Here is a 72,089-nt window from a genome sequence, read left to right as displayed (position 1 = left end):
ATCCACTTAAACAGCTAACGTGTGCCGACCAGCACTGAATGGAGGATGAAGATGATGCCGTCCCCTCGATGGGCCAGAGCAGAGTGCCCATAATCACAGTTCTAGACACTCACAAACTGCGCATGGAGGGATGCTATTGCTAAAGTGATGCACAAGAATTGTTAAAAAATCGATGACAAAGCAGAAGAAAAGACACTTTATTTCCATCCTTTTGCGTACCAGACACACATTTTTAATGCGAAGTTGGCACTCAGCCAGAGCAGTGTCATCATGATTGGTCAGCCTTACGCGCCAAAAACTCTGTCCGGAGCGAAGCAATACTGTAGGCTGAAGCACATTTTTAGAGCGAATGCAACTGATTCTCCCACGCTGGCGAAATGGCTCCACAGTGTCTGCCTTTTGGAGCCACGCGGAGTACTGTCGCTCTCCATTATTCTCTGCGGACTATAGGGGTGCCATTATGTACATTGCCACCGAGGGATACATACGCCAGCCCGGATTTCAATAGCCACAGACAACATCGTCTCCCAGGATGTGCAAAATGCCCGTTCCCACACCGAGCCAGGTGGCAAAATGGTTAGCAGTAGAGGGTGTAAAAAACGTGTCGAGGGAACCTGGATATAAATGCAGTCGTTGTCGTAGTGTGGAAGCTGAGCGATTTATGAGACATCCAACATTGCATTTGGGAGGACGCCTGTTCAAAACCGCGTCCGGTCGTCCTTATTTAGGTTTTTCATGATTTCCCTAAATCGCTTCAGGCAAATGCCGGGATGATTCCTTAGAAAGGGCACGTCCGACTTCCTTCCCCATCCTTCCCTAATCCGATGGGACGGATGACCTCGGTGTTTGGTCCCCTCCCCTGAATCAATCAACCAACCAACCCATTCTCTCCTATATGGGCCACGCTCGAGGTAGTAGATTCAGCGACGGTCTTTACGCCACCAAGGCGCTTTTGTTAGCGAACCACCCACCGAAGCGGGCTCGGGCTGCTTTCTCAGACACACTGTCCCATTTCACTAGGAGACTGCGAAATAGCTGCAGCAAATGGAATAACATCGCATAGCGATATGTGACAGAACGTCACAACAAAATGGCTCTGAGCACTTTGGGACTTAACATCTTAGGTCATCAGTCCCCTAGAACTTAGAACTACTTAAAGCTAACTAACCTAAGGACATCACACACATCCATGCCCGAGGCAGGATTCGAACCTGCGACCGTAGCAGTCGCGCGGTTCCGGACTGAGCGTCTAGAACCGCTAGACCACCGCGGCCGGCCAACGTCACAACAGTAAAGCTATAAAAACTGATGACAAAAAAAGGAAAGATAGCTGTACATATTTATAATTTATTTATACAAACAATTAACGAGGTTTGTATATCAAGTAGCCAAAGAAAACTGAATGCCAGAAAAAGAAATGAACACTCAAATTAGCTTTAAGTGTCAATGGTATTCTAAAGGAAATTCCCAAATCAAATATTTCGGTCTGCCGGAAACAGAAAATTGACAATGAACGTGTATTGCCTGTTCTGACTTATGGCAGTCAGCCAAGGACTTTTGATGTGATAAATCATTCAAAAATTTGAGTACTTCTCAGCAGTGTATACATTTTTATTCATTCGACATGGTGAAGACAATGATACATCACAAAGTAAAAAATAAAGAGCCATAATAAACCAAATAACACATAAGAAATAAGTATTAGGCTAAGTAGATAGGAAAATAGACTATGTGTATTGTAAGTAAAATGAAATGAAGGTCGGCGATAAATGAAGACAGATTAACGGAATTTCTTTGAGGGATTCGAAGAAATAAGAAAATACCGAGACGATGAGCTACTGGAAGCTGGGTAGATGGCATTAGAAAACATGCAAGGCTAATATGATAAGTACAGCTGAAGACTGCAATACACTGAAATGTATAGATGAGGACTTCATGCAGCAATGGATGTCAAATAGCTTATGTTTTTAGACGGGATTTCGCATTATGAGTGACTGGTTAATTTATATTTTTATCTTTAATGTTAAGTCTTCCCGATTTTAGGCGTGTTTCATGTCGCGCCGCCTTATCCTATGCACAATGTTGTATGTTCCCGGAATCAGAATTCTTACTTTACATGTCCTTAGAAATAGCAAACTGGCTATTCTCCCGGGGTAGAATCTCTTAAAAAATGCATCGTTACGTCGACTGTTTGATGAGTTGTAGGAACAGGTCCTCTAAAGATACTGCTCGAAGTTATTAGATTGGAGAATATTTTCATCCACACCTCTGGTGAATACACGCTGACTACTTGGCTGCTTGCTACAAGTCAGACGCGGACTGGATTTCGCAGGATATCTCTTCCGCCATCTCTGCCGTATTGATGGTCTTCATCACCGCCTTCCTTGCCGCTGCACATTCCGTGTTGCAGACTTCTCCGCTACCGCCCTCCTCTTGTAAGGCAGCAACTTAACCTTCCCTGCCTGGTCGTCTGGATCATTACATACTAAGCCACCACGCCAGAACAATGCCTTATCCATGGTTATTATTACTATTATTGTTATTATTATTATTATTATTATTATTATTTTGCAGTTATTACGCTGTAGTTTTATTTATCATTGTATTAGTCGAGTTAAGTCACTTATTTTGTTCACTATTGCTATTTCAGTTATTACATATGTGTTCTATTTTACTTCGAAGTTTATGTTCCTATAAACTTCGTGTTTCCTTCACAAAAAAAATGGCTCTGAGCACTATGGGACTTAACATCTATGGTCATCAGTCCCCTAGAACTTAGAACTACTTAAACCTAACTAACCTAAGGACATCACACACATCCATGCCCGAGGCAGCATTCGAACCTGCGACCGTAGCGGTCACGCGGTTCCAGACTGAAGCGCCTAGAACCGCACGGCCACACCGGCCGGCGTTTTCTTTACAGATTAAGCGAAGAGCGCTTGTAATAGTTAAAGCTGCGTCACTGAACAAAATAAGTGTCTTAATAGTCTAACACAACAGAGAACAAGTCGATTACAGCAGGAACTGCATAATAATTAAGAAACAAATACTGAAAAGAGCACATAAAATCGTGGAATATACTTGGGGGAAAAAGACAATAAATTTTGTCTTGCGTAAGGCGGAAATTCCGTCCAGTTCTTCGTACATAAACATTTTTCGTCATTTTTAAAAAAAGAAGTGTTATCTTTTCAATTTATACTTTTTGGGTACTTAACTGCGTTGATGGTATAATTCTCGTTCAGCGGTAACGGTAGGAAGCACTGCACTAGTGGCATGCCTGTTGTCGCAAACCACGCAATAGCGTCCAAAGCCATCCCTGTTGTCCCAATTAGTAATATCTTTTTGGCAGAAACAGAACCTATTGCCAAAAACGCACTCCTTTACCTGTTTTCGCGTATCCATTGTAAACAGAGACTTCGAAGGTCCGCAGGCAAGGCAGTCTGCAACGGAATGCCTCCTTGACCGCAGTCGCAGGCAGAGTCTTTCATTTGGCAACATTCCTACGGCGTGTAAGCAGTGTAGCTCGTAACTGGAATGTCACTACGCTTTGTTGTCTGCTGAATTCTGGCTCACTGCGATCTCCAAAAGGCCACAACTTACTGACGCTCGTCACACATAAGAAAACAATAAACCTCCTTCTTCCTTGGCCATCAACCTCACGTAGACAGTACATAATGACGACTGTCAGCACCTTACAGTTGACAATATGCTGCGAAATGAAGACCTCTTCTTCATCTACTACAATTATATTAGAAGTAACAGGGCGGTGGATGTGAGCTTTCACTTTGTATCGAGGAATCTTAAATGCCTGAGCAACTAACATAACCAACCAAACCCACAGGAAACTTGTGACGTCTGCTAGAATGGAGTATGTGCTGCCTACCACCGTTTCCCTATCACAAAGGAAATCTGGACTAGGAATAAAATAGAAAGTACATAGAAACACGACTAAAATTAAACGAGTGTACGTCCAGTCCTTAGAGAGAGCGAGCAATATTTAGTCTAAATGAATCAAGAGAATGAGAGATGCTATCCGTGAGTTCCGTTATGTGACTACAGAGACAGGAGCTGAACAACACAGGTCACCACATTAAAATCAATGGCATCGCGAGGCCGGATAGTTGCAGTGCAAACGGTGTGATTGCCCTACAGCAGCCAACATAGTTGTAATAAGTCTCCTGTCACAAATAATGCTGACCAGACCCCATGGTGTTAGTACAAGGGTGCTCCCAAGATGACAGAAGACAAACTTGCTTACCCAAAATGGCGGTAACTTCCGCACTGCTACTATTTGCGAAGTGAAGACGTCAAGATCAGCAGCCGCATGGGCTGTACAGCGTTTCTCTGTACTACACGGTCCAGTCACATTAATGTGACCACCACATATGTTCGTAGTCAACGTGCACTAACCACTCACAGACTTCAGGTGGCAGCACTAGCAGTGGAGGGTGTATAAAACGTGTCGAGGGAACGTGGATATAAATGCAGTCGTTGTCGTAGTGTGAAAACTGAGCGATTTAAATGGCTCTGAGCACTATGGGACTCAACATCTTAGGTCATAAGTCCCCTAGAACTTAGAACTACTTAAACGTAACTATCTTAAGGACATCACACACACCCATGCCCGAGGCAGGATTCGAACCTGCGACCGTAGCAGCCCCGCGGTTCCGGACTGCAGCGCCAGAACCGCACGGCCACCGCGGCCGGCATTGAGCGATTTATCACCCAAGATTGTATGATCATTGGTTTTCGTGTAAAGCGTGAAAACATTTCCGAAACGGCAAGGTTTGTAAACCGTTGGCGTGTCTCCGTGATTAAAGTACAATATACCGTGCATGGCAAAATGATGCCATCTAAAACCGGCACCGAGGTGCACCACGGTCCATAGATGACAAGGACGATCGACGGCTGAGAAGACGTGCACGGGCAAATAGAAGTGCAACTGCTGAACAACTGACGGCCCAGATTAACAGAGGGCCTACGAACAGTGTCACCTCAGCGACCGTTGCGTATGGGCCTCCGCAGCGGGTGCCTGGTTAATGCACCCATGCTGACTGCAGTTCATTGGCCACGAAAGCTGAAATTTTCCCTTCAATACCGAAACTGCACGTTCACTGGGTGGCGACAGGTGGCCTTCTCAGATGAACCACGTATTATGCTCCATCGGACGGACGGCCATTGTCGTGTATGGCCCTGCAACAATCGTCGGAAGGGTCTAGGCCGGAGGAGGGAGCGTTATGGTATGTTAAATAATTTCGTGGTATTCAGTTGGTGATCTCGTCATTCTGGAAGGCACCATGGATCAACACTGGTATGCATCTATCCTAGGGGAACGCGTCCACTCCCACATGCAGTCTGATTTTCTTCGGCACGTTGCCGTCTACCAGCAAGACAATGCTATGTGTCACACAGCTCGTAGTGTACGTGCGTAGATCGAAGAGCACCAGGATGAGTTTACCGTGCTCCCCAGGCCATCAAACTCCCCAGGTCGAAACCCAATACAATATCTGTGGGACCACTTCGATCGGGCTGTTCGTGCCATGGATCCTCAGCCGTGAAACCTCGCTCAGCTGTCAACGGCACTGGTGTTGGCATGGCTCCACATCCCTGTCGGTACCTTCTGGAACCTCGCTGACTCTCTTCCTGCACATCCGCACAGCAAACGGTGGTTATTCGGCTTCTGTTAGGTGGTCGCATTAATGTGACTGGACCATGTATTATTAAACTCGTACGCCACACTGTAATGTGCGTCCGCAGACAATAAAAATGTTCCTGTAGTAACATGACAGGGGTTTGAGGCAGAACCATTGCTGCAACCTCTGCCTGCGAGCCGGTATGGCTCTTGACGCTCAATCGGAAAGCCCATTTGGGGGCAGGGGGGGATTAGAGGGTTCCACAATGGCGTTGCTACAACTTAAATTCAAACGTAATGGCTCGAAACTTTACAGAATTTCGCCATCTTGTGTGCTTTGTAAATTAATTAAATGGTGAAATTACTTCCCCGCTGCAATCGATGATCCTTGACGCAGGTGCGCCATCGTGGTATCCGTTGACCAGAGAAAATTAATCTAATTACACAAATTGAATGACTTAGTTTTATCAATTCTTAATTAATGATTTCTCCGGTCTGGTATTACTATCAATGAAATCGAAACTCTGACGGAAATTACTAAATTAACATTATTCGCCCCTCTTCCTTTGTGATAGGGAGTGGCATGGCCAGCCGTTATGGCAGCACCATCTATGCTCTTTCCCTTCAAAATGTCTCCGCATTATAATCCGCTAAATTTCTGGACACAGATGGATAGAAATAACTGAAGTGGTAAGCACTTCTCCTGCTACCTCAGCCATACATATTCATGGCACTGAAGTTTTTTTGCATGGTGTTCTTGTGTTAAATAGAATTATTGTTATCTGTCTGTCCTGGCCGTTGCTTGAAGAATAAAATTCTTCTTCTTCTGTAGGCTTAGTTCACCTCTGATGCCAGTGATGGTGACCAACCATTATTAAAATTAAGGACGGAAGAAGCAGCAGAACTGTTCTTAAACAAGAGTCGATATAGGCTCAGTTAAACAGATACTTTGTTTCACAGAGACACCGGACTGCATTTACATAGTGGTGTAGTGTAGACAACCTACTTTAGTCAGCAGGTGCATCCTGGATAACGCAAAATGATCTGGAGACGATGTTCAACATGTATCTCCATACAGAGTCAAGTGAACAAGTCGTTAAACACATGAAAATGTAATTCTGGAGAAATGTCTTCAGCTAAAAATCTGAACTTTTGGAAACCCAGAAAGATTAGCACTGCTTCAGTATGAGAAACAATTGGTATTTCCAAACACACTAAATGATTAAAATATAACGATTCATGTAACAATAACAGTAAACAGTTGAAAACACAATTTCGTTTTATCCAAAAAGTACAAGAGGTGAGATCGCGATATAAGCTGCCGAAAGTTGGTGTTGAAAAATTTATTTTCCACTCTTACCAATTATGCACAGATATAATGGACAATTATAAAAAAAATGAAACACGACAACTTAATAATGACAGCTACACCACTGGAAACAATAAATCAGAGACTCCCACAAGATCACTGGTTCTGCTTATGCACAGATGGCTCATCAGCCGAAACAGAAGTAAGCTTTGGCGTAGGAATATACAGCAAAATTTGCTCCTTCTATCAAACATTATGACCGTACCCCTCAAATTTTGAAGGTGAAATTAAAGCAATCAGAACTGCAAAAAGTTAGGTAAACAACAATTTATACAATTCGACAAAGCAGTCATATTTTGTGATTCAAGAACATCAATATTGGCAGTTATCAATGCACAAGACACAAAAATCATTCAGGTTAAAGAAGTCTATGAAGTAATCAAATCACAACAAAAGAAGAACAAGACAATTGTAATTCGGCGGATATCATCTCACTGTGGCTTACATGGCAATGAAAAAACAGATTTCTAGCTAAGAAGGGCACAATAATTAAACAGAATGGAAAGATTAACATGTCAATTTTTTCAGGAAACGCACTATTAACAATATATCTCAGGACGAATTAAAATGATCCGATAAAACCTTATGTGGGAGAAAGATCTGAAGAAACCACATAGGCGATTACCTGACGGACCAAGAACGGAATCAGGAACGATATTGCGCTTGACTATTGGAAATGAACGCTTGGCCACGTATCTGCATAATATCTCCATCCTGTCGTCTCCAGAACGTGTTCTGTGTCACAAGATAGGTTCGGACATGTAAAAAAGTGTACAAAATTAAGTGACTGTAATTCAAAATTAAGAGTATTCTCTTGTAAACCAAGAATACGAATGACAAACATTCAATTGCCAGAACATTAAAATAATATTAACATTTACAGAAGACTCACACATTTAATGATTTGGAAATCGCTGATATGATTAATGTGATAGTCAATCTGGTCCGCACCGCACACTAGTGGGGTTTTCATCTTTAATGGTGGGCAGGAGGGGTATGGGTTTTCAAAACATTTTCATTAGGTTTTCATAGAATTTTGACATAAAGTATTCGTAAGTAATTATTATTATGTGCTTTAACTTTTAGCTCTCTTTTATAAATTTTATCAAGTAAAGCTGCTTCCCTGTTTTATAAGTCACCATTCCTGTGGAACTTGTGGGCGGTTAGGACAGTTTACTACTAACAGAGATACAAAACCGGGCGGTAGGTAGGAAAGTTTCACTACCTCTGATGCAGAGCGACATTGGTTAAGGGAGCAGAAGAAAGCGACCGAAAAGAAAAAGCCATATACAAAAAATTGTGAAACGCAGATGAATATAGAAAGAAAAATAAATATTCCTTAGCCGATCCAAATTTCTCTAACATTAACTGAATTTTCCGTCTGTGCTTGACAGAAACTTCCGTATGATATGTCACTACCATGGAGCATGGCTCCACTAAACTTCGACCACACGTAGTACAGAAGATACCCGAAAGAAATACGTAATGAGATGCACAGGAATGACACTTTTATGCAAAGAGAATAATTACACTGAAGTCCTCGCGATTTATAGTTGTCTCCTGACATTAAAAACTGCATTACGTGGTACTTAATAGGGTGTGTGATCACTGTTGACGAAACGTCATGGTCATCGTCGTGCTTATGTTGGTAAGGAGTTCTTGCGGGAGAGCGTTCTATTCCTCCACCACAGGGGTTCATAATTGCTGGATTATCGTTGGCGTAACAAGTCTCCCCAACGTATCCCACATGTGCTTGATGTAATTTGTGTCGGGAAAACGAGCAGGAGACCTCATTCTCCGAATATCTTCTCGTTCCAAGACCTTCTTCACCTACGCAGTTCGATGCAGTCACGCACAAATATCAATTCAGGACCGAATATACCCCTGAAATTGGGCACGCGTAAAGTGTCACAGTAACTTTAACTGGTGAGTGTACTGTGTTCAAAGATTTGGAGGTCAGTAAGCCCATGCAGCTTTACGCCTCAACACACCATAATAACTGGGACATCAAAACGATAATTTTAGACAGTGTTTCTGAATCCATTATGTGTTCCCATGGCTCGCCGTTTGAGGATACATAATGCACTCGTGAACATTGTCGAACATGATAGTTTCGGGGTCGGCATGGTTCAAATGGCTCTGAGCACTATGGGACTCAACTGCTGAGGTCATTAGTCCCCTAGAACTTAGAACTAGTTAAACCTAACTAACCTAAGGACATCACAAACATCCATGCCCGAGGCAGGATTCGAACCTGCGACCGCAGCGGTCTTGCGGTTCCAGACTGCAGCGCCTTTAACCGCTCGGCCACTTCGGCCGGCGTCGGCATGTTAATCTAGATCTGTCAATGTTAATTGTAGAGGGTAGAGGATTGCTGGATTCCCTTCCTGTGGCTATACCTCCCACCACCTCCACCTCCCCTTACCCCGGTGGAACATGTATTTACGTTCCCCATAAGTCTGGGTCGTGTGTTAGCCCATGTGAGTGTGTGAGGCGTTTTGGTGTTTGGGAGTCGGCGGGAAGTCGGTACCGGCCTGGTATTCACCTCGTCGGATGAGGGAAATCACCTAGAAACAACGACATCCGTGCTGCCGACAAATCGACCCCCCCCCCCCCCCCCCCGCGCGCACCATCAGTCCGCCGAGAACCGAGAGAATCCGGATCGGCGCGTCACAGCAAGTCCCACACGTGCACGCGCATGCTAATGAGAGCTGCTATCGGGGTAGGTCTCTCATCTGAAAAAAGACACCAAGAAATATATGTTAGAATAGCAAAGGAAGTAGTGACACTAACAGCCATTACAGAATCTCTCAGAAAGAAATAGTTACTCTAACGAAAGATAAAAGACAAAGGGTATCCACTGAGAGTAATCCACTTGTTCGCTCATTTATGCTGCTCCAGAAGTAATAATAAACGTATTTTGCAAGAAGAGAGAGACTACTCGCTTTACTAATAAACTATTTGCCGCAGAATATTAGCGTGTCAGTGTTTTTCAACCTAATATTATATCCTTCGCTGTAACAGCTGCGATTTGCTCTGACCAATTTACTACGTTGTTGCCTTGCTCCTCTGCTCCTTCTCAGTCTCACAGGAATTGTGGGCAGTGGCAGGAATCAATGAATGTGGAAATGGTTGGAGTCAGTTGAATCCTATTTTGAAGGGTAACACCACTAACCGAAAATTTGCATCGGAAGACTGTTACCTTTGTGTCAAACTTTATATACGCCTTTTTTGGCAGAGTGGATGACTAGTACAGTAACTTCCTCTCGACTGCCACGAATTTGGTAAATTTTGGTCAGACCTGACACAACGTCAAGATCCCATTCAAGATCAATGACAAATAGTTCTGTAGTAAGTTGCGCAGTCTCAGCCAGGCTTTTTCTTTTTGTTAACCTGCACATTAGAGACAGAAGAAAGACAGAAAGGAAAACTGATGTACAACATACAGCGAGATGAGGCTGTACGTTTCTTCGCAGATAATGTCACTATTAAATGTTTACTCCGTTTTGCTGTGCAATCCACTAAACTTATACAGCAGGCTATCTTCAGAATAATATTTCCAGTAATTTTCATATGGTGTTTCTCAGTACCCCAATAGAATTTTATCTTTTTCTTAGACTAGAGACAGAGATATTTTTATGTCATCAGCGACGATTTGCACAATACCAGGGAAAGAAACTGACCGTAGCCCAATTAAGGACCAATCCTATGATAAAAGTAAATCGGAATGGCTGATAGAGGATATAAATCCAGCTCCGGCCAAATCAGATGCACTGTATTTCATCTGCATTTGTCCTGCTCAAGCCTCCAAACACACTACAATCTGCAGCCCCATTGGCTGTTTTAAAACCGTAACTATTTGGTGAAATTAGTGTAAAATTCTACTGTAACGGCTACTAGACACAGTAGTATCCTGCTTAAATTTTCATTTCCCAACATTTTTCGTTACAAAAACCTTCTCGTCAGGCAACTACAAAAATATTTAAAAAATATCCTAATGAACAAAATGTTTCCCATCTTATTATTGCCTTGGAGCATGCTGTGGGACACCTGGAGAGAAAGAAAAGCACAAATGTACTTCGTTGTCTGGTCGCGATGTCCCGTGTCACACAGTACAACACACTGTTCGCGGTATATATAGCTGCCGAACGTTGAAACTAAGATACTGGTCCCAGTTGCTGGCGATATACAGGGTGGTCCACTGATAGTGACCGGGCCAAATATCTCACGAAATAAGCATCAAGCGAAAAAACTACAAAGAACGAAACTCGTCTAGCTTGAAGGGGAAAACCAGATGGCGCTATGGTTGGCCCGCTAGATGGCGCTGCCATAGGTCAAACGGATATCAACTGCGTTTTTTAAAATAGGAACCCCCATTTTTTATTACATATTCGTGTAGCACGTAAAGAAATATGAATGTTTTAGTTGGACCACCTTTTCCGCTTTGTGATAGTGGCGCTGTATTAGTCACAAACGTATAAGTACGTGGTATCACGTTCTACATCAACATCGATTGCACCTGTACCATATTTCTATGCACCAGGAATTGCATGGCGACGACTTTGAACGTCGTGTACAGTTCTGCTACTGGGCACAAGAGAAATTACGAGACGATGACAGATTTTTTGCACGCGTTCTATTTAGCGACGAAGCGTCATTCACCAACAGTGGTAACGTAAACTGGCATAATATGTACTATTGGACATGGGAAAATCCACGATGGCTGCGACAAGTGGAACATCAGCGACCTTGGCGGGTTAATGTATGGTGTGGCATTATGGGAGGAAGGATAATTGGCCACCATTTTATCGATGGCAATCTAAATGGTGCAATGTATGCAGATTTCCTACGTAATGTTCTACCGATGTTACTAGAAGATGTTTCATTGCATAACAGAATGGCGATGTACCTCCAACATGATGGATGTCCGGCACATAGTTCGCGTGCGGTTGAAGCGGTATTGAATAGCATATTTCATGACAGGTTGATTGGGCGTCGAAGCACCATACCATGGCCCGCACGTTCACCGGATCTGACGTCCCCGGATATCTTTCTGTGGAGAATGTTGAAGGATATTTACTATCGTGATCCACTGACAACGCCTAACAACATGCGTCAGCGCATTATCAGTGCATGTGCGAACATTATGAAAGGCGAACTACTCGCTGTTGAGAGGAATGTCGTTACACGTATTGCCAAATGCATTGAGGTTGACGGACAATATTTTGAGCATTTATTGCACTAATGTGGTATTTACAGGTAATCACGCTGTAGCAGCATGCGTTCTCAGAAATGATAAGTTCGCAAAGGTACAGGTATCACACTTGAACAACCGAAATGAAATGCTCAAACGTACCGACGTTCTGTATTTTAATTTTAAAAACCTACCTGTTACCAACTGTTCGTCTAAAATTGTGAGCCATATGTTTGTGACTATTACAGCGCCATCTATCACAACGCGAAAAAAGTGGTCCAACTAAAACATTCATATTTCTTTGCGTACTACACGAATATGTAATAAAAAATCGGGATTCCTATTTATAAATGTTCAAATGTGTGTGAAATCTTATGGGACTTAACTGCTAAGGGCATCAGTCCCTAAGCTTACACACTACTTAACCTAAATTATCCTAAGGACAAACACACACACCCATGCCCGAGGGAGGACTCGAACATCCTCCGGGACCAGCCGCACAGTCCAGGACTACAGCGCCTAGACCGCTCGGCTAATCTCGTGCGGCTCCTATTTAAAAAAACGCAGTTAGTATCCGTTTGACCTATGGCAGCGCCATCTAGCGGGCCAATCATAGCGCCATCTGGTTTCCCCCTTCAAGCTAGACAAGTTTTGTTATTTAGTTTTTTCGTTTGACACTTATTTCGTGAGATATTTGGCCCGGTCACGATCAATGGACCACCCTGTATATATTTTGTAATGTCTTGTACACAGCTAGCCAATGAACCTTCGTTGTTAATAACTGAAATATCATCTCATGGCCTCTCAGCACGTGAAATTTCATTTCATTTCCTTCTCCTTTGTGTGTACTTCTCCTTTTTTTGGCAGACAACGTGTTTAAAAGCAAGTACAAGTTACAAAAATCTTATTTTGTAGTAATGACGGATCTTAAAGCTTTAGAATCGGCGATGGATTTGTTCTTTTGTGTCCGCAGCTCGTGGTCGTGCGGTAGCCTTCTCGCTTCCGGCGCTCGGGTTCCCGGGTTCGATTCCCGGCGGGGTCAGGGATTTGCTCTGCCTCGTGATGACTGGGTGCTGTGTGATGTCCCTAGGTTAGTTGTGTTTAAGTAGTTCTAAGTTCTAGGGGACTGATGACCATAGATGTTAAGTCCTATAGTGCTCAGAGCCATTTGAACCATTTTTGTTCTTTTGTAATAAATATAAAAGATAAATTAGACCGGATTCTGTCTTCTTTTCGGCAAGAAATTACCTTTAACCTCATTCAGACCGAAGTCCCAAGATACTTTCAGCCTTACTAATCATTCTCTTAAAGTCTGGGAATCTCACCCCACATCAAATGAAAATGCACTGTTGTCGTCGCATCTCGAATTCAATGTGCGTCACGCAAACGAAACGTATCCTAAGATTCCAAGTTCGTATGTCATTTGCTCGCAAAGTAAACTTGTATTTTCCTCCAGTGTCAGTCACTGACGCGGATTGTGGATTACAATACTCCATACAACAGGGCCACAATTGATCGTGATTAGTTTGATGAACGCTCTGTACAGTTAGAGCGAACGATATGGCCACACAGATCACCCGACATGAATCCCATAGAACATTTTTGGGACATTATCGAGAGGTCAGTTCATTCACAAGATCCTGCACTGGGAATACTTTGGCAGTTATGGACGTGTATAGAGGTAGCATGGCTCAATATTTCTGCAGGGGTTGTCCAGCGGCTAGTTGAGCCCATGCCAAGTGTAGTTTTTGCACTACGGCCCGACACGATATTAGGAGGTATCCGATGACTTTTTTCATCTCAGTGTAGATAGATAGTCGTTTCTCACTCGCTCTATTTGCGAATGGAACAGGAAGGGAAATGACAAGTAGTGGTACAACGTACCCTCCGTCACGCACCGTACGGTAGCCACTGACATATGTGACTGTAACAAAAGGCACATAGTTACATCCCGGCGCTTGGGAACGATATTCGCGGAAACGGCGGAGCCGGTCAGTTGGTCGTTCGAGTGCTACTGTCCTGAACATCTTTGGATAATGGTTGAGGGACTGTGAAACCACGAGTACGCGACAAAATATTGGACGCTCACGTCTCAACACAGAACATGGAAGTCGGACGCATGCCCATTCGTAAAGCATGATAGGCGACGATCTGTGAGCGCACGTTGTTGAACACTGAAGTCTGAAGTAGACGACCTCTGGTTGTTCCCGAGTTCACCCTACGATCTCATAAAATACGAATGCAGCTGGCACAGTTTCATCAAGATAGTAACATGAATCAATGGCAACATGTTGCCTGGTCGTGCGAATCACGTTTCTTGTTACGCCGCCGCGCTGGGTAGCCGTGCGGTTTAAGGCGTCCTGTCACGGTTCGCACGGCTGCCCCCGTCGGAGGTTCGAGTCGTCCCTCGGGCATGGGCGTGTGTGTTGTCCTTCGTGTCACTTAGTTTAAGTTAGATTAAGTAGTGTGTAAGCTTAGGGACCGATGACCTCAGTAGTTTGGACCCATAAGGCCTTACCACAAATTTCCATAATAATAATTATTTTTTTTTATAAATTTAGTACACGAATCTCCTCAGAAGTGATTATGTGGTAGTATTATGAATATTTCCAAACATTCACTTCAGTTCATAGACTTAAGTTTTGTGATGCCCAAGTAGTACAACAAACCAGTGTATTGAAATTCTCGGTTGCTGTTCTTACATAATAGTATTTTAGGTTAAGGTGCTAACAATTAGTGCATCATTCTGTTTGCAGATGCCAGAAACATGTTGTGGTACGCGTGGCTAGCCAGTGCGGCTAAATTTATAAATCTAAAGCATTAATTCCAAGTTAAGTATAGAGATTTTATTTCAAATCTGTATGCGGAAGTCATTCAGGTAGCACAGCTGCACATATACGTCTAAAACAGCTTCAAGGTTTACTGATTTTTATACTTACGTTGCTATTTTATTTTCGACTGTAGGCACAGCTATATGCTACAATTTTCGCAGTGTCCAGTATGGCATAATTCCACTGTAAAATAAGTTAAACATTCAACCCTAAAGTACATAAACAAACACTTCTGTTCAGCACCATACAGGCACAGCCACGCAATAGGCCTTAACGCAATGTAGCCACATTTCAGGCCTCTGTCCTCCAATAGAGGCGGCCGTGGTAGAGCTTTGAATACGGCTACATCGGATCAAAGAGGCATTAGTGGCCACTGGCGTCCATTGTGAGGTAGGTACAGGTAGAAACCGCTTACGCTCTTTGAGCCCTCCCGAGTTGCTGCGTAGATCCCAGCGACGGGGCAGGTTAGTTTTACTCTTCCCCAGGACGCCAGTGAGTAAGGATGCTCTGAGCACTATCTATGGTTAGTAACTTGTATGAGTTAGCTTTGTTTGAGTTTCCTGTAGTCACTCTGGTCTGTGGCGCCGATAATCATACCGCACCAATTGTTTAAATCAGTAAACAGCATTAATTTCATTAACAGTCTGCTTATTCGAGGAGATCTTTTGAACAACTGCAACTTGACGTGGACGAGAGGTGTCGCCACGTGATGTACTATTTTAGTTTTTTCGTGTATTATGAATGAATTTGTCAAGTGCTTTGTGGAATGCTTGTGTTAAATTTTATTTAGTTTACCACGGACTTAGGAGTCGGTACTCTGCTGCACCAAGTGCGTTTTTTTGTAAACCGTGAGGCTCCAATTTGACGTAAACTCCTCTCGTGTTCGATTTGAAACTTCAGTTTCATTGCGGAGTAAATGTCCCCATGTTTGGTAAATTTATTTACAAAATTACTGAGTTGCACGGAATGTCGAAAGTGGGCTTTGTTCTCTGAAATAGACCGCTAAAGCCAGTCGCGCTCTGACCCAGGGAGATTACATGTGGAGAAGGGAAGCTTTCTTCTGAATTCTATCTTTCGTTGTGTAAGTGATACGTGTGAACGTGGTGTGTGTGATCTTGCTAAATTGTAACCAGTAATTCAGCAGACTTGACTCACACGTATCGGTCCAGTTGTTGCGTTGGATATTGTACCATGTGTCGAGATTCACGCGCAAGCATTCCAAATAACGGGGTTTAGCTTAACATCTGTGTATATGTTAGTTTTAATGAAGAAATAAATGTTAATTATTGCTAAATTTGTTGCTAGTATACCTCACAGCGCTCTTCCGCTCCCTAGTCAGACTCCTTAAAATCAGTCAGTTTGCACCTCCCCTTAATAATGTTTTAATGAAATTTATCATGATTATTGTATATCCAATATATGGATTGGTATTTTATTAAATCACCAAATGATTTGTGAGATGGTGCATTTTCATCAGTTTCATTAACTACTATTTAAATAAATTTGGCCCACTAATCATAAATTTTGTATTTGGTTCTTGTTCGAGACAAGCGAACGTATGCTCTACTTGCATAGTAATTCTTGGGATTTAGGAAATCCGAAAAGAGGTGTTTTACGAAGATGATCTTACTAGTACCTTGCAATAGTTAAAGACGACAGGTATCATTCACTGTGAGGAATGACCTTGGCAAAGTACCCGATTCCAAATGTACATTGCATGTAGTCGTTAGCTCGGAAACTCGTCGGAATAAACTTGCATTAAGTGGCAGCGACACTTTCCCTCTATTTCAAACCTACTGTTATTTACATAAATCCAGCGTGATGGGTAATGTGGGATAGCAACTCATTTTGGATTGTTATACAAAAAGAGACGGCCAGAGTTGCAACTAAAATGAATATTTATCTAAACGGTGACCGGTTTCGGGCTATGGTCATTCTCAAACCAACCAAATTTTGCCAAGTAAAATGTCCGTCCAAAAAAGCAGTATATAAAATGGGTACATATATGTAAAGTTCCAACTAATGTTCGTTAACTGACTCGGTAAAATCGCCTGTTCGTTAACGAACATTAGTTGGGACCATACACATATGTACCCACTTTATATAATGCTATTTTGGACGGACATTTTAGTTGGCAAACATTGGTTGGTTTGAGAATGAGTGTAAGCCGAAACTGGTCACCGTTAAATAAACATTCACTTTAGTTGCGACTCTGACTGTCTCTTCTTGCATCACTGTTGTTATTTACACGGGAATGAAACTCATCTCCGGTCCGTGTGAGCTAGGATCTTTTTACGATCACTGTTCTTAAGCTGTGTGAAGTGACTACGAATGGTACACTATTTCTTATAGACACGTTGATACACCAACAAATCGGGTAACTTCATTCACTGCGTGGTCGTGGGCGCTTCCAGCCGGGGTAGCTCCTTTCTTCAATTGTGCCACGTCTCCTCGCCGACCCTTTTTACTGTGCTGACTCGGTAAAATCGACTGGCAGATACACACCACTTCGCTGTAACATGACCATCTGGTACTAGATCTTCACCACCCACAACGCTCCAAAGTGGTAAATATGCTCTTTTAAGTGGGTGAGTAATTCTTGTGCAGTGAGCTCATGTAACTAACCCACGAAGTACCTAAATTGCATCAACAACCTCACTGCCAAATGAGGCACTCAGCATCAACCTCTCTTACTCTCTGGTACGTTCCAAGTTGAGGCACAGACACTTCGAGACATAAATTCATCTTTAGGGATTTGTTGATCTTGTAGATAACTATATTGTACCACCGCACCTATACGAAACAGAAATAAGGCCAAGGAAAATGGTACAATGAATCACTTTCATACTCATTAAAATGCAAAACAACTGTGCTCCTCATTTCGTTCTTAGTAGCCAAAGCTATGACCATGACCGCCATGGTGCCTTCTTACGTGGAGCAGCTGCACCGTTCTAGCATTTACACGAATAAAAAAGAACCACAAAGAAATTCTGTATTTTGAAACCAAGTAGCAGTCTTAAACATTGAAAAAAGTAAGGCATTACGTGATTTAGGGATTTAGGACACTTTTATATCAACTGCTCTTGCATTACAACACCGATAACAGCTGTCAGTTTGTTTTTTGCACGTTAACAACGTAATAGCTACAATTAGGACGTCGGGGAATATCCATAAAAGAGACGAACATGATCAAAGGGTTGAAGTAAGATTGCGGTTATGTGTTACGTTGCAACACGCAGGTATTTATTTTTATGGTACCTAACACTGCAAACATGCCTCCCATAAACGTGGTTGCGTGAATAGCAAAACATGAAACTTTATGAATTACTTACAAGCGAATATACGTGAAATTAGCTGCAGTATCGTTAAAAAAGATAATAAATATGTTCACGCATCCATAGACCGGACATGTCAGTTTTAATAGCAAGCTGTGTAGCACGCGCGGTGTGGAACGCGAGCAGAATACAACTGATGTCCAACATCGGAGAGACAGAGAGAAGAATGCAAGAGGATGCTATAGAATAAGTGAGAGAGAAAGAGAATCGCAGCCAGGCAAATGAAACTGTATATGCTATGAATGCAGTGATCTTAGTATCGTTTGTGAAATTCTGGAAAGGTATGGCATGCCACGAACAGTTCAACGACATTTCCGTCTAGACAGATGGAAAGACAGAGAAACACAAATGTTTCATTCAGTTATAACATTAAACTCAGGAAAAAGGTAAAGCTGCAGTAAGACTAATAACTATATGTGAAGCAAAGTATGGAGTGATTATTTAGAACATGCTATATTTGAAATCTATAGCCGATCTAGTCAAGTGTAGCTTCATATCCCAAAGTTTTATCTTTCACTAAATAAGAAATTTACGTTGATTGTACGCAAATTTACATTGTAACTGCGACGCTCCTACGAACTATCTCAAACTAAAGCAAAAATTGTGCTTTTCATCAGGATTATTTTGTCCCACAGATGTGAAACATATCTTGTTTAGCGCCCGCAGAGTAACAACACTTACGTGACAGGGTCTGCTTTCGCAATTATAAGCGATACGGATTTACACAATGGCTCTGAATAATGTGGCCATAAACTGTTCTCTATTTTTTGTGCAATCAGACATTTCGTCTCAACACATTCCCGATGTTATCCACAGGTTCTATCACCGGCAACCTGCAGGGAGCTACGCAAGCACAGATGTTTAAAAACATGCATTTCATACTGAGGATCGGCACAAAGTATGTCGTAATACATTCTTGTATTGTAGCATGGAAACTAACCTGACTCCGAACATCTTCTTGAGGAATTTCTGGCTCGTCCTGAAATACGTGCTGCGTCACTTCATAAAGATACCTCGCTGCAGATTATTACGAAAGTATACGCCTTTCCACCGCATCTCAGGCATGTCCAGTCCCCTAACAACTCAGGGGCTGGACAGGCCAATCACCGATTATGTTGCTGGAGTATTTTATTTGGTATCTTGATCGTGGATAGTATGGTAACATGGTTTACCATCCCTGCCACATTCCTGTAACCATTTCGGCCCCAGCCAACAACGGTCAAGTCAGTCGTTTTCTTATATCCAATAGCTCTTCACACCACGATTCCAGGTTTTGGAGAGGTCTGGGCTTCCGGAGTAACTGATTTTTATGACCTTGACATTCTATGAATAAAAAAATAGGAGTGCAAGTAAGCTACTACAAGCAGCATAGTGAACACATCATTGTGGCCAAGATAGACACGAAGCGCACACTTACAGTAGTACAAGTTTATATGCCAACTAGCTCTGCAGATGACGAAGAAATTGATGAAATGTATGATGAGATAAAAGAAATTATTCAGGTAGTGAAGGGAGATGAAAATTTAATAGTCATGGGTGACTGGAATTCCACAGTAGGAAAAGGAGGAGAAGGAAACGTAGTAGGTGAATATGGATTGGGGCTAAGAAATGAAAGAGGAAGCCACCTGGTAGAATTTTGCACAGAGCATAACTTAATCATAGCTAACACTTGGTTCAAGAATCATGAAAGAAGGTTGTATGCATGGAAGAACCCTGGAGATACTAGAAGGTTTCAGATAGATTATATAATGGCAAGACAGAGATTTAGGAACCAGATTTTAAATTGTAAGAAATTTCCAGGGGCAGATGTGGACTCTGACCACAATCTATTGGTTATGAACTGTAGATTAAAACTGAAGAAACTGCAAAAAGGTGGGAATTTAAGGAGATGGGACCAGGATAAACTGAAAGAACCATATGTTGTACAGGGTTTCAGGCAGAACATAAGGGAACAATTGACAGGAATGGGGGAAAGAAATACAGTAGAAGAAGAATGGGTAGCTTTGAGGAATGAAGGCAGCAGAGAATCAAGCAGGTAAAAAGACGAGGGCTAGTAGAAATCCTTGGGTAACAGAAGAGATACTGAATTTAATTGATGAAAGGAGAAAATACAAAAATGCAGTATGTGAAGCAGGCAAAAAGGAATACAAACGTCTCAAAAATGAGATCGACAGAAAGTGCAAAATGGCTAAGCAGGGATGGCTGGAGGACAAATGTAAGGATGTAGAGGCTTATCTCATGAGGGGTAAGATAGATGCTGCCTACAGGAAAATTAAAGAGACCTTTGTAGAAAAGAGAACCACTTGCATGAATATCAAGAGCTCAGATGGAAGCCCAGTTTTAAGCAAAGAAGGGAAAGCAGAAAGGTGGAAGGAGTATATAGAGGGTCTATGCAAGGGCGATGTTCTTGAGGACAATATTATGCGAATGGAAGAGGATGTAGATGAAGATGAAATGGGAGATATGATACTGCGTGAAGAGTTTGACAGAGCACTGAAAGACCTTAGTCGAAACAAGGCCCTGGGAGTAGACAACAATCCATTAGAACTACTGAAAGCCTTGGGAGAGCCATTCCTGATAAAACTCTACCATCTGGTGAGCAAGATGTATGAGACGGGCAAAATTTCCACAGACTTCAAGAAGAATATAATAATTCCAATCCCAAAGAAAGCAGGGATTGACAGATGTGAAAATTACCGAACTATCAGTTTAATAAGTCACAGCTGCAAAATACTAACGCGAATTCTTTACAGACGAATGGAAAAACTGGTAGAAGCCGACCTCGGGGAAGATCAGTTTGGATTCCGTAGAAATGTTGGAACACGTGAGGCAATACTGACCTACGACGCATCTTAGAAGAAAGATTAAGGAAAGGTAAACCTACGTTTCTCGCATTTGTAGACTTAGAGAAAGCTTTTGACAATGTTGACTGGAATACTCTCTTTCAAATTCTGAAGGTGGCAGGGGTAAAACGCAGGGAACGAAGGGCTATTTACAATTTGTACAGAAACCAGATGGCAGTTCGAGAGACATGAAAGGGAAGCAGTGGTTGGGAAGGGACTGACACAGGGTTGTAGTCTCTCCCCGATGCTATTCAATCTGTATATTGCGCAAGCAGTAATGAAAACAAAAGAAAAGTTCGGAGTAGGTATTAAAACCCATGGAGAAGAAATAAAAACTTTGAGGTTCGCCGATGACATTGTAATTCTGTCAGAGACAGCAAAGGACTTGGAAGAGCAGTTGAACGGAATGGACAGTGTCTTGAAAGGAGGATATAAGAAGAACATCAACAAGAGCAAAACGGGGATAATGGGATGTAGTCGAATTAAGTTGTGTGATGCTGAGGGAATTACATTTTGAAATGAGACACCTAAAGTAGTAAAGGAGTTTTGCTATTTGGGGAGCAAAATAACTGATGATGGTCGAAGTAGAGAGGATACAAAATGTAGACTGGCAATGGCAAGGAAAGCGTTTCTGAAGAAGAGAAATTTGTTAACATCGAGTATAGATTTAAGAGTCAGGAAGTCGTTCCTGAAAGTATTTGTATGGAGTGTAGCCATGTATGGAAATGAAACATGGACGATAAACAGTTTAGACAAGAACAGAATAGAAGCTTTCGAAATGTGGTGCTACAGAAGAATGCTGAAGATTAGATGGGTAGATCACATAACTAATGAGGAGGTATTGAATAGAATTGGGGAGAAGAGGAGTTTGTGGCACAACTTGACTAGAAGAAGGGGTCGGTTGGTAGGATATGTTCTGAGGCATCAAGGGATCACCAATTTAGTACTGGAGGGCAGCGTGGAGGGTAAAAATCATAGAGGGAGACCAAGAGATGAATACACTAAGCAGATTCAAAAGGATGTAGGCTACAGTAGGTACTGGGAGATGAAGAGGCTTGCACAGGATAGAGTAGCATGGAGAGCTGCATCAAACCAGTTTCAGGACTCAAGACCAAAACAACAACAACAATGACCTTTCACCAAGGCGTCTACAGACAAGTCAGCGTCGATCTGACTGCCACAAACAGAACGAATATACATCGTTGAACTCTTCACGATGATAGTGTTGAATTTGACTGTGACTCTACATCATGTACTATTTAAATTTCGGGACAGCACTTTTCAGGAGGAGGCGGACAACATACTACTTACCACCCACATACTCGTGCTGACCACGAGGAGAATGTTCAAGAATTTAGAGACAATACAGAGACTTACCGACAATCATTCTTTCCACGCACTATTCTCGAGTGGAACAGGGTTGGAGGAATCAAATAATGGTACCGAAAGTACCCTCCGCCACACACCATTAGGTGGCTTGCGGAGTACGCTGTAGGTGTTAATAACTGTTGTCTGCGGTGCAGTGTCAGCGGGAAACGACGCATGAAAACTCGGGATCTCAGCCTAATTTCCAGTAATCTGTTCACGACTGTTTACTGTAATCGTCTGCTGTAACCTCTGCCCGGATTTCAGTTGATGGCGCCGATCTGTTACTCAGAGACATTGGAGGAATAGAACGATATTTTCGTGGTATAGTCACTCTGGAAGAAGCTGTGCCTAATCTCCTTGCCATCCTGTTGTCGTGAGTCAATCTCGTCCTCACTCATTCTACAGTCATTGCACCACAGTCAACTGTTTATGTGATCTTTCGGTATCATTGTTCCTCTGTGTAACTCACGCCAATTATTCGAGCTTTCTCAGAGTCTTCAAGATTATGATAAGCTGTACGTGTACGTCCTCTTGACACATTGCATTACCCTCTCCACTTAAACAATTCCAGTGACCACACCCAATAAGCAATGTGTGCTCAAACCATTCTTTATTTCTAGGTTTCAACATATCAAGCACGGAAATACTGCAATATCAGCTCGGTTGCGTTCCGTCAAGGTTCACATGTCTCAGTGTAACTACCAAACTGAGCGAGTTCGTTATGAAATAAAATATTTTTATGGATAAAAAATTGTTACCGCATCAAGAGGAAGTGCATTGGAATCTCGTTCCGAGACTCGTGGTGTTGATTTTCCATCGTTTACCTAAATGGTTCAATACTGTTTTGGGGTTTCTCAAATGTTCAAATTTTGTGTATATTCCTAAGGGACCAAAGACTTACACACTACTTAAACTAACTTATGCTAAGAACAACACAAACACCAATGCCCGAGGGAGGACTCGAACCTCCGGCGGGAGGGGCCGCGCAATCTGTGACATGGCGCCCCAAACCGCACGGCCACTCCGCGCAGCTGGGGTCTCTCCTTCAAATATTTCGCAGACTATTGTTTCGTGGATTTCTCTGCAGCTGAGCTACTGCTCCTAATCTAATGACATTATCAGAGCCAGAAAGCTAATATATATCGAACATCACTGTTCCAGAGGGTTAGCATTGCAGGATGAACATATCCCAATACGCACAATCGCAGACAGAGAACCAAAATCGGGTAGAAAAGTAATAACACAGTTTTTATGGTTTCCGACGGCTGTGAAGCTCCGGAGTTACTTATAACGAATGTTGTACCTTCTAGCGACGACTTTCTCTCCTCCAAATTGCCTATATATAAAGAGGGATTCCTAATTGATAATGAGGTTTTAGGAAGAATTTATTTACTAGCTGTCACGAGGGAGGGTCCCTGCACGTAATCGTAGCGCTCTTCATATGAAAACGCAACACGATGCAATTGGTATGTAAGACCGCAGCGGTAGGGTAGTCGGAAATGCAGGCAGCAGACACGATTCCAGGGAGAGCCCTAGCGCTGACCAACACGCACACCATCCGTCGCTTGGCCCGAAATCGTGCGGATCGATTTCCTCGGCTGTAAATGATTGATGAAGCGGCGCCTTCCTCCACTCAGCCGGCGGCCGGCAGCTGGCTAAGGTGCAGTGGCCGCTCGCAGCCGATTGCCCCGGTCGCCTCTTTTCACGCCGCTGCATGCGAGGAATGGCGCCCATCACTGACCAGCTATCGCCTGGTGTTAACGGCTCGGACTGACTACGTCCAGCTAATAAGTATGTGCGAATTGCTTTTATCAGTTGATTTCGTCGACCCGTAGATCTAAGCTTCACAAGCTACCATACAGAGTGTAGTGCAGGATACATAACATGCCGAAATATATCTCGGTTCTTCCTATTCCATTCACGAAAAGAAGACCTATCGACAACCCTTCTTATAAGCCTGGATTTCTCCAACTGTTCAGACACCGACTGAGGTAATGCCGCGGTAAGACACTGGCGCTGGACAAGCATTCGCGAGGACGGCCCTACAGGCTTAGGTTTCACGTGCTTTCCCTAAACAGCCTTTAAAAAACTCCACAGTAGTTCATTTGACAGCGAAGTTGTTTCATTGTGGACTGTCGTGATACGGTTCATCCTTTCAGCCATCGCGCGAATGCCGAAATGGCAGATACTGGGATAAGTGACTGCGAAATAGAATGTTAGCGAAAATCGCTCTACAGTGGAGAGTTATCTCGGATCGGATGAGATAACTGTGATTTAGTACAGATTATACAAAAGAACTTACTCTGCCTCTAGCAGTCGATTATCGTAGGTTTCTGGAGCAAGTGGTTGCCAAAAAGCGCAGGTATTTTTCCGTTCCCACGAAGGATCAACGAACAGATACCGTTCCTGTTTAATATATACTGAGGTGACAAAAGTCATGAAATACCTACTAATACTGTGTCGGACCTCCTTTCGCACGACGTAGTGCAGCAAGTACACGTGGCACGGTCTGAACAAGTCGTTGGAAGTCCCCTGCAGAAATGTTGAAACATGCTGCCTCTATAGCCGCCCATAATTGCGAAAGTCTTGCCAGTGAAGGATTTTGTACACAAACTGACCTCTCGCTTATGTCCCATAAATGTTCTATGACATTCATGTCGGGCGATCTGGTAGCAAATCATTCGCTCGAATTGTCCAGAATGTTCTTCAAACCAATTGCGAACAACTCTGGCCTGGTGACATGGCACATTGACTTCCATAAAAATTCCATCGTTGTTTAGGAACGTGAAGTCCACGAATGGTTGCAAACGGTCCCCATGTAACCGAACGTCGTCATTTTCAGTCAATCCTCGCTTCAGTGGGACAAGAGCACCCAGTTTAAACACAGCCCAAACCATTGTGGAGCCACCGCCAGTTTGCACAGTGCCTTTATGGCAACTTCAGTCCTTGGCTTCGTAGGGTGTGCGCCGCTCTCGAGCCCTATCATCTGCTCGTCAGCTCTTACCAACTGAAATCTGGATTCGTGTGCCCAAGCCACGGTTTTCTAATCATCCCGGGTCCAATGGCTACGGTCACGAGCCCGCTGCAGGCGGTGTCGTGCTGTTAGCAAAAGCACTCACATCGGTCGTCTCCGGCCATAGCCCTTAACACCATATTTCGCCGCACTTTACTAACGGATATGTCCGTCGTAAATCCCACATTGATTTCTGCTGTTATTTCATGTAGTGCTGCTTTTATGTTACCACTGACAACTCTATCCATTGGCCACTGCGTTGTCCGTGGGGAGAGGCAATGCCAGAAATTTGGTATTTTCGGCACAGTCTTTAAACTGTGGATATTCGAATATTGCATTCCTCCCTAGCGAATTGTGAAATGGAATGTCCAATGCGTCGAGCTCCAACTATTGTTCTGCGTTCAAAGTCGGTTAATTCCCGTGGTGCGGCCATAATGACGTCGGACAGCTTTCCACGTGAGTCTCCTGAGTACAGATGACAGCTCCGACAATGCACTGGCCTTTTATACCCTGTGTACGCGGACCGCTGTTGTTCATAGTAAGGTTGCAACGCTGGGAGACTGTAGCGAAATTTGGGAAAACCTGCAGAGAATCTACGGTTGCTGCTAGGATTGGCAGTCGACGCCGAATATAAGTAAATGTAATGTACTGCACGTAAACAGCGGAGAGATCTTCTACATAACCGTTGTATTATTGACGATAAACCACTGGAAAAAGTATCTACCTTGAACGTCTAGCAGCAACCATCCAGACGGACCAAATGTGGAAAGACAACAGATAACTATCTGCAAGAAAAATAGATGCCAAGCTAATATTTATTGGAAGTAGCTTAGGAAACACAATTCATCCACAGACGAAGTAGCTTACGGTTCACTCGTCTGACCGATTCTTGATGACTGCTCATCAGGCTGGCACCATTACCATCTTGGATTAATGTAAGTGTTGTGTACAAAGTCACTGGCGGCACACAGAGGGCACTAGCGGCCAGATGATCTGCTTCTACATACATGGTGCACGTAGCAGGAATCTTATTATGCTCCCCATCAAGCCACTGAAATAGTCCTCTCTATCCACTAACAGTTACGGTTGACGCCACAGATAGCGCTGATACTAGGTATTACTTGCTTCATCCAACAAATAGTTCGCTGATGGAGGTTTGGTTTGTGGGATTAAAGGGACCAGACTGTCGCTGATAGAGATCATGCCGCTATTTTCTGATGAATGTGGACACACACCTTCACTCGGCCAACTACCGACCACTTGCAGTTGTTGAGCAGTTCTAGTTATTGGGATGTAGTTACAACCCAGCAGGTATCGCCGACTGATTAGCAGACAGTTAATGCTGAGGGTCGAAGTGTTTATCATATACTAATCCTGAACTATAAACTGCCTAACAGCAGTCCAGACTGAACTATCAGATTATTTATTCATCACTGAGCTCAGTGTCCATATCTTTAACTGCAGTGCCACACCTGTTCATCATCAAACGAAAGATTAATATATTATTATACATTATTTTAATAAGTGACTGTTATTTGCAACTTCTGGCGTTGCCATTATTATTTGTGTTTCAGTTCCAACTCTGTGACGAGATTAGCTGCAAGCAAGCAAGTACGCCACTTCAGTACGACAACTTCTTTTCTGTGGTAGGGGATTCATTTCCTGCTACATTATTATTTGGTGAATACAATATAAAATTGGCGATAAGGATTTTCAAAGGATTTCCACCCCTTATGCATAAAACTGGAGATCAGGGTCCGCGGCCTTAAGAACTTGTAAAGGCTTATTGCCAATACATAACATTGGAGACTACTAATAGTAAAGCACATTGGCAAGTACAAAGGTACCCAAACAATTTTTTGTCGCAACACATTAGGCTACACTGGCTTTTACTATAGTACATAACACCAGTTTCCAAGAATTTCTAAGAATTTAGTTTACTGCTCTGAGTGTATTTTTCAGACATGGATCAGCCAGAGACCTTGCAGCCAATGAATCTGTTTCTTCAACAGCTACCAACTAAACGAAATCTGCTGGTGGCAAGGCTGGCTAAAAATAAGGCAGAAAAGGAAACTCTTCAATGAAATTTCAAAATATCGCCGCCACCATTTCCGGCTTTCGACCAGAAAACTGAAGCCTTGCATAATACATTTCACGACTGGGACATTTCATCGCTCACCAAGTTGAGCACAACGCTATTCTTGTTTTCAAACTCAGGGCCTGAAATGCTTAAGCTAGTCCAAAAATTGTGTCTTGAAATAGTCCTAGTGAGCTCTCATAGTCTAAAATTAAAGATAAATTAGAATCATATTCTGATTCACAGTTAGGTGTTGCAGCAGTCAGGAATAAACCTTTTCGACGCTTTAAGAAATCAAATCAAGGCTGTATAGAGCGGATAGCATAACTGCAGTGTTTAATTAGAGACTGCAAAGAATAATTAGTTCAAAAAGTTTTATTCTAATTTTCTCATTCGTGACAAGCTTATCATGCACTCCCGTGCACTCCCCTAACAGTAAATTAAAGAAAGTCATGGTTAGTTTATCAAGGTCTTCACTGCAGGACAGTTTACCTTTAATCTGGCAACATGAACAAACGCTAATAACAGCAGAGGCACTTCAGTACGAAGAGTCTAGCGTCTTTACACAGCCTGCACGGCTACGCCAGTGACGCAGCCGCCAGCGTACTTCACAGGGAAGCAGATGGAACCAGAAGTTTGTAAACAGATTCCCTAAAGGAAAATTAAGAACTTGTGCAGGCTGTGAAGTTAACCACAAGCGCGAAGGTTGTTTCTTATGAAATGCACAACGCAATTACGGTGAAAAGTCATGGCACGAAACAGATTTCTGCGACACGAAGCGCATAAGGCACTGTAATAAGACTCTCACAAGGAGAGGTCCCCAACGGTGAAATCGACTTTTTGAAACCATCTGGACGGCATTGTAGGTCAAGGTTCCAGGTATCACACCCTGCAGCTATTCACCATGGTTCAAATGGCTCTAAGCACTATGGGACTTAACATCTGAGGTATTCAGTCCCCTAGACGTAGAACTACTTAACATAACTAACTAAGGACATCACACACATCCATGCCCGAAGCAGGACTCGAACCTGCGACCTAGGAGCACCGCGGTTTCGGAATGAAGCGCCTAGAACCGCTCGGCCACAGCGGCCGGACATTCACCATGGTGGGTCCTCATTTTCGAGTAATCGGCGAAGAAAAAAGTCGTAGAATTTCGCGTAATACTCTAAAGATTTAAAAATGAGATGTTACACAGATTGTCTTCGTAGCATAATGGATATAGTATAAGCCTCCTACGCCACAGGTTGTTCGTTCAGCTATTTTTTAAGCTATTTCTAAATGACTTAGATCATTATTTTTATTCAGTTAACTGGTTTTAATGTAATTTTACTACCTCTATTCCTCCGTCAAGCAAGTTTACTCGCCAAATTAACTTTTCCATAATTATTTTTATTTATCTTTATTAATGTTTAAGCTTTTGAAAATGCCGATCTATCGGTTGAAAAGAAAATGACGAAATAATCTATTTATATATGGTGTAAAAAGTGTAATTTTCGTGAAAGACGTAACGTTTTCTTGGATGGTATTGGTCATATACGCAGTTAAGACAAATTCTTATTGCAATCTGGACAAGTAACACAGGTGAAGATTTAAAAGAAAGAACGGCTTATAAGTAAAATGAAATTCAAGTAAAATGAGGAATAGAAATAATAAATACAATAACTTGGAAGAAAATATATACCGATGAAAAGCAAGATATTTAGTAGACAGTAATACACGGAGGTAATGAAACTCACATGCACAGTGGTTCCAAGTGGAAAAAGAATCATAGGAAGAAAAAAATTAAAGTAATCGAAAAACTTAATATGGTGCTTAACATGATGTGAGAAAGCAATGCAAATAAAAAAACAACATTTAAACCCATTAACTGAATTAAAAAATTATCAAGGTCATTTCGATGAAGATTTAAATATAAAAAGCTTCCAAGCACATGACAAGATTCTGACCTACAACCTTTTGTATACGGCGATTGCATTATAACCATTACGTTACACGACTAGTTTATGATTTTTGTGAAGTTTCTTGTTTGAATCTCTAGAGCATCACGCAAAACTCCGAAATAATTATTCGCAAACGAGGGCTCGCTATGGTGAATGGGTGCAGGGCGTAATACCTGGGACCTTAACCTACAATACTGTATAGAAGGTTTCAGAAAGTCGATCCCATCGCTGATGATGTCTCTTTGTCAGACACTTAAAAGTGGTTTATAATAAAAATTCTAATGACGTTCACATCGAACATGAGCAAATAAATAAAATTTTGTTGACAAGAAGGAAAGTGAAGGCTGTTTTTTCAGTAAATGACAAGATTTTATATGTGACATTCAGTGTTAATAAAGGGGTACTGAAATTTCAAACTGACAAAGGTTCATCAGATTCTTTAATTAATTTACAAGTGTACAAGAGATTACGATCATCGAAATTAAATGAATTCCAGAGTTCACTATGTCGCTACAGCGACGAACAGATTCCAAAGGTCAATTTATAGGGAGTACTCTATACAAGCAGGTTACTAAACAGATCGGATTCACAGTTATCAATTCAAGTAAAGGAAAACATTCGGTGGACATTGATTTTCCAATACATTAGGTTTCACAATTAGATTCGCACTGATTTTCTGGCCAAAGGCACAAAGTGGATTTAGAACAGTGAATGCCAACTGACATTCGACAAACCAAACAAAGTTTGTTGGGTGACAAAAAATCTCACAACATATGACCCACATAAAACCTTAAAAACTACAGCAGATGCTTCGGAATAAGGAATCAAATCAAATGGATCTGAGCACTATGGGACTTAACTGCTGAGGTCATCAGTTCCCTAGGATTGAGAACTACTTAAACCTAACTAACGTAAGGACGGAACACACATCCATGCCCGAGGCGGGACTCGAACCTGCGACCGTAGCGGTCGCGCAGTTCCAGACTGTAGCGCCTAGAACCACTCGGGCACCTCGGCCGGCAATACGGAATCAGTGCCGTGTTTTCACATAGACAACAAGGTTTCAAATGAGCGCTAAAGTTCAAGTCAAAAATACTGACAGTTGCTCAGAGGAACTAGAGTAAGATTGAGAGGGAAGGTCTTTAACTCATTTTCGCTGCTAAAATGTTCCATGAATATTTTTACGGCCAACGAGTGATTCTGCTTACAGATCACAAGACTTCTGTGGCTATATTTAGGGCCGGTTTCCGGCACAAGTGACACAAGCTGCCACTCGGGGCGCCAAGCTGGGAGGAGCGCTAGAGGCGCCACAGCTGATACAGGACGTATCACCATTAGCAGCAACCGCCTGAGGCTCCAGGCTGAAGAGGCACCCAACTGCAGGATTTGTATGCAGTGTGATCAAAATTAATAGCGAGAACCGACACGATTGAAAGCCTAAGAGTAAAAAGAGGGGTGAAAGGGGATGCCAAATGAGGATCCCCTTGTGTGGGAACTTTTTCTCGAATTAGCCCTAGCTGTATTCGGGCCAAATAACATTATTCCTTCCAGGACTGTTCACAGATTTCAGTGTTAAGTACTATTTTTGAACAGTAACTATGAGAGAATTTTCAGGTACTCAGCTCAACACGCGAATTCAGATTTATTATCACAACTGCCAAAAGTGCAGGATAAAAATTTTAATTCTTCTGCTGATGTTGGTCTTCCACTTTATTTAATCGGTTGAGACATTGTGGAAAATTTTCCATTAAATTGTAATTTAATTTCCAAACTAGCGTCAAATGGTCCACTGATATCTCTAAGATAATACATTCAAACAGACTGTCCTTTAAACAAAAATATTTTATCCTCTTGGCACCAGCAGCTGTTGAAAGGCATGATGTTAAGAAGAATTCCGCTAACAGCTGGTAAATTTTTTGTTTTATTGAAACACAACCACTTTCGCGGCCTAAAGCCGCAGCATCAGGGCAGCTTAGAAAATGTGGTAAAGTCTTATGGGATCAAACTGCTGAGATCATCGGTTCCTAAGCTTACACACTATTTAATCTAACTTAAACTAACTTACGCTAAGAACGACACACACACCCATACCCGAGGGAGGACTTGAACCTCCGACGGTGGGAGCCGCGCGGACCGCGAAAATACGCCTCAGACCGCGGGGCTACCCCGCGCGGCGGCAACTTACATACTAAGTGTCTCATCTTGGTGCATATTAAAATTTACAAAAGCAATATCTAAAATATACACACGATGTTAAAATTTCGTAAGTGTGCCCGTCGCTGCTAGTTAAGGTATATTATTCAGGCAATATTGTCTACATTACATTGGAGAACGAAGGGTGCCTAAGAAGTGACCCATTCATTTCTTAAAATTTGCTGGTGGGTAGGTCATGTAGTTATAGAGCGATTTTTTAAAATGTTCCTGCATCTATAAGAAGAAAAAATATTTTATAGTGAGAGGACGCCAAAAAATTTTTAAGAGGTCGAACTGGCAATAAAAGGTTATCACTACTAAGATGATTAATCAGATCACGATGCATATTACTGTTCTGAATTGAATAAGGTGGCACTTTCTTGTCGACGTGACGGCAGGACAAGCCAGGGTTGGGAAGAGTGGGAGCGGACTGCACAAGCGACTGAGACGTACTAGCGGCGTTATGACTGGGTGTTGTGTGATGCCCTTAGGTTAGTTAGGTTTAAGTAGTTCTAAGTTCTAGGGGACTGATGGCCATAGATGCTAAGTCCCATAGTGCTCAGAGCCATTTGAACCACTCGTACTAGCGGGCTGGCGGAACAGAAACTATCTATGTTAATGGTGTGACGGCACGTACACGTTACTAGGAGCGCTGAGTCGCTCCCTTTACAAGCGAGAATAATACTCAATTTTATTACGTTCTAACACTTCATCGTTTGAAGAATCAAAATAGCCAGAATGCTATGAAGCTTTAACTGTTTTTGATTATCTAACGTGGACTGTGCATTTTTTATACCTAAAAATTTCTGCTTCCCCTAACATATTCAAAGTATGGATTTTTTTCCTTTTTGTGCAGTATTTTTTAATTTTCTGAAGGGCTACGCTTTGCGTAAGAGCGTTGTTGATGCTGACTGATCTGTTATACACAGGCAGTCATGTCATCCAATGAAATATAAATTCACTGCATTCCGAGCCGCGTTAAACCGTACGTATGAAGTGACCCTTACTAGCGAACTTCAAATGACTGAATACCAGGTTATACAGTATAGCGTATCAAAGTGGTTTTGATCTAAACATTGTTAACGCAGTTAACAGAAGTATATTAAGAAAATTTCTTTCCCATAGTGGATCAGAGTCACATCACCAGCAGATCAGTCAAAGTAATGCTCTAGAATACAATGTGTGGGTGCAGGATCCGAAAAAAACAGGTAGATGTTTGACAGCTAAAAACATTATTCCTGTATACTTTAATTCTTCGCATCTAGATAGTAAACTCAAGCATAAGGAAAAAGCTATGATAAATAAATATAATGAAGCTGGTTTATACTGCATTACATGCAATGACTGCCATAGGAAATATGTGGGGCAAACCGGTAGGTCATTTTGAATAATATTTAAGGAACACTTTAACTTAAATAATCCCTGATATGCATACGTGTGCATACGTATTTCCATTCACCACCCTTGGGGTGCAATAATGTCCCACGCTCCACGGTTGTTGGTGTTGCATCTGACGAAGCCAGCGTGGATTTTCCGCTGACCGGTAGCGCATTTTACGTAAATTTACAGTAACGTGGTTTTAAAATTTTGCTTCGTCGTTAAAGAGCACACGTTGGAAAAATGTAGTGTTGTCTCCCAGACATTGCAGAACAAACCGACAAAATTCTATGCGATGCTCGAAATCACGTCCTCCGAGTGCCTAACGTAGCGACAGATGACAAGGGTGGAATTTATATCAATGCAAGATGCGAATCACAATCGTCTGGCTGATCCCACATTCCTTCGCAATACTTCTCATGTCACCATGTTGCGTGATAAGCGTCGTAGCCAGAACAGCTTCTTCAAGTGCTCCCTCAGTGGTAGTCTTAGCTCGTCCTCTGTTTCACGATGAAACTGCCTGTTCGCACTAGTGACCTAATAATTCGTGCAAGTGTCTGACGATCCTTGCTAGTGCTGTAGTGCAGACAAGTAAACAGCGAAAGGCTTGATACGACGACGTAGCCTAGTATGAGCGTGATTACAACGCAACAGTCGATTCCGGGCGACTTTCATGTCAATTATAGAATATTTCTTGTATTCTTTCGTGAAGAATTTCAAGCACAAAATTAACAAGCATTATACTACCGCAGTCGCCTTTTCAAGAGTTTTGGGATGCTATTAAAAAAACTGTATCATACTCTTCAGAAATCAATTGTTTCAGTGTCTCCACTGAAACAAGACTTAAGACTCTTTATCACATAATAAAAGTACGTGCCTCTTAGCATACTGTCATTTGCCGAAAACCTCGTTTCGATATCAGGAACTGTTCACGAAATAAAAGGGGTCCTATATCTTTCCTGACTCACCCTATATATATTCTTTATGGGGCCATTGCTATAGCGCATATGCGACGTAGCGTGACTCCGATGCGGGTATACAGGGTGTTACAAAAAGGTATGGCCAAACTTTCAGGAAACATTCCTCACACACAAAGAAAGAAAATATGTTATGTGGACATGTGTCCGGTAACGCTTACTTTCCATGTTAGAGCTCATTTTATTACTTCTCTTCAAATCACATTAATCATGGAATGGAAACACACAGCAACAGGACGTAACAGCGTGACTTCAAACACTTTGTTACAGGAAATGTTCAAAATGTCCTCCGTTAGCGAGGATACATGCATCCACCCTCCGTCGCATGGAATCCCTGATGCGTTGATGCCGCCCTGGTGAATGGCGTATTGTATCACAGCCGTCCACAATACGAGCACGAAGAGTCTCTATATTTGGTACCGGGGTTGCGTAGACAAGAGCTTTCAAATGGCCCCATTAATGAAAGTCAAGAGGGTTGAGGTCAGGAGAGAGTGGAGGCCATGGAATTGGTCCGCCTCTACCAATCCATCGGTCACCGAATCTGTTGTTGAGAAGCGTACGAACACTTCGACTGAAATGTGCAGCAGCTCCATCGCGCATGAACCACATGTTGTGTCGTACATGTAAAGGCACATGTTCTAGCAGCACAGGTAGAGTATCCCGTATGAAATCATGATAACGTGCTCCATTGAGCGTAGGTGGAAGAACATACTGACGAAACTAAAATGAGCTCTAACATGGAAATTAAGCGTTTCCGGACACACATCCACATAACATCTTTTCTTTATTTGTGTGTGAGGAATGTTTCCTGAAAATTTGGCCGTACCTTTTTGTAACATCCTGTATAAGCGTCGACATAAAGGCAAAGGATCAGTGTGGCATTCGTGACCTTCCGACTTGCGAGAGATAAGTGCGGAACCGTGAACTATGCCGACGTTATGCGTCGAAACAGAGTCAACGTGCTGTTATTCTATTCTTGACTGCCGAAGGACAAAGACCGGTAAACACCCATCTGAAAATAAAGAATGTGTATGAGGCAGTATGTCTGTCGAAAACACCGTTGTGGAATGGTACACCAACTTTCGTGCTCGTCGCGGTTCGACACAAGACTACAGTCTTACGGATAAGTGGGAGATACTCGAGCCCCGCCGTATAATCTGATCTTCACCCGTGTGATTTTCGCTCCTGCAGTCACTTAAAAAACGCCTTGACGGGTCGACGATTTCTGTCGGACGAGGATGTGCAACAGACAGTTGTGGACTTCTTCACACAGTATGACACGGCGTTTTAGCAAAAGGGATCTTCATTCTGGTGCTCGGGGATGTTCCCTGATTAGCATACCGATTTTGGACTGTACGCCTTCGAAACAAAACTTCTTCACGCTGTTAACTGGAAATTTATTTATTACAAACCTCTATTAATTAATCTCCTACTTCTCCCTTTCTCATTCCATCTGTTGATTCTTCCCCCTCTCTGTCCATCTGCTCCACCACCTCTCTGCCCACTTCCTCCACACCTAAGCCGTATCTATCTGCCCCTCCCCTCTCTCTTTGTCCATCTTCCCCTACCCCTCCCAGTGTCCATCTCCTCCTCTCCCTCTCTCTGTCCATTTCCTCCTTCCCCTCCCCCTGTTCACTCCTTCCTCTCCCTTACTCTGTCCACTTCCTCCTCTCTCCTCTCTCTCTCTCTCTCTCTCTCTCTCTCTCTCTCTCTCTCTCAGTCAATCTACTCCTCTTTCCTTCCTCTGTCCACTTTTCCTCCACCTGTCTCTGTCCATCTCTTCCTACCCCTACCTCTGCATATCTCCTCCTCTTTCCTCTTCCTGTCCATCTCCTCCTGCCCGTTTCTATCCATCTCCAGCTCTTCCTTCTCTCTGCCCATTTCCTCGCCCCCCCCCCCCACCCCCTTATTTGTGCCCATCTCATCCTCCTGCCTCTCTATTGGCCTTCACCTCCTCCCCACTTCTATTTCCAAGTTATCACCCCACCCCAACAGGAAGTTGCTGGTTCTCACCCCTATAGTGTTCCTTCCCAGACAGTAAGTAAAGTTATTGTTGCTACAGTCTTCAGTCCAGTCTGATGCAGCTCTCCGTGCTACTCTATCCTGTGGAAGCCTCTTCAACTCTGAGTAACTACAGCACCCTGCATCCTTCTGAAACTGCTTGTGTATTCATCTCTTGGTCTCCCTCTATGATTTTCACGCCTCCACGCTTGCCCCAGTACTAAATTGGTGATCTCTTGATGTCCTACCAAACGATCCCTTCTTCTAGTCAAGTTGAGTCACAAATTCCTCTTTTCCCCAATTCTGTTCAGTACCTCCTCATTAGTTGCATGACCTACCCATCTAATCTTCAGCATTCTTCTGTAGCACCACATTTCAAAAGTTTCTATTCTCTTCTTGTCTACACTGTTTTTCGTCCATGTTTCACTTCTAAACATTGCCACACTCCATACAAACACTTTCAGAAAAAGACTTCCTGACCCTTGAATCTATACTCGATGTTAAAAAATTTCTCTACTTCAGAAATGCTTTCCTTGCCACCGCCAGTCTACATTCTACATCCTCTCTACTTCGACCATCATCAGTTATTTTACTGCCCAAATAGCAAAACTCATCTGCTACCTTAAGTGTCTCATTTACTAATCTAATTCCGTCTGAATCACCTGATTTAATTCGACTACATTCCAGTATCCTCGTTTTGCTTTTGCTGATATTCGTCTTATATACTCCTTTCACGACACTATCCATTCTGTTTAACTGCTCTTCCAGGTCCTTTGCTGTCTCCGATAGAATTGCAATATTGTCGGCAAACCTCAAAGCTTTTATTCCTTCTCCCTGGATTCTAATTCCTACTTCAATTTTTTTTGTTTCACTTAGTGCTTCCTCAATGTACACATTGAATAACATCGGTGATGGGCTACAACCCTGTCTCACTCCTTTTTCAATCACTGCTTTCCTTTCGTGCCCCTCGACTCTTATAACTGCTATCTGGTTTCTGAACAAATTGTAAAAAGCCTTTCCTCCCTATATTTGACCCCTGCTACCTACAGAATCTGAAGAAGACTATTCAAGTCAACTTTGTCAAAAGCTTTCTCTAAGTCTACAAAAGGTATAAACGTAGGTTTGCCTTTCCTTACCCTTTCTTCTAAGATAAGTCCTAGGGTCAGTATTGCCTGGTGTTGGTTGGTTGACTGATTTGGGGCAGGGGACCAAACAGCGAGGTCATCGGTCCCATCGGATTAGGGAAGGAAGCCAGCCGTGCTGTTTCAAAGGAACCATCGAAGCATTTGCCTGCAGCGATTTAGGGAAATCACGGAAAACCTAAATCAGGATGGCCGGACGCGAGTTTGAACCGTCGTCCTCCCGAATGCGAGTCCAGTGTGCTAACCACTGCGCCACCTCGCTCGATATTGTCTGATATGTACCTACATTTCTACGGAATCCAAACTGATCTTCCCCGAGGTCGGCTTCTACCTGTTTTTCCACTCGTTTGTAAAGAATTCGTGTCAGTATTTTGCAATTGATAGTTCGGTAATTTTCACAACTGTCAGCACTTGCTTTCTTTGTAAATGGAATTATTGTAGTCTTCTTGAATTATGTGGGTATCTCGCCTGTTTCATACATCTTGCTCACCAGGCGGAAGAGTTTTGTCACGGCTGGCTGTCCCAAGGCTATCAGCAGTTCTATCGAATGTTGTCTACTCTCGGGGATTTGTTTCGACTTAGGTCTTTCAGTGCTTTGTCAAATTCTTCAAGCAGTATCATATCCCTCATCTCATATTCATCTATACTCTCTTTCATTTCCATAATATTCGCCTCAAGTACATCTTTCTTGTATAGACCCTTTATATGCTCCTCCCACCTTTCTGCTTTCCTTTCCTTGCTTAGGACTGGTTTTCCATCTGAGCTCTTGATATTCATTTAAGTGCTTCCCCTTTCGCCAAAGGTCTCTTTAATTTTCCTGTAGATGTTATCTATCTTACCCCTAGTGATATATGCTTCTACTTCTTTGCATTTGTGCTCTAGACATTTCTGCTTAGCCATTCTGCAGTTCCTGTCGATCTCATTTTTCAGACTTTTATATTCGTTTTCGCTTTCTTCACTCACTGCATTTTTATATTTTCTCTTTTCACCAGTTACATTCAATATCTGTTATTTTACCCAAGGATTTTTCTAGCCCCCGTCGTTTTACCTATTTGATCCTGTGCTGCCTTCACTATTTCACCTCTCGAGGATACCCATTGTTCTGCTACTGTATTCCTCTCCCCCTGTTCTTTTCAATCGTTCCCCAGTGCTTCCTCGGAAACTCTCTACAACCTCTAATTCTTTCAGTTTATCCAGGTCCCATCTCGTAAAGTTCCTAACTTCTGCAATTTGTTCAGTTTTAATCTACAGTTCATAACCAATAAATTGTGGTCAGAATCCACATCTGCTCCTGAAAATGTTTTACAATTTAAAGCCTGGTTCCTAAATGTCTGTCGTATCATTATATAATCAATCTGAGACCTTCCGTGGTCTCCAGGTCTCTTCCACATATAGAACCTTCTTTCATGATTCTTAAAAAAAGCGTTACCGATGGTTAAGTTATTCTCGGTGCAAAATTGTACCAGGAGGTTTCCACTTTCATTCCTAACTCCCAGTCCACATTCACCTACTACTTTCCTTCTCTTCCTTTTTTCTAACCTGCCTGCCCGATTAAGGGCTGACATTCCACGCTCCGAAGATCCGAATGGGGGACTATTTTACCTCCGGAATATTTTACGCAAGAGGACGCCACATAATTTAATCATACAGTAAAGCTGCATGCCCTCAGGAAAAATTACGACTGTGGTTTCCACTTGCTCTCAGCCGTTGGCAGTACCAGCACAGCGATGCTGTTTTGGTTGCTGTTACAAGGCCAGTTCAATCAATCGTCTTGACTGTTGCCCCTGCAACTACTGAAAAGGCCTCTTCAGGAACCACACGTTTGTCCGGCCTCTCAACAGCTACCCTTCCGTTGTGGTTGCACCTACGCTACGGCTATCTGTACCGTACCGCTGAGGCACGGAAGCCTCCTCACCAACGGCAAGGTCCATGGTATGGGGAAGGGGGGGGGGGCGGGAATAAGCAATATGTGTACCAAATTTGGTTTAGATCGAGCCACAGGTTTGGAAGGAGCAAGGAGCTTTCTACGTGGATCTGCCCATGTACACACATGCTACATGTATTTCACACATATTTAACATATTTCTCACATAATTGTGCACAGATTTCAACTGTACCTGTATCGAAATTCACCCAGCGGTTTCGTTTTCACGTACCTCAATGTTTATGACGTGTATGTGTCGTCCAATGACATAATTTTGCAGGTACATCTAGTGGTATATGTGAATACCGTCTGCGAAATATGTCGTGAAAGCAGTTTGTAGTACAGAAGTAATAATTTAAAACGGCATGTCTGATGTGGCGATTTTACTGCACGAACAGCGAACATATAGTAATCGATAAACTTTTTTTTTCCATCATTTTGTGAGGGTTATCAACGAGAAAAGGTTTGAAATTATGTAATTAAGTGCTCTCATCTTCAAATATTGTATGAACACAGCCTGGCTATTTGCGGGTCGCGAGTAACGATAGTTTTTCACCATCACCCCCATTCCGTCGATAGTTAGATGGTTCTTACCCCCACAGCGATTGTTTCCTGACAGCAAGTGATAATGTGGAATATACATATAAACATACATGTATACATACTTACATATGAATATCATCCATTTTTATTTCATATACATCCCCACAGCAATAAACCTTCCGAGATTCGAGACTGGATTAATCAAAATTAGAGAAATGTGATTTTAGTGCTTCGGATGTTCTACATAATCTGCACCCACTAAAGTATAATACATACACAGGTCATAGTACCATGTGAAACTGTCAGGAAGTCCTGTGTGTTCAACTCGAGCATCACATTGGTTTCAATGTCTGTGATGTCGTCAAAGCCTTGACCTTTCACGTGAATTCCCGTCCACAGGTCGTTGTTTTTTTGTTCGAGAGTCAAGACATGCGGGACAAACATAGCACACACATTTCTCTTCCTCAAAAAATTCTGGAGAATGTCTTTATCACTTGACTTGGAGATGTTACTTCATTGCGATTTGTGACACAAAGACGTTGACACACTAGAGTCCCACGTCTACTACTTAACACTGCCTGCTCACAACTGACTGGTCATCAGTTGTTTACAGCTGTTAGTTCAAGTTACCTCCGTAGTTACTGCGTTTACATGCCACGTATATAATCAATCTTGGAACTTTTTGGAGTGATTGTGTAATCCCTGTTGTGGCACGGTAAGCTTCGGCCCGTTCCTCAGGTACGCTATTCCAAAATAGTGACTGTCGATGTTTGTCTGGAAATAATAGAAGGAAAACCAGTGATATTGAAAGTTTAAATTAGAGCCGCAGGTGTGCTTAGATAGCCAAATTTTTAAGTAAACTGCTAGCGGGGAAACGGGACTCGATTACCAATTACCTTTCATTAGACTCCACATATTCAGGAATGTGTAAATTCGACTCAACGAATATATGAGGGAAGATCGGAAAGTAACGCACAATAATTTTATTACCAATATATTTAATAGGTACCAAAACAGAAACAATCCCAAATGAACTTACAACTTTTACCTCCTTTCCTACATGTTCTCCCATCGCGATACCAGTTTCAATATGCCCTGTTCGTAGAATGCCGTTTGGCTGGAGTATAGTCATCTGAGGCCTGCTGATTTCTCTTCCGCATCTGTCGCAAAGCGTTGGCCGTCCAGAAATTTCTTCATGGGATCAAACAGACGAAAGTCCGATGGTGCAAGGTCTGGACTATATGGCGGATGATGGAGCACCTCCCACCCTAACTGTTGCTGACAACCTCGGCATTGAGCGCCCGTAAGCTCCAGATATGAAAATTTTCTCAAAAACTGGAGCATCAACATGGGGGCGAGCGATGTCATGAAGTTAGACACCGTTAGCATTAATGTTGTTGCGTTTGTCACGAAGGGAACGACGCAACTTAACCTAAGTTTTAATGTAGGCAGCATTCACAGTGGTCCCGTGTTCAGCAGAGTCCGTCAATAACTCACCATACATATCCGAAAACATTATCACACACACTTTCCTAGCAGATTAAGCCACTCTGAACTTTTTTCAGCCGGCCGAAGTGGCCGTGCAGTTAAAGGCGCTGCAGTCTGGAACCGCAAGACCTCTACGGTCGCAGGTTCGAATCCTGCCTCGGGCATGGATGTTTGTGATGTCCTTAGGTTAGTTAGGTTTAACTAGTTCTAAGTTCTAGGGGACTAATGACCTCAGCAGTTGAGTCCCATAGTGCTCAGAGCCATTTTTTTTTAACTTTTTTCAAACTGGGGACCCAGGATGTTTCCCCTCCATAAAGCCCTGCTTGGTTTCGGGCGTGTAGTGGCACGCCCACGACTCACCAGTGACGATACGTTTCAGTAAGTCACTCCCTTCTGCGACGTAATGCGTTAAGTTCCAAGTTTGTCGTCATTCGCTGGTCCTTATGGTTGTCTGTCAAGTTCGTAAGCACCCAGCGAGCACTAACTTCACGAAATTTCAACGTGTCATGGACAATATCGTACACCGCACCACAGGAAATTTTGAACTGCTGCGATAAGCTTCGCAGTTGCACACGCCGGTCGTTCAACCTTGTGCCTCAATGGCTTCGACGTTTGCGAGGTTGCGGCGCCCGGATCGTGGTGAATCATTAGGTTCACACGGCCCTCTTGGAAGAATAGACACCACCTGGAGACATTGCTACGGTTCATAGAATCTTCCCCATGCACGCCTCGCATAACCCTGTGAATTTCACTCGATTTATGGCTTTTGGCCCACAAATGTCGAACTACACTTCGATGCTCTTCACAAGTTGACGACAGTAACATGCACGCCACGTTTGTTTCGTAGTTCAGGCTTCTCTCGCTAGAGTAGCACATGAAAACAAAGTACCCTCTGTAGTACCCACTTCAAATTATATCGTCATGAAATTCCAACATTCTAGCTGTAATACCAGGAGAGAAAAAATCGTTGTGCGTAGCTATCCGATCCTCCTTCGTAATATAAAAAGTGATGAAGTTATACAATAATTCCATCGGACATTAAGGGAACGAGGTTTCAGTATGGGAGCTAACATCTTATGGTTTGTAGTCTTAGCTGTATAACAGATAACTGAATGTCGTCTGTTTTAAAGGAACCATGCAAATCACGGTACAAAACTCAAAGAAACAGCTATTCGTTCCGGGCACAAAGAGTGTGGAGGACGTGTAAAGAAGACAGGAGAAAATACGCGTGGGTTTTAAGGGTGTCCGAAAGTGTACAGCATGACTCGTAAGGTGCAGTGGCAAATTTTCCGGAGTGTGAAATAGACGACCCTTTAGGTTGATACCCGAGAATGCCAGCAAAGAGGGACAGTTCGATATCAGTTGGCGGCAGCGAGCTATAGTCCGTCTGCGAACGCGGGCAGCCTGTTTACGGTGCGGCCTGCTTCTTGGCGAGGTGACGAAGGACTTTACGACCCGCCAGGCGTTCCCTTCTTTTCCTGGCCGCCAGTATAAACTACGACAATAGGCCGGCCTTTGTGAAGTGGGGAGAGCGCGGCCGCAGGTACTGGGCTGGGAGTGTTTGCTCGAAAATGAACAATGGCCCAAGGCCGCTAGTTGGGACGGCGGCCGTGCGCCAGGATAATGGAAATTAGTGTCCAGTGGGGCGCGGGACCGCACCGCTTCGTGGAAACGAGATCGCCAACGCCGCGCTCGCCTCTCGCTCATTTTGCTTTTAACAGCCTGATTGCAACTTCCCACTTAATTTCGGTGCCCGCCTGACAATTAATGTGCGTATCGGAGCATTTCGGCATGACTTTTGATAACTTAAAGTTTTTCTCTGGATACGTCTGCATTTTATTTGTTAACGTAGCATCCTCGTGACGCAGAGGTGATCTAAAACGGTCTACGTGCATCTAAATTATCCAATTCTGTCTCAAATTTAATGAGGAAGTCGCATGTTCGTCCTCTACGGGTTAAATGCTTAACAAATGGAATTGTATAAGTCATAATTTCTATGTTGTTTGAAACGCGCCTCGCGGGATTAGCCAAGCGGTCTGGGGCGCTGCAGTCATGGACTGTGCGGCTGGTCTCGCCGGAGGTTCGAGTCCTCCCTCGGGCATGGGTGTGTGTGTTTGTCCTTAGGATAATTTAGGTTAAGTAGTGTGTAAGCTTAGGGACTGATGACCTTTTTTTTTTTTTTTTTGAAACGCGAAAATTACGGAGACGTAGTTTACACTTCCGATGTTACGAGGAAAAGAAAAATTTGTGTTAAATCTCCCAACAATAAGCTCGGATAAGACAACGAGAAGGATGGGCTTGAGCTCTACGCTTTTCGAAGGAACAATCCTAGCGTTGGAAATTCGATTATCTACCATTCAAGTGAACCACTCTGACTTTGTTTTCTTTAGAAAATAAATATTTATTTATTTATCCTGCCATAACCGATTTCGACGCCAAGGTTATTAATAGTTTCCTATAAATACTACATAGTAGTTACATCTTAATACAACAAAAAAAATGAAGGAGACCCGATGTAGCAAAGATGTTCATTTTGAGAGGTGGAATGAGCCCCCTCTCATATTTCTATCTTACGATTTTCGTCTCTAATTGCATGCGGTGAAAAGTTGCTATTCCTTCACATGCGGACTTCCCACGCAGCGACTCTCGTCACCCGGGTGGTCCGGTGACAGGCGGGCTCTCCTGATCTGGAAAGGGTTAAGCCGACGGGTGTGAGGAAGTCGAGTGAATGCTTTGCAGACGCCGACATTGTCAAAAGACACGCCCGGAGGGGTCTGAAGTAGCGGCTGGGCTAGAGGTTCCGTTACTTCGCAGAAACTTAGCGAAAACACTTTCTGGCGGGCTACCAACGACGCGTGGGAATGACTTGTGTACCCAGGCAGTTGTGGCGGGAAAATTCCCGCGCTTTCTGCAAAATAGTAACTGTGATTGGCTTGCTCAGGGCATAGCTCCGTGACGTAGCAAAATCAGCGCAGAAATTGGCGCCAAGAATCTCCATTGGTGGAATGGTAGTGTTCTGGCAAGGGAGTGGAATTTTCCGCCGGTTTTCGAGTTGCTGATTGGAATGTTTAACCACGGCCACTGTCGTGAGGGCGGGAATGTTGTGTGTTCAGCCTGTACGGGTGCTCTAGGTAGTCGGCTCTCGCCTTTCGGTCGAGGACGTCGAAGCAACCAGCCATCGCCTCCGGTACGCCAAATCGTGTTCTTGCAGTTAAGAAGACAGATTGGTAATGTATGTCCGCAGCACCGGCAGACAGGGATTTTCCTAGGTGATAATCAGAGCTCAGCAGAGCGCGCCTGTTCGTATTTTTCTAACTTTGTTCTGTCTTGGGTAGCAGCAATTAATGTTGGGTTGGCTATGTGTTTTCTCTTAAGATTTGAGTTGCAAGGAATTGGCTCCACATACCACTTCGTCATAATCCTCACAAACTAGTTTAGGCACAACTTCACATTCACAGCGTTTGTTGGAGTATCCAATTTGAGCCAATTTGATGTATTGTAAATGTTTCAGGTGTTTTTGTTTATTATTTTGTGTTTAGTCTTAATAAATCATATTGTTATTTTGGACAGAACTTTCATTCTGTTAATCGGTAGAGCAACCCTATCATTCCTCACTATGTTAATGAAACCTTCGTTTATTTAACTTATTTATCAAATTAAATTATTGCAGGTGCCAAACTCTCTTCTACTCCACTGGCAGGATTGATTAGAGTCAGTTCGCGTATTTTTTTTAATCCTTGTGCAACAGCAAAAGTCGGACTTAGAATAGGGGGGGGGGGCTTAGAGCATCATTTACATATGTAGATTCTAGAAGAATTTAGTGGTAAATACACTGGTAGCCCCGGCACCTCGCAATTTTACAGGTATCATCTGAAGACGACGGAAAGATACGGTATCGAAATTTCTTATTACGTAAACGACTGCACCCCGCTGGACACCCGAGAACAATAAAAGTAAAAAATACAAAGCTGTTAAAAACATTTCATGAAAAGTTGCTGCACTTGAACTGTTAGATCAAATTAACAATTATGAACAGAGCATAAAATATGAAAACGGCGCCAAAAACATATTTCATGCAAAAATGGAGATCATGACAGCTGTCCTTTGCCTTAAGTGTTTAAAGAAAACCACATGAAACCTAAATGTGGATGATGTACCGGAAACTAGAGCCCTTTTCCCTCCTTAATTCGTACGCCTCATTGCCATGTCAGGGCAACCAAGGTAAAAAGATACCCGTATTTAGTGTTTAACCAATTTTTCATAACAATTTCGATGTTTTTAATGTATCGTAAATTAATATTTGTCCTGTCAGACTCATCTTTCAAAAATGAATTTATATATGGCATGTCTTCGCACTTAAATCAAAAGTTCTTGCGGAAACAACCGGTATTGTTGTCGTCTGATTGCGGCCGTGTATCTGAAGGACAGACGTCAAAGTCCCTCCAGACAGGAATGGACCGGGTTCCATGGCACAGTTTCATTTAATTATCCGATACCATTTCAGAGTTTACGCTTTAATACAAAGACGTTAGTGTATATGAAGCATTTTCTTCAGAGCATTGTAAAAAGCCAAAAGTAAGCACTAGGTTCAACTAAAAGGAAAGTGAAATCATACTCTTTGTAATACAATGTAGCTCTGTTGCCTTTTCGATTGTATGAACGGCACCTTCACCATTCTCACCCTTGGAAAGAAAATAGATTTCTTATGAATTATACAGTTCACCCCATATGATATGGCCTAAGCAACAGACAAGTATTCGTTTGGAAATGAATCTTTTATTCTGCAAAGTAGTGTGCCCCGCCTTAACATTTACTGGAAGTTAAACATATGTCATGTTATCATATAGTACTATACAGTGTGATCCCGTCGTGATGGTGCAGTCTTTCAGGTATGACGGGGAAGGGTTAATGTATCAATTTGAGGTGGGGCATTCTTGTTCGGAACGGCCTTGTCTAAAGTTATATCCGAAAATCCTTCTATAGAAGAGATGAGTTCCACAGTAGCAAAGATAGACAAGTGCTCATAACTCTTAAGATATGCATTTTACAGCCTATGTTTACTAGACAATTTTTTCTTCTTTTTATCCGTACTAATTCCTTCCAAATTATGGAAAGCAAAGAGCTTGCAATAGCAAACATCCAATGTCCGAGGTATCACGATTTTCTCTGTCACTTTCTACTTGGTCGTTTCCGGCTCAGGGTGCCTGCCCTCGAATTGATACGTTTACCCTTCATCATCCTCCAAGAAATTTTGTAATGTTGTCAAGGAATCACACGGTATATAGGGTGTTTGTTTTACCTTGGAATAACTAAAATCTCGGAGAAATATGCATCGCATGAAAAAAAAAAATACCAGATGAAAAGTTACTGTTGCAAAGGGGATATGTCTCTGTGCTACAACTGGCCACGCCTTAACCACCCACCACTACACCCCGTGGGGGGCAACTTTGCATTTTCAAACTGGAACCTCCTTTTTTATTTCAGATTTGGATTCTACACCAAGTACGTAGGGTTCATCTGAAACAATTTTTTTTTTTTTCCATTCGTGGTAGATGGCATTGTAATCGGCGCAAGAGTTACTGCGATTGGACGGAAGAATACACCGAAATTAGTGACCCTGATGGTGAGGACACACCGCTATCAAGCATGCTGATGGTGTGGGAACTCTCAGAAATCAACGCCGAAGGAAACAGAAAACTGCTTTATATTACATGTAGCTTAGTGAATGACAACATGTTCCAGGTAGGCTGTGTTATATAGTCTACCTGGACCATGTTTTCATTTACAGAACTCATTGAGGCTGTGAACCCCCACAAAAATAAAATGTTAAAACATGTAGCTTATTTGCCAGACTTTTAAATAACTAAACAATCAAATTAGCAAAACTAAGTTACGTTTACCAGAGGCTGAAAATATCGCTACAGTTGTATCTTTCTTTTAACACACGACCGGTTTCGGGATCTTATACGCCTATCTTCAGGTGCCGTACTGAAAATAGCAAGAGACGGGAAATAATTTTTTACACGAGGCTATACACATAAAAACAAAAAAAATCCATAAAACATTTAAACACATTCAAAAACCACCGGTCAGGGTAGGTGCTGTGAAACCAAAGCCAATGCCAAAGTGACACCAGACAGTACTACGAACTACTGAATGGGTAAACAAGTATGCAAAGAATACCAGGACACTTAGATTTGGTGGTGTGACCTTGAGCGCCGCGGTGGACGAGTACAAGACGCGGTGTGCTACAAACGAGCGCAGAGCATCGAGTAGCGGAATGGAAGTAGGAAGCAAACTGGTAAACTAGAGTGGCAAAAGTACTGCCATCTGTTGACGGGAAGAAGAACGCGGACCACTAGCCCGGCAGTTCGCAATTGAAGACCACACGGAAAGATGGGGCTAAGTCCATTTTATAGATTTTTCAGGAGAGCAATTTTAAAGTTTAAAACGTTACAGTACCATTGGTTACTGAAATATGCTTTTGTAATTTATACAGTACTTTCAACGACCTTTTCTTTAGGATTCCTTAAAAGTGGAAAAAATATTATTAAAAATTGGATCCTGTATGTCTTTTTATCTGAATGTCTATTTTATAATTTCTTTGTATAATTCACTACTTAGATTGTAAAAGTCAGAATGTAATGTTATATTGCGATGATACTTCACTATTAAACTTCCCTGCAACTCCCTTGACAAAGATCTATTCATCTTTGAGTCTAGTCATTAATGTATAGGATGTTCATGGCTAATCAGGTTTTAGGAACAATACTGTTTATCAATATTCTGTTTTTATTTTCCTTGAACTCATGTAAATAACAATGATTTATAAGCCCATGTCTCAACTTTTCTATCCTTAAATTATCTGGTATACAACTACCAACAATTATTCAATAAATGATTACAACACATACATTCAAAATATAATTACTAGGAAGTAATTTCAGTTATCAGCATAAATCACAGTTTTTATAACCCACAGTCTTCATTTCTCACGTTTTACTTATTACAAACAAATAACACAAAACGTTTTTGTAAATTCACTGCCGGAAGGGAATATTTGTATAGTACTCTAGGGTCTGTGTGTCACAGAATACCTTCAGTTCCTGCAGATCACGATACTTTTCCTTGGTGATAGGTAGCAGTCCTGAAACATTGGACATGCGAGCTCTTGTTAGCATGGTATCTCAATGGGTTTGTTGTAATAAAAAAGGACTTGCTATTTCTCACACTGATATGATCAAGTTTCACTTAATTATTGTCACTAAAATCTTTACCAGCCTACCTTCGTAACAGGGTGAAGGGAACAAAAACTCTCCTTCTGTAAGTTCTGGTTCCTCTTCCGTTCGTCCAGCAGGGGTAGCAACAACTGCTGTGATTCAAGATCCGTTGTAAGTGTCACGATGCATGATAAGCCATGGATGGTGACGTTCTATATTCATCTCCTTCATACTCTGCAGTGGGAATGTACGGTTTGGTCGGTATCTTGGTTGCAAGAAATCAATCCAGTCACGTGTTATTGAGCCATCAACTTCAACAACCTGTAAAGGAGTGGGTTTCGCAGGCGTATCTTTAATTATGTCTCTCCAGGTCTCTGGGAGCACAGCTTTTGATTACGTCTGATGAGGCCCATGTCTTTGTCACGTTCCAGGTATGAATATAACACGAATTGATTCAGATCGCTTTGCATCATGGACAAGATAATGGGTGAACCTGAAATGGGTGTAGTTTTTGTTTTGACCATCACATAAGTTACAGAAGATTTCCAAATTTTTAGCCTCAGCTTCCAGAAACAAAGTAACATAATGATGCAGGAAAGAAACTACGTCATTCGAAACTCTCTTCCCTATAGTTTCAGGATAAACATTAAACACTGCATTGCTGCCTGAGAGTCGATGTATGTTAAATAGATACAGAGAAAGATGTCGCTTATAATAGACAATGTTGGTGATGATGTTTGGACATGGAAGATTTCGTTGGAAATCCCTGTACATAGATTCTGTGTTTGTAAACTTTCTGCTTCTCTGTCGAGATTGTCTTTTAAGCTGACAGAATGCATCAGCTTTAGGCGGTTCAGTTCATATACAATCTTCTCTCTCTTAATATTACTTTGAACATCTGATCTTTCTTTTCCATCTGTTGACGAGTGAGTTGTGCCTCTAGAGCTTTGAAAGTTACAGAAAACTTATCACAAGTACTGCATGTATCAGATCGAGGGAAACCGATTGAGATATTAAATTTTGTATTAAATATTTTACAATAAGTTACACATGATCCAGAACAAGCAGAATATGTCTCTTTAAACATCTTGAACATGTTCTTGATTGTGAGTTCTTCAGGCAAATACAGTTTCTGTGTTTTATTTATGCTGTAATAACTGGACCGTCATTTAAATGACCTAATGTGAGCGCAGATGTTTTGCTCTGTTTCTGTTGAAAGTTTATGAACTTGGTTTCCGTGTTTCCCTCGTTTATCAACTGGCGAAATGCCTTCAGTTTTAAGGAATTCCTGGTAGTTTCTAATCTTTTCTTTGAAATACCATGCAGGCCGTTTGACAAACAGACAATTCTGTCACAGTATTGTCTCTCGTGAGAAATGTGTAATCACGCATAGTAGCTACTGTCTCATCTCTGAGAGGCCTTCGGCGTTGTACAATGTCAACAGAAATCAGTCCTGTCAGGTGACAACTATGCTCATTTCAGTCCTTCAGCAAATTGAAATTAGATATTAATGTAGACTTCTCTGCATTAGTTGACAAATCAGTACAACTCTCCCTGCAGTTACAATGCTCTCCTATTTCATGTGACAATGTTCTTAGCTTTTGGATACTTCAGATTGTCTACCATAGTTCTGTCCTTTTCTACACTTATCACTGCAGCTTGACTCTGGATATTCCATCACCAGTTGAAACACCGACTTCAGTTGCATTTTACATGAAATTCAATTCTATCTACCACATCACAGAGCGCTCAAGCGATTGTCAAGGCTGCTCTGTGCTAGCACAAATCACGGCACGAAATTCAGTTCCACCACAGTACAAAGCAAAGAAGCAAATGTCAAATCTGCTCCAAGTTAGTTTCGACAATACATAAGAAAGATCAACAATGACATTGCATTTAACAACGTCAACAATGAGACTTCCATACAAGCAGACAAAAATCAGTAGAGCTCAGAAATCCTCACCTGCTGGACTTCTCTCTTTCTGTCCGTTTACTGGACGGACTTGACTCGTTTTCTCCGTGTATACCATATTTTAATCTGGCTATAACTCCATGACTACACCCATCACATTCATTGAAGTTCACCCAACTGAAAATACATCTGATGAACTTCATAATCATACCACTAACTCATTTTAGTGAGATTTGGAGTTAATCCCTTCTTTCCATCTAGTCTTCAACTTAAATTAGTGACCTACATTTAAAATGAAGAATGAAAAAAAAGAAATATTACATAGAAGCACTCTGTCTTCAGGCCACAAGTGGCCCATCGGGACCATCCGACCGCCGTATCATCGTCAGTTGAGGATGCGGATAGGAGGGGCGTGTGGTCAGCACACCGCTCTCCCGGTCGTTATGATGGTTTTCTTTGACCGGATCCGGTGCTATTCGGTCTAGTAGATCCTCAATTGACATTACGAGGCTTAGGACACCCCGAAAAATTGTAACAGTGCATGGCGGCCCGGATGGTCACCCACCCAAGTGCCAGCCACGCCCGACAGGGCTTAACTTCGGTGCTCTGACGGAAACCGGTGTATCCACTGCAGCAAGGCCGTTGCCTATTACATAGAAAAACGTTAAAAGTGCATTATGCGTGGTAAAATAATATGTTCAACATGTTGGTTCCATAGGAACTTGCCACAAATTACCAGTTTCCATTGCACGAGGATTAGTTTGCACAGTGCATACTCCAGCCACATTCCAGAGATTGGTGCTCTTCGTGGGTGATTGCACGTTTACTAGAGACGGCATATTAAACTTACACAAAACGCGTGTTTGTACGGACGAATATCCGCGTACGCCGGTGATTCAAAACCACTAACACAGGTCGGTATTAACATCTGGGCCGGGATAATTTGTGACCATATCATTGGGCCATATCTACCTCAACATCTACATCGTACTCCGCAAGCCACCTAATGGTGTATGGCGGACGGTACTTTGGGTACAACTACCTGATCCCTACAACACTGTTCCACTCACGAATAGTGCGTGGGAAGAATGATTGTCGGTAAGCATCTGTATTGGCTCTAATTTCTCGAATTTTCTTCTCGTGGTCAATACGCGAGATATATTTGGGGGGGGGGGGCAGTAATATGTTGTCTGAATCCTCCTGAAAAGTGCTATCCCCCCATATTTGAATAGTAAATCTCTCCGTGATGCACAACGTCTCTCTTGTAACGTTGGCCAGTGGAGTTTGTTTAGCACCTCCATAACGCTCTCTCGCCAGCTAAACGATCCCGTGACGAAACGCGACGCTCTTCGTTGTACCTCCTCTATCTCCTCTATCAGTCCTACCTGATAGTGATCCCAGATAGATGAAAAAACTCAAGGATCGGGCGAACAAGCGCCTTATAAGCCACTTCTTTCGAGAATGAGTTACATTTCCTTAAGATTCTTCCTAAGAATCTGAGTCTTGAGTCTACTTTTCCCACCATTTGTTTTATATGGTCATTGCACTTGAGGTCGCTCTGGATAGTTACGCCTAGATATTTTACGGCAGACACTGTCTCCAGCTGTTCAAATGGTTCAAATGGCTCTGAGCACTATGGAACTCAACATCTATGGTCATCAGTCCCCTAGAACTTAGAACTACTTAAACCTAACTAACCTAAGGACATCACTCAACACCCAGTCATCACGAGGCAGAGAAAATCCTTGACCCCGCCGGGAATCGAACCCGGGAACCCGGGCGCGGGAAGCGAGAACGCTACCGCACGACCACGAGCTGCGGACTCTCCAGCTGTTTCTCATCAATAGTGTAGCTGTACAGTAGTGGATTTCTTTTCCTGTGAATGCGCAATATGTTACATTTATTTACGTTCATGGCCAACTGCCAGAGTCTGCACCATTCATCAATTCTCTGGAGGTCGTTCTCCAAATTCTTACTATCTTCTAGCGTTGCTACATTGGTCTAAACAACTGCATCATCTGCGAATAGCCTTTTAGAACATCCGACGCTTTCTGCTAGATCATTTATATATATCGTCAACAGCAACGGTTCTACCGCACTTCCCTGTCGTACTCCAGATATTACCTTTACATCTGTCGATTTAGTTCCGTTCAGAGCGACGTGTTGAGTTCTATCTGCAAGAAAGTCTTGAATCGAATCGCAGGTCTGCTCCGATACTCTTTAAGCTCGTATTTTTTTCATTAAACGTCAATGCGGGACGGTGTCAAATGCCTTACTGAAATCAAAGAACACGGCGTGAGCCTGAGCGCTGTTGTCCACTGCGCTGTGGATCTCATGGAGGAACAGAGCGAGCTGAGTTTCGCAGGATCTCTCAATGCGGAATCCATGTTGATTCTTATAGAAGAGCTGTTCATTTTCCAAGAACGTCATAATTCTTGAGCATAAAACAGGTTCCATAATTCTGCAACAGATTGATGTCAACGATATAGGTCTATAATTGTGTGGATCTGTCTTACGGCCTTCCTTAAAAACAGAAATTACCTGCGCTTTTTTCCAATCGCTAGGTACCTTTCGTTGCTCAAGCGATCTACGATAAATTACTACTAGAAGGGGAGCAAGTTCTTTCGCATTATCTTTATAGGACCTTATAGGTATCTCATCTGGTCATGAAGCCTTTCCACTACTAAGCGATTGTAGCTGCTTTTCAATTCCGCGATCGCTTATCTCAATATCTTCCATTTCGACGTTCGCACGACAATTGAAAGGAGGGTCAGTGTTACGATCTTCCGCGGTGAAACATCTTTGGAATACCGTATTCAGTATTTCGGCCTTCTCTCTGTCATCTTCCGTTTCGGTGCCGGTGTGGTAGCTGAGAGAATGAACGGTTGATTTTGACCCACTTATTGATTTTACATACAACCAAAATATCTTAGGGTTTTTAGTCAGGTCGGTTAACAACGTCTTACTTTCGAAATCATTGAACGCTTCTCTCATTGCTCTCCTTACGCTCATTTTCGCTTCGTTCAGCTTTTGTTTGTCAGCTAGGTTTTACTTCTCTTGAATCTGAGATGAAGTGCTCTTTGTTTACGCAGCAATTTTCTAACACGGCTATTAAACCATGGTGAATGTTTCCCATCCCTTAAAACCTTGCTCGAAACGTACTTGTCTGGGGCATATTGAACGATGCCTTTGAATTTTTTCCATTTGTTCTCCACATTTTCGTCCTCATCACCGAATATTTCATGCTGACTGTTGAGATATTCTGAAATTTGTATCCTGTCACCCCTGCTGAGCAAATATATCTACCTATTTTTATTAACATCCCCTGTAGGACCCGTCATCATAGATGCTGTCACAGCCTTATGATCACTGATACCTTCCTCTACATTAACTGATTCGATACGTTCAGGTCTGTTTGTTGCCAGGAGGTCTAAGACGTTACCCTCAGGAGTTGGTTCTCTGACTATCTAAAAAATGGTTCAAATGGCTCTGAGCACTATGGGACTCGACTGCTGAGGTCATTAGTCCCCTAGAACTTAGAACTAGTTAAACCTAACTAACCTAAGGGCATCACAAACATCCATGCCCGAGGCAGGATTCGAACCTGCGACCGTAGCGGTCTTGCGGTTCCAGACTGCAGCGCCTTTAACCGCACGGCCACTACGGCCGGCCTCTGACTATCTGCTCAAGGTAATTTTCGGACATGACATCCAGAACAGTGCCACACGATTCCCTGCCTCTGGCAAGTTGAAGTCACCCCCTATTACAATGGTATGATCAGGAAAATTACTAATCATATTTTGCAGGCTCTGTCTGAAGCGCTCTACAACAACAGATCCTCACTCAGGTCGTCTATAAAAGCATCCGATCACCATTTTTGACCGTTCTCTGATACTCTGTTTGACGTAGATTAATTCACATTTGGAATCCGTGATAACCTCGCTAGATTTTATCGAATTTTTTTACCGCAAGAAACAATTCGTCACCATTGGCGACTAACGTGTCCTTACGATAAGCATTCCAGTCTGAACTTAGGATTTCGTTGTCATTGACGTCTGGCTTCAACCAGCTTTCTGTTTCCAATACTGCCTTTGCATTATATCCTTTAATAATCGATACTTATTCTGGGACCTTTCCTTGGATGCTCCTGCAGTTTACTAAAATCATATTAGTCTTTTCTGTCTCTGATCTGCGAGGACCAAGATTCTCTGAGGTCGCTGTGGCTGATTTAACAGGAAAATCGTGTTTTCTCCCAACGGAAGGGTCCTCTAACCTAAAAAAGTCACATGTGCACGCCATACGTACTATGCTACCCTAGTAGCCGCTTCCTGCGTGTAGTGCACGCCTGACCTACTAAGGGGAACCCTACAATTCTGCACCCGATTGCGAAGGCACAGGAATTCGCATCCGATACCGTCGTAGAGCCGTATGAGCCTTCCACTCTGTTCCAAACCAGAAGACCGGCATCAACTCTGGTTGGTACGATGCTACAATTGGACAGCTTAGCCTGCACCCCGTGTGCGTTGCTAGTTGTCTTCACTAAATCAGCCAGCAGCCGAAAGGAGCCGAGGATGGCTCAGAAACCAAGCGGTAGGCGTCATTCTTGCCGACACGTGCCACTACACGCAGTCGGTTGCAGCCAGTGCGCTCGTTAGCCGCCGGCAGGGCCTTCTCCATATCACGGATGAGACCTACCGGCAAACATACCGAATGCACACTGGAATTCTTTCTCGCCTTGCCTGCTATTTCCCTGAGCGGCTTCATCACCCGCCTAACATTGGAGCTCGCAATGAGTAGCATACCCACCCTCTGTACTTGTTCGGACTGGGCAGGAAATCGACCGCTGGCCCAACACTAGAGGCATCCCGTGCTGGTTCGGAGTTGCTATCAACACTGTGAAGCACTTCGTACCTGTTGCTAAGACGTAGGGAGCCAGCCACACAGGCCTACTCCCTCTTTCGCCTTCCGCGCAGTGACATGCGAACCTACCACAGTCTGCGACCCGCTCTGGAGTGAGGACAGACAGGTCAGATGTTGCGTATCGGAAGCCGCAGTGACGTCCGGGCCACCAGGGGATTCCAGTGACACCAAAAGTGTCGCGGGTCTCGTCACTGGCGCCCCGACGCCACCGCAACTTCGAGTATTAGCTAGAAGCTTGTCAACGGTAGCCAACGCAGCTTCCAGCTGTTTATGGACAGCAGCCAACCATCCTTGTGTCCGCTCACAACAAGCACAGTCCCTAACCATGTCGTACTGTGTATAATATAGATACAAGGTCTCAAATGGCGCTACTGAGTTTGAAAATATAACCAAGAAGAATAAAGGAACACTAAAAGTTGGTGTGCAGATTTCTCACTGGACTCTGAGACCGCAAGCTATTAAACAGAAATAAATTTCTCTACACGGAAAATTTACGCTAGGAAGCAGCCCTACACAAGGATATTCACAAGACTTCCGCGAAAACAAAAACTGCGATTAATTTTCTAACATTAGTGTGCACAGTAAAATACACACGTACAGTTCACTTCTTTGCAGAAGCAAGTGATCAAAAAACACAGACTAAATTAATTTACTGTTATCACACAAGTGCTGCTGCTGCTTTGCTGCGCGTCCTCTCGGCTCGGCGACTGCCGCTATTCTGCCAAGCAGATCAACAGGCCCCATCTACTTCACATACAATTCTTTTGCTTACCCTATTCGATGTAGTGCCACTAAATGTTCGGATGAATACGTGCCTGCGACACGATGGAGCTCCAGCATGCTTTGATATCGATGTGCGGAATCACCTCAGCGTCACATATCCCAATCAATGGTTTGGTAGAGGTGGGCCAGTTCCATGGCCAGCACGGTCGCCAGATCTAAGGCGTCTCCACTATTTTCTGTCGGGTGGTATGAAGAGTATGGTGTATGGCACAAACGTAACGTCAGCGGAGGGCCTTATTGCACGAATCCACAGCTGGACTGAATTACTTCAGAGATAACCGCACGTATTAACTCATAAGCGTAAGGCTGAGCACCACCGATGTAGGCTCTGCATTGACGTAGGAAGTACACAATTCGAAGCCCGTTTGTAATGTAGACAGCGTGATTTGCTACTCGTGTTGCGTTTATTGATGTGGAACCCAATGCACATCCATCTCAACTTCGAACTCTCCAGCGTCCAAGCTGCGTGTTTCCGGATGTGGAGAGTGCTGAGTGTTTGCAGTGTATACTTGGTCAGATAAAGGGCTCGTTTTGCAGTACGACAAGTACCCACCCGGATATTGCGAGGACATCTGGAACACCTCGGACTCAGACTGCCAGCACGGCGAATACTGTCCAAGATGCTACTCCAGGCGGGTCTAAAAATGAATGTGCCGTACCGAAAATACTGAACGCGAAAATGAAAATTTGGCCCTGTCTGACTACCCCCTGAAGCAGATCTTAGGATCTCTTAATGGAAATATTATTTCCTCCTTGGTGCTCTTTAACATATAAATTACATAAACGAATGATTAAGGGAACTAGTAACTACAAAATGTTAAATGTTGATTCTGCTTATACATTTACTGTAGATTAAAACCCCTTTTATATATTACAAAAGTTTATATATCAATGTCCAATGGACATAAAGAGACACAGATGAATTCCTAACTAATATTCCTGATCAATTGCCCAAATCTATCCCCTTTTATGGCTACGCGATCTAAAATAAATAACGCGAGACGACTGACATCATCTATGTACAAAAAACTAAAAGACAATACTTTCAAAGATGATCTACAGTGGTGTGCAACCTCAGTGGAAATAAAACCTACGCGATCACAGCTGTTTAGCTTTATAGACATAATACACCGAAGGAATTAGCAATATCACCATACATACCGCAAAAAAAAAAAAAAAAAAAAAACGCGAGCTCCCAGCCACAAGGACGGAATTCAGATAACGTCTCTATGTGAGTATTGACACAGGAAGCGCTCTCAACCACTGAAAGCTGAGTACTCAACGACGTCTCTCTCCCCGGACGCCAAGTCCAGAGTCGTATAAGTTCCCAACAGTACAGTGTCTAAGCGTTCTAACTATAAAATCTCCTGGGAGCAAAGACAGCAAGTCCGTCTGTACCAACAAAAGCTGATACTAAGCGACCATCAAACCCGGGCGCTCAAAACGGAAGACCTCTTTCTCACCACCGCTGGCTTCCCAGCAAAGCTCGACTCCCCTCCCTCGTAACTGCAGAAGGCGTATCATATTATCGAAACCCCGAAATATTCTTCCTCTTTACAGACTGTTTCCGAACGCCGAACAACCATATTTTAGTCTTTTGTCGCCCAGCGAGGGAAGTTTGCGAGGAAACACTTATCTCCGTTAATTAGGAATTCATGTGCCTTTTCATTTCCACTGGCGTTCCAACCTCTGCCATTTTGCTAGTAAAGACAATCCATCACCTTTCATGCAATAAGTGTTAACAACTATTTACGAGGTGTACATGACAATGTCAGTCTTTTTTAAATATTCAAACATACGTTGTATAGCCTATCAAATGACAGCTAATTCCGGTTGTAAGTCACAGCAAAGTATGTAGATGAGTGATTGTAAGGTACGAAATTATAGCCACCTTATAATACCCCCACCTAATGAAGTATTTTGTACTGGGATGGGGCAATTCTTATAGTATTATCTCATCCAGTACAAAATAATATAACCATCAACTGTCTGTACAAGCGAACTAATAAGAATATGAGGGCAGAGGAACAACTGGATCATGATATGTTCTTCTACAGCCATTCTGCGTTCATTCATGGGCTTACTGTCATAAATTTATTTACTACAAGTTCATTATTTTATGTCAGCTCTTTACGTTTGAAAAATTTTTTTCCCGCTGCAGAGTGAAAATCTCATTCTGGAAACATCCCCTAGGCTGTGGCTAAGCCATGTCTCCGCAGTATCCTTTCTTGCAGGAGTGCTAGTTCTGCAATGTTCGCAGGAGAGCTTCTGTAAAGCTTGGAAGGTAGTAGACGAGGTACTGGCAGAAGTAAAGCTGTGAGTACCGGGCGTGAGTCGTGCTTCGGTAGCTCAGATGGGAGAGCACTTGGCCGCGAAAGGCAAAGATCCCGAGTTCGAGTCTCGGTCGGGCACACAGTTTTAATCTGCCAGGAAGTTTCATATCAGCGCACACTCCGCTGCAGAGTGAAAATCTCATTCAGGTTGGTTATCTGTTGGGTGACATTAAACTTGGAACTTGAGTCGTTGTGTGTGACTCAAGATTCCTCAGAAGTCAGGTCCAGGTGACTGACTGCTACAGATTATGATGTTTATTAGTCTCTGTCTGGCAGAGAACAGCAGAAAGACAAGAAAATAGAGTTCATAGTTCTGTACAGCTATTAGCAGTTGTGCTGTAGAGTTAACTGACTGCATCATGTGTGCAAATTTGTTTATCTCGTCTCCATCATGTAGTACAACAGTGGAGACAAGTCATTAGTGGCCGTTTAAACACCCATCTTGACCCGACCCAGCAGGTCTGACGCGAATTTTCCGCATACTACCTGCTCAGTCGTTGCTTGCCGCCCGAAGTCTTCAGGTAGCCGCAGTTGAATTGGCCTGCTGTTGCCCATGTCCGCGACATGGCTTTGGCTTACTAACTGCGTCCCTTGCTTCCGCTTTTCTCTAGAGCTGTCACGTTAGCCACCCGTTCTGACCACACATCACGTTGTTGCTTCCAGTGTGTCTCGCAAAAGTTTGTTTTTGTGAAACATGTATTCACTATTACATGCAATTAGATTCCGATTTACACAAATACGATACAATACATAAAACAAAATCATAGACATGTTCTGTTATGAAATATGATATATTTTTTTTTAAGATGCACTCACCAGTGAGGTCATTTATCTTTACATTTATTATTGTTCAAGTTGTACAATCAGCCAAGACACTCACTTATTTACTCTTATTATTCTGATCAAAATTTCATGTACAAAGTTAATGTTCATTAAAAAAGAACGTATTCCTTAGCCCATGTAATTTAGTTATTAAATATCTGTCGGCGCCTGTATATCTATGAAAAAATACACGTAACAGTAAAATTATTATCATCACCAGGTCCCGATGTTAATAATTGCAAATACTACTTGTTGAACTACTTGCTAAGCTACTGGCCAGTAGGATGTTTATACTAGTCTAACTACAACCCTATTCAAAATACTACACTACCGTTAGGCATCACAAGATCGTCCGATCTCATGTCTCTTGGTTTCATTGTGGATGTCGTGGTGAACATCTGTGAACAATAAAGTGCATATCTGCACAAAACATACACGAATGAATGATTAGGCAGACCTCTTCTTCATTTCATGCTTTGGCGTGCTTCCTGTGGACAATCATAAACTACATAGCAAGTTTAGTACAAAATTACTGGTACTTTCCTTAATCCTACTGTCATGCACATTCTTTCATGTTTTTACTCAGTAATACCTTCTCTGTCACTGTCCATTTTCCGGAGCTGCTGCTATTACCTTTATCTGTTGTTAACTATTCCTTTTATGTTAATAAAGTTACACTTTATTTTACTAGTGGTACCTACAAATATAGAGATTTTTAGTGCATTTTATAAGATCACTGCTCGTCAACATGATTGCCATGCCCTTATGTATTACCAACAATGTCATGTGCTTTGAGTGTATAGCATTTCTTACTTTTCTTTATTAATTTTTACATGTCTATATCAAGGTATTACTTCCATTTCATGTCTCTGTAACACTCAAACAATATTTCGGTGCACTCATATGGTGATCCACAGAACTGGTCACCATGTACGCAATTCTTCCGTCTCTCTGAGCAGAACGGGGTCCCGGGTTCGATTCCCGGTGGGGTCAGGGGTTTTCACCTGCCTCGAGATGACTGGGTGTTTGTGTTGTCCTCATCATTTCATGATCATTCATTCAAGTGACGAGATTGGACCGAGCAAAGATTGGGAACTTGTAAGGACGCTGATAACCGCGCAGTCGGGCGTCCCACAAACCAAACATCATCATTATCACCTCTGAACAGACATAAATACAATACTTCTATGTACAAATAACAGTGAGCTCTCGCGTAGGCACTTGGAGCAGGCCACCTAGTGAACTCTCGTTTCTCTGAATGGAGACAAATCATACTTGGACAACACACCTGCATTCACCGCAAACTACTACCAGCAAGTCACTCATTCGTGACCCCATTGTTAAACATTTCATGAAGTAGCTCTAAAATCTTTTCAAAATGCAGACACTCTCTGCTAATACGTTTCACATCAATTGGGTAACACATTTAGCTATTCACACATCTTTAAAACATTTTTGCAGCACCACACATCTCTCATTTTTACTTTATTCATTCATGGACAGATAGCACATCTTAAACTCCAAATACCTTTTAAATCCTGCACTCAGCTTGCTGTGCACATAGTTACAGCCTACATAAAGAAACATACCCTAATTTTCTCATCCTCGACATCCTGCCCTTTTTATGCACTATCGTACGTCTTTTAACATGACAATAGCACAGAAAACATTGATAAATCCACATATCACTTCAGTGCAATAACTTACCTTAATTGCTAACTATAAACAATATACCTTACTTTCGCCATACAAGCTCACTTTAATTCTTCCTGCTTATTCTATAAATGGCCTGAGATGGCTAACATGATGGAGTCCCGAAGGGTTTTCTGTTATCACAGACTCAATTTCAACCGCATTTGTGTGCGGTAGTCTTCTTATACGTACAAGGCCGCTGTATCTCTTGAAGAACTGTTGACATAGCTTCATTTGTTTATTGGACAACCTACAAGACTTAAATAAGACTTCTTGCCCAACTACAAATTCCCTTACGTGCGCCTTTTGGTCCACGTGCACCCTGCGCTTCTCTCCAACGACCCGAATGTTGTGCAAAGCCTCCTCCACTATGGCTTTATGTTGTCGGTGCGTCCTTTGTGGAAAATCGATCAGTCCTCGAATTTTATCTGGAGGGTCCCTATTCTTCAGTACCACCATAGGTGACATCAATGTAGTACTATGGGAAAGCTCGTTTATCACATACTGAAAATCTTAAAGAAATACATCCCAGCTAGCATGATTCTTTCCACAGTATAGTCTGCATAAATTACCCAAATCTTTCATCATTCTCCCCGCAGGGTTCGAACTTGGATGAAATCTACTAATAAATATGGACCTTATTTTATACCTTCTTAGTGTTCTTTTCCATACCTCAGATTTATATTGAGGTGAATTATCTGAGAAAATACAATCTACAGTTCCCACTTGGCTTATGAAGTCTCTGCACAACGCTCTACTCACAGTTGCGCCAGTCGCCAGTCTTCAACGTCACAAATTTGGATGTCAGCTCCAATACTACCAATATATACTGATGGCCCCTGTGTTGGGTAATGCTCCCATTAAAGCCGTCACTGCCATATGCCTTAATTTCTCAGGAATAATTGGGTATAAAGGAGCCTGGGTCCCTACAGTAATTGATTTCGCCTTTTGGCAGGTTTTACAGATGGCTAGTACTTTCCTTATACGTTTCTCCATGTTTTTAAAATAGCAGACACTCCTCATTTTCATAAAACATTTTCGTGGACCAAAATGCGCGTAACTTAGGTGTGTATACCATATAAGCTTACTTATGAACTCATTTCGTATTCACACCACCCACAACGAATAATTAACGTTTGCCCTATAAAACAGAATCCCTTTTCTCAAGAGGTAGTGCTGCCTTATGCGGGCCTGCGTCCGATCCTTCCATTGTTTCTTTATTTTGACTAAATCTGGGTCCTTGTCCTGCTCATTCCGCATTGTTAGAGTGACTAAGTTTCCAAATGCAAGCCTTTTGAAGTATAACAACCAAAAGTGTTCTTGATCTAATGCGTCAGCCGTCTCTTCTGTTATACCAGTAGGTGATCAGGACAGGGCGTCAGTAATGACGTTTGTCAGACCAGGCACATAGACTGTTGAAAACTGGTATTCTTGAAGCACAGCTACCCATCTCACTAGTCTTCCATGTGGAAGTTTGGCTGTTAGTTGAAATTCTATGGCCCTATGGTCCGTGTAGACTTTTGTTTTTCTATCGAACAGAAAGTACCTAAACTTTTAAATCCCCATACTCTTGCAAGGGCTTCAGGTTCGGTAACAAAGTAATTTCTTTCACTTTTGCATTGTACCCTGCTACCAAAGGCGATTGTACTCTGTACTAATATGCCATCTTGTTCAAACTCCTCAAACAACATAACACCCAAACCAGCCTTCGCGCTGTCAGTGGCCATACAAAAATCCTGTGATAAGTCAGGATGTGATAAAATAGGAGCATTGGCGAGTGGCGCCTTCAAATTATTGAATTCTCGGTGTGCACACTCATCCCACACCCAGGGCGTTCTTTTTCCCGTCAATTGGCATAATCGGGGACCAGCTAATGTTTCCACATATATAAACTTTTTATAAAAATTTATAATCCCTAGGAACCCTCTCAGTTGTTTTCTGGTTGTAGGAGTGGCAAACTTTGCAATTGCTGTCATCTTCTCTGGGTCGCTATTAATCTCTTCTCCTGTTATCACGTATCCCACAAAGCTAACCCTACTTTCCCAAAACAAGACTTCTCAATATTTGCAGTCACCCCATACCTTTTCAAACTGCTTAACACTTCCTCTAAGAGTTTGTTATGTCTCTCCCAGGTATTTTCTGCTACCGGTATATCGTCTACGTAACACGTGATCTTCTCTTTTAACTCTTCATTCAATATTTTGATAAAACCCCTGATAAATGCAGCTGAAGATATATTCAATCCAAAAGGGAGCCTTCTAAATTGAAAACACCTTCCGAAGTCAATAAAGGCCGTGTATTTTCGGCAGTCAGGATCGAGCTCTATCTGCCAAAAGCTCGATCGCAATTCAAGTGGGGAAAACACCGAAATCCCATGAAATCTTTGACGGAGTTTCTCAAGCCGTTCAGAGCGATCCGTCTCTGGCACAATAATGGTATTTATTTGGCGCGAGTCTAACACCGGTTGAATTCCACCGTCCTTTTTGTCTACTATGGGTAGTGGAATATTATACTCAGATCTCGCGGCCTCAATTACATCTTCGTCCTCCATTCTTCGTAGTTCACCGAGAATCCTTTCCCGGTATGACCACGGGATGTCATAAGGAATTACCCGAAATGGTCTATGTTTCTTTACCTCAAATTTATATTGATACCCCTTAATGTATCCGGTTTTAGGTAAGAAGATCTCTGCGTCATTTTTGAGTGCAATCTCCAACTCTTGCTTGTCCATATTACCTATGTTTTCCCGATTCTCGAGTTTCGAATCAATCTTACTGTTAATTTCATTAATCTGCTCATAAGGAATAAGGAATTACCCGAAATGGTCTATTTTTCTTTACCTCAAATTTATATTGATACCCCTTAATGTATCCGGTTTTAGGTAAGAAGATCTCTGCGTCATTTTTGAGTGCAATCTCCAACCCTTGCCTGTCCATATTACCTATGTTTTCCCGATTCTCGAGTTTCGAATCAATCTTACTGTTAATTTCATTAATCTGCTCACGTTCTGACATAAACTCTGCTCTATTATCATTATTTTTTCTACACTCTTCCCTCTGAACTGCATGTTGGTCCGTGAATTGTAGTTTTAAACAGCTCGCTGGAATTCTCATCAAATCTGATTGTTATTTTATTCTTTTTCCCTAACATTAACTCCCCTCTTCCTAGATCAGTGATAGCTTTCTGCGCTGAAAGAAAATCTACACGTTTATTATATCAGCTGTTAGTTTCGGTATTATGAACAGATTTGCAGTCATCTGGTGTCCTTGGCATTCAAAATCTTTCCAACTAACGCAACTCGTACCTTTGTTTTTTGTACTGTTTGCATTGGTGTATTAACTGAATGCTTGCATTTAGCGAACAGCTGAGAGTTCACTTCCACTATCTATTACAGCAGTACCCATAATTCCTCCAATCTGTACTTTTACCACCGGACAGATTTCCTATTTGGGTACCGTTTCCTTTTCATCAAGTAATATCTCCCTCATTACCTCATATTCAATAATGCAGGTGCATTTTCACTAGTGCCCCTTGTCTGGCCTAGTCATTGTTCACTTTCTACGTCATTTTGGCGTACTCTCCCAGGATAAGGTGGTCTAATTTCAGTTGATTATTCCCGATTCCTGTTGTTATTCATTCCACCTCATGCTGGGTCAGAGCGTTGACAAGTTTCTCTATTGTCGCCCCATGATGCGCCATTATTTTGTGGCTCCCATCTGCTTTCATTCTATTGTCTATATTCTCTGCCATAGTTCTTCCACCGTACATTGTTCCACTACGATATCTATGGTCCATGTTTTGGTGAGGCGGTCGATTTACATTGTTTTGCCAATTATGGCCTCTGTTATTCCCTCCGTTGTTCGCCTGTCTTTCACTTTGCGCGTCTCACTGCCTACGTTGTTCTCGCGCCTGCTGCTCGTTGAAAGCGAACTCCAGCTCTCTTAGGATACCCTTGAAACCTTCTACATCACTTCCACATCGGCCGACGAGCGTTTGCTGGTAGGGAATCGGCAACTTCATTTAACACAATCTTATGATCTCAGCCGGTGTGCATGGGTCTTCCAAATACTGAGTTTTCTTGGTCAAGTTTTCGAAATACTTCACCGGACTACGGAACCCTGAACTCTCCAAGTCTCTGCCCATCATTATTTCCTGTTTGATCCTGTCCTGTGTCTCCTTGGACTAGTACTTGTTTAAAAAAGCGTCACGAAACTCTTCGTATGATGTGCATGTTTTCGCCATGTTCCGCATGCATTCGGCCTATGTTCCCTCGATATGTGAAAATACGAAGTCCAGTTAGTACATCAGACACCAGTGAGGAGGTAATGATAAATCAAATTGTCGAATAAAAGTTTTTGAGTGTAAAACGTTACCCTCGTCTTTGTAATGCTGGAAATTTCGTATAGAGATAAAATGCTTAAAATCGAAAATTTCATTAGACTTTCTTCCCACTCGGCCTACGACATTCTCAATTGGCGCTAACGTTTCCTGTCTACCGTTACCTTGGACATCCTCTCTTCTATTCCCTGTCACGTTTTCGTCACTGGAAAAATGTCCCATGGTACGCATTAACGGGAAACAATTATGCATGTGAACTATCTCATTGCTGTCCTCCGTATTCGCAATTTGTGACCCAGTCGTGCCCTGTGTAGCCGCGGGGACCATATCTCTAGCGATATTTCGTTGCTCTGCAGATTCGCTTTCAGTTTGTAGTTGACGAGCAACTCTTACATTCGAGCACATTCTAGTATCGCCTGGGCTTCGACATGATCGTGCTGAGTTTGAACTGGCTCTTTCGATTTCTGTTCTTTCCAAATCGCCTACTATTTCTTTTATGAGATGTGATTTTTGAGTAGGCTACGACCTGACTGCCTGAGATAATTGCTTAATTTCGCTTTCTATGTTTTGTTTAAATTGTGAGAGCTCCGTGGTCAATGCGTTATTTGGTGCAATTTCTGTCTTTCGCAGCTGCGTTATTTCTACTTGTTCCAAGCGCCTATGCAACTTCGTTAATGCACCTCTAGCTATCTTTGTATTATCTGTTTTGTCTAATGTTTCAAGAGCAATCCGTTTTGCAACCCTCGCTAGTAACTGCGCCTCATTCACCGTTCTTCTGACCTCCGCAATCTCTCGTTCAAGTTTTGTTCGGAGTGTCACTACATCATTTTTCACTTCCCTCGTTTTATGTTTTATCGACTGAATCTTGACACAAGTTTTGAATTTTACTTCCCATTTCAGCACTAACGTTTTGAATTTTACTTCCCATTTCAGACTGTACTTCATCATTTCTCTTTTTTATATTGTCCCCCAATTCAGCGCGTACTTCATCATTCCCCTTTTCTATTTGAGCTCCCAGTTCAGTGCGTACTTCATCATTTCCCCTTTTTATTTGGCTTCCCAATTAAGAGCTGACCTTTTGAATTATATTTCCCATTTCTGAGCTGACCTTCTGAATTTTTCTTCCCATTTCCCTTGCCATTGCTCTTAGGTATGGTAGGATGTCCAAGACACCTCTGTTCTCTAAATCTTCTTTCCTATTGCGACTTTCTCTTCCACTAATCTTAGGTGATATTCTTCCCTTTTCCCTTTGCATTTCTTGGTATTCAAAAAAGTCATCACCACGCACCCCTGATATGATGCCTCGTGACAATGTCACTAACGGCGATCTACCACGATTCTTAGTTGTTCCGCGTTCACTTGGACTCCCTACATTATAGTCCCGTATCTTTATGATTGCCTCAGTGTGTCTCTGTTCCTCATCTTCGCCATCACATTGACCACCATGGGCTTGACTGTGTTTATCATCATCAAAAAGTTCCTTTGGATCGGTGTTCGCCTCACCTGTGCCTTGTGCTGCTAACAAAGCTAGCTCTTTCTCATCCCGTAGGCTTTCTTAATTACCCCGTGTACCTGCCATTTCTATATTGTTATAACTAGTGCTCTGTTGTGCTGCTAAGCGTGCTTAGTTATCATGGAGTGACCCCTGATACCAGTTCTCTCTTAAAAGTACATACAATTTACTCTACCCACATATATTATGTAATGAGCATATGGCATAACATATTTACAACAAACAAGTTAATCTAATGGTAACATTGTGAACGAGCAGTGTCGTTACAATACAAACAAAATACAACAACAAATGGCATAACGTAAATATCAACAAATTGCAGCCAGTGGGCTGAAGCGCAATACTTCTGAAAAGAAATACAATAACATACACAAATATTATCTTTAATGTTATCACATGACTTTGCCACTGCAAACTATACACATAAGCTGGTGATCACTAACAGTAACACCTAAACATTATAAATGTGGAAAAAAATTCTTTTGAAAATTTCTGAGGTTTCAGACCACTTTACGACTACTATCAGAAGACACTAAGTAGGAACTGGCAGGGTCGCCATATCCAAGATGCTACCCCAGACAGGTGTAAAAATGAATGTGCACAACAGAAAATACTGAATGCGAAAATGAAGATTTGGCCCTGTCTGACTACCCTCTGAAGCAGATCTTAGGATCTCTTAATGGTGATATTATTTCCTCCTTGGTGCTCTTTAACATATAAATTACATAAATGAATGATTGAGGGAACTACAAAATGATAAATGTTGATTCTTCTTATACATTTATTGTACACTCCTGGAAATGGAAAAAAGAACACATTGACACCGGTGTGTCAGACCCACCATACTTGCTCCGGACACTGCGAGAGGGCTGTACAAGCAATGATCACACGCACGGCACAGCGGACACACCAGGAACCGCGGTGTTGGCCGTCGAATGGCGCTAGCTGCGCAGCATTTGTGCACCGCCGCCGTCAGTGTCAGCCAGTTTGCCGTGGCATACGGAGCTCCATCGCAGTCTTTAACACTGGTAGCATGCCGCGACAGCGTGGACATGAACCGTATGTGCAGTTGACGGACTTTGAGCGAGGGCGTATAGTGGGCATGCGGGAGGCCGGGTGGACGTACCGCCGAATTGCTCAACACGTGGGGCATGAGGTCTCCACAGTACATCGATGTTGTCGCCAGTGTTCGGCGGAAGGTGCACGTGCCCGTCGACCTGGGACCGGACCGCAGCGACGCACGGATGCACGCCAAGACCGTAGGATCCTACGCAGTGCCGTAGGGGACCGCACCGCCACTTCCCAGCAAATTAGGGACACTGTTGCTCCTGGGGTATCGGCGATGACCATTCGCAACCGTCTCCATGAAGCTGGGCTATGGTCCCGCACACCGTTAGGCCGTCTTCCGCTCACGCCCCAACATCGTGCAGCCCGCCTCCAGTGGTGTCGCGACAGGCGTGAATGGAGGGACGAATGGAGACGTGTCGTCTTCAGCGATGAGAGTCGCTTTTGCCTTGGTGCCAATGATGGTCGTATGCGTGTTTGGCGCCGTGCAGGTGAGCGCCACAATCAGGACTGCATACGACCGAGGCACACAGGACCAACACCCGGCATCATGGTGTGGGGAGCGATCTCCTACACTGGCCGTACACCACTGGTGATCGTCGAGGGGACACTGAATAGTGCACGGTACATCCAAACCGTCATCGAACCCATCGTTCTACCATTCCTACACCGGCAAGGGAACTTGCTGTTCCAACAGGACAATGCACGTCCGCATGTATCCCGTGCCACCCAACGTGCTCTAGAAGGTGTAAGTCAACTACCCTGGCCAGCAAGATCTCCGGATCTGTCCCCCATTGAGCATGTTTGGGACTGGATGAAGCGTCGTCTCACGCGGTCTGCACGTCCAGCACGAACGCTGGTCCAACTGAGGCGCCAGGTGGAAATGGCATGGCAAGCCGTTCCACAGGACTACATCCAGCATCTCTACGATCGTCTCCATGGGAGAATAGCAGCCTGCATTGCTGCGAAAGGTGGATATACACTGTACTAGTGCCGACATTGTGCATGTTCTGTTGCCTGTGTCTATGTGCCTGTGGTTCTGTCAGTGTGATCATGTGAAGTATCTGACCCCAGGAATGTGTCAATAAAGTTTCCCCTTCCTGGGACAATGAATTCACGGTGTTCTTATTTCAATTTCCAGGAGTGTAGATTAAAACCCTTTTACATATTACAAATGTTTATATATCAACGTCCAATGGACATAAAGAGACACAAATGAATTTCCTATCTTGTATTACCGATCAGTTGCCCAAATCTACCCCTTTTCATGGTTACGCAATCAAATATAAATAACGCGAGATGACTGACATCATCTATATACCAAAGACAATACTTTCAAAAATGCTCTACAGTGGTGTGCAACCTCAGCGGAAATAAAACTTATGTGATCACAGCTCTTTAACTTTATAGCCCTAATAAGCCGAAGCAATTAGCAATATCACCATATGCACTGCGTCCGGTGCGTCGGAGTGATGGTTCTCGTACACGTCTGCGACGATCGAAGAACTCCAGCCACAAAATAAAAAACTCTTTCAAACACTAGGATGGCAGAAGGTGGTCCTCTGGCTAGTATGATCTCATACTGTCTTCTTCTCTGTGTGTTCTACAGACAAAAAACACGAGCTCCCAGCCCAAGGGCGGAATTCAGATAACATCTCCATGTGATTGTAGACATAGAAAGTGCTCTCAACCATTGAACGCTGCGTACTCAATGACGAATCCCTACTCAGAGGCGAAGTCCAGAATCGTATGAGCTCCCAACAGTACAGCGCCTGACTATAAAATCTCCTGAGGGCAAAGACAGCAAGGCCGTCTGTACCAACAAAAGCTGATACTAAGCGACCATCAAACACGGGCGCTCAGAACGGAGGACCTCTTTCTCACCACCGCTGACTTCCCAGCAAAGCTCGGCTCCTCTCCCTCGTAATTACAGAAGGCAAATCATATTCCAGAAACCATGGAATATTCTCCCTCTCTACGGATTATTCCGGATACCGACCAACCATATTTTAGTATTTTGTTGTCCAGCACGGAAAGTTTGCGAGGAAATACCTATCCCCGTCGATTAGGAATTCATACAATGGCACGCTTCTCTGAGTAAAAAATCCTCGGAAATAACCCAGCCTTCCTGATTTCCGAAGGAACGCTTCCTTGTTCCTCTCTACTGCGTCCAGGATTATCAGAATTTCCGGTTATCCTTGCGGCCTAGCTATGGTACCGGATAGTTGCCACTCTATTGTGCTTCAGCGCTCAGGTGCCCCTGCCGTCCGTCTTGGGCTACTTCTTGTTTTTAGCAGGACCAACACACCTGTGCGGGCTTTTCCACCCAGGGCCTGAGTTACGCCTGCATTTTCATTTCCACTGGTGTTCCAACCTCTCCTAGTATAGGCAATCATTCATTATACCGTTTTGATAACAAAAACAGTCCATCACCTTTCATGCAATAAACGTTAATAACCATTTACAAGGTGTATGAGACAATGTCAGTCTTCTTTAGATATTCAAATATACGATGTAAAACCTACCAAATAACACCTAATTCCGGTTGCAAATCACGGCAAAGTATGAAGATGAGTGCTTGTAAGGTGCGAAATTATAGCCACCTTACAACTGTTGCAGCTTTTCTTGACGCGACAGCAGAGAAAGCCACCCCGATAACGGTGCACCGAACCACAGCACTGGACAATGGAGTGCCACAACGTCCTCTTCTTAGACGAGTCCAATTTCTGTGTACAGATCTGCAATGGACGTATCAGTGTGTGGAGGCTCTCAAAAGAATAAGCATTGGCAGATTGTATTTGCCATCGTCCTAAGGTCCTAGCGCCTGGTGTCATGGTGTGGACTGCCATTGACTCTCATTTGAGGTCCACATAGCTGGTAATTTGGACAGTAGCCATTACATTTCTAACAGATTAATACCGGTGCCTGTGCACTGTTACCTAACCAACAATATAGCACAAGTCCACATATTTCCAGTTGCGTCCTGACCTACCTTGCTTGATACAAGCGGTATTCGAGTACTGACCTGGGCAGCATGTTCTTCAGATGTAAACATCTGACTTGGGTTGCAGAGTGACTTCGTTCCATAACTCACAAGCCACCAGTACTGATAAATACTGACATAGAGCTGAAGCAGCGTGGGATGACGTGCCCTTATATATCATCCAAGCTCAGATCGATCTGGTTCTCAGCTGTATTAGAGCCGTTATCGCTGCCAGATGCGACAGATCTATGTAGTAACTTTCGCACCCTGTGTACTCCCAAATCGCATACGAATTTAATAAAATATTCTTCCTTCTGTGCCGTATATGTACAATAAATAAAGCTTCTTTATATGTTATCCTTTCCAGTTTTGCAATTTTAGTGGCCAGCAGTGTGCTTCAAAAGTCAAGAAATGTAGAAACTCGATCCAGATACGCTGATTAATGTTTTCTTCCTCTACTAATGCGTAAATACACCCAAAAGAGAAAACCAGTCTGCCGCCCATCACTAGGACTGGAGGGTCCTTTATGACTCGGATCGCACGATGGGAAGACTCTAGGTGCAATAAATATGATGACCGTGCCACAGCAAAGAAAATCATCGCCACCAGCTGGAACATGGAAGCATTCACCATCGGGTGTATGGGGGAGAAAATCTTGCAGTATGTTTTAGTAATAAAATTCGTCAGATGCCTTTATTTTTATTGAACTATACGTATCTTAGGGGAAAGCTCGCTTCCCAAAGACTATGTCTGGCATTCCTGTAGAAGCGGAAAAGAGCTGCTCTTTTTCTTGTTTAATGAAACCGTCAGTCACAGTGCGTCTATCGTCCAGGATGGAGTCATTTCCAGGGAAAAGCCGTGTTTTACGCAATGTCCAGATATGTCGCATAATCAGAGGTCACGCGTTGAATCTTTCGCTTAGAACGGACGTATGTGCCGAGTGAAGCAGGCGTTTCCAGGCACTGCGGTAATGCATAGCAGACAATAGCAGATGTGCGAATATCGCCTCAGTCATTTCGAATCTGAGGAAGGGTTATACAGTTTTTGGGTGATCATAGAGTGGCTGCGGCGCAGTTTCTTCTGTCCATTTACCTGCACCTACCTGTGAACCTGCAGCAGATCGCCGGTAGGAAAGCCGAGCAGAAACCTACCGTACTGCAACTCGCACCAGGCTTGCACTCGGTCCTGACGCTATTTGTATGAATAATAGTGTGCAGCCACATCGAACAGCACAGGTGGAGGATTAATTTTTTTTTTC

The sequence above is a fragment of the Schistocerca serialis genome, chromosome 3 (assembly GCF_023864345.2).
Source record: "Schistocerca serialis cubense isolate TAMUIC-IGC-003099 chromosome 3, iqSchSeri2.2, whole genome shotgun sequence".
Taxonomy (NCBI): Eukaryota; Metazoa; Arthropoda; class Insecta; order Orthoptera; family Acrididae; genus Schistocerca; species Schistocerca serialis.
Note: the sequence above shows the minus strand (reverse complement) of the source record.